General features: G+C 34.5%; 2 protein-coding genes and 1 non-coding gene across 6 annotated transcripts; 1 reads left to right on the forward strand and 2 right to left on the reverse strand.

Annotated features, from left to right (window-relative positions):
- Positions 1-15,476: 15,476 nt before the first annotated feature.
- Positions 15,477-30,041, reverse strand: LOC112715967 (CHD3-type chromatin-remodeling factor PICKLE). Of its 3 annotated transcripts, none has more exons than XM_072205117.1 (33): positions 29,883-30,041; positions 28,731-28,808; positions 28,553-28,618; positions 26,865-27,032; positions 26,615-26,752; positions 26,364-26,518; positions 25,999-26,160; positions 25,563-25,810; positions 25,358-25,453; positions 24,919-25,055; positions 24,635-24,844; positions 24,397-24,504; positions 23,429-23,479; positions 23,246-23,345; positions 22,781-22,923; positions 22,571-22,674; positions 22,260-22,398; positions 21,996-22,165; positions 21,680-21,746; positions 21,482-21,604; positions 20,785-20,894; positions 20,627-20,708; positions 19,704-19,892; positions 18,943-19,093; positions 18,750-18,855; positions 18,583-18,657; positions 17,918-17,979; positions 17,762-17,838; positions 17,362-17,492; positions 16,730-17,102; positions 16,387-16,519; positions 16,055-16,125; positions 15,477-15,971 (listed from the first exon to the last, which is right to left on the reverse strand). In XM_072205117.1, the coding sequence occupies exons 4-33, from the start codon at positions 27,009-27,011 to the stop codon at positions 15,567-15,569; spliced, it is 4,263 nt and encodes a 1,420-aa protein (XP_072061218.1). In that variant the 5' UTR covers positions 27,012-27,032; positions 28,553-28,618; positions 28,731-28,808; positions 29,883-30,041; the 3' UTR covers positions 15,477-15,566. The 3 variants fall into 3 exon arrangements, with proteins under 3 accessions (XP_072061218.1, XP_072061219.1, XP_025623593.1); XM_072205118.1 differs by lacking the exon at positions 29,883-30,041 and adding an exon at positions 27,482-27,618 and having other exon boundaries at positions 26,865-27,356; positions 28,731-28,814; XM_025767808.3 differs by lacking the exon at positions 29,883-30,041 and having other exon boundaries at positions 28,731-28,863.
- Positions 30,042-30,244: 203 nt separating this feature from the next.
- LOC112715968 (probable CCR4-associated factor 1 homolog 7) lies at positions 30,245-32,086 on the reverse strand. 2 transcript variants are annotated; one of them, XM_025767809.3, is made up of 3 exons: positions 31,716-32,086; positions 31,519-31,581; positions 30,245-31,376 (listed from the first exon to the last, which is right to left on the reverse strand). In XM_025767809.3, exon 3 carries the CDS (start codon positions 31,322-31,324, stop codon positions 30,503-30,505), a length of 822 nt encoding a protein of 273 aa, XP_025623594.1. In that variant the 5' UTR covers positions 31,325-31,376; positions 31,519-31,581; positions 31,716-32,086; the 3' UTR covers positions 30,245-30,502. The 2 variants fall into 2 exon arrangements, with proteins under 2 accessions (XP_025623594.1, XP_072061220.1); XM_072205119.1 differs by having other exon boundaries at positions 31,519-32,020.
- Positions 32,087-68,942: 36,856 nt separating this feature from the next.
- LOC112718480 (small nucleolar RNA R71) lies at positions 68,943-69,050 on the forward strand. The gene has a single exon (XR_003160819.1). It is a non-coding gene; the product is annotated as a small nucleolar RNA R71 (small nucleolar RNA).
- The last annotated feature ends 3,039 nt before the right edge of the window (positions 69,051-72,089 follow it).

The raw sequence follows: 72,089 nt of genomic DNA on the forward strand, positions 1-72,089 counted from the left end.
GCCCTCTCCTAACGTGATCAATGATCTCCTAAGATGAAGAATAAAACAGAACTGAGACCAAAGATGTCTAATACAATAGATAAATGTCCTATATATACTAGACTAGCTACTAGGGTTTACATGAGTAAGTAATTGATGCATAAATTCACTTCCGGGGCCCACTTGGTGTATGCTTGGGCTGAGCTTGATTAATCCACGAGCTGAGGCATCTCTTGGAGTTGAACTCTGAGTTATGACGTGTTTTGGGCGTTCAACTCCGGATCATGACGTTTTTCTGGCGTTTAACTCCAGACAGCAGCATGAACTTGGCGTTCAACGCCAAGTTACGTCGTCAATCTTCGAATAAAGTATGGACTATTATATATTGCTGGAAAGCCCTGGATGTCTACTTTCCAACGCCGTTGAGAGCGCGCCAATTGGAGTTCTGTAGCTCCAGAAAATCCATTTCGAGTGCAGGGAGGTCAGATTCCAACAGCATCAGCAGTCCTTTTGTCAGCCTTCTTCAGAGTTTTGCTCAAATCCCTCAATTTCAGTCAGAATTTACCTGAAATCACAGAAAAACACACAAACTCATAGTAAAGTCCAGAAATGTGAATTTAACATAAAAAACTAATGAAAACATCCCTAAAAGTAGCTTAAACTTACTAAAAACGATACAAAAACAATGCCAAAAAGCGTATAAATTATCCGCTCATCACAACACCAAACATAAATTGTTGCTTGTTCCCAAGCAACTGAAAATCAAATAGGATAAAAAGAAGAGAATATACTATAAAGTCCAAAATATCAATGAATATTAATTTAATTACATGAGCGGGACTTGTAGCTTTTTGCTTCTGAACAGTTTTGGCATCTCACTTTTTCCTTTGTAGTTTAGAGTGATTGGCATCTCTAGGAACTTAGAATTTTGGATAGTGTTATTGACTTTCCTAGTTAAGCATGTTGATTCTTGAACACAGCTACTCATGAGTCTTGGCTGTGGCCCTAAGCACTTTGTCTTCCAGTATTACCACCGGATACACAAATGCCACAGACACATAACTGGGTGAACCTTTTCAGATTGTGACTCAGCTTTGCTAAAGTCCCCAGTTAGTGGTGTCCAGAGCTCTTAAGCACACTCTTTTGCTTTGGATCACGACTTTAACCACTTAGTCTCAAGCTTTTCACTTGGACCTTCATGACACAAGCACATGGTTAGGGACAGCTTGATTTAGCCGCTTAGGCCTGGATTTAATTTCCTTGGGCCCTCCTATCCATTAATGCTCAAAGCCTTGGATCCTTTGCTTTTTCTTTCTAAAATTTTTGCCCCCTTTTTTTTCTGCTTTTTCTTGCTTCAAGAATCAATTTCATGATGTTTTTCAGATCATCAATAACATTTCTCTTTGTTCATCATTCTTTCAAGAGCCAACAATTTTAACACTCATAAGCAACAATATCAAAAGACATATGCACTGTTCAATCATTCATTCAGAAAACAAAAAGTATTGTCACCACATCAATATAATTAAATTAAATTCAATAATAATTTTCGAAAATTATGTACTTCTTGTTCTTTTGAATTAAAACATTTTTCTTTTAAGAGAGGTGAAGGACTAATGGATTTTATTCATAATCTTTAAGGCATGGTTACACACTAATGATCATGAAGTAGAGACACAAAATATAAATGAACACAATACTTAAAAACCGAAAACAGAAAGAAATAAAGAACAAGGAATGAATCCACCTCTTAGTGGCGTTTTCTTCTTGAAGGACCAACAATGTCCTTAAGCTCTTCTATGTCCCTTCCTTGCCTTTGTTGCTCCTCCCTCATTGCTCTTTGATCTTCTCTTATTTCTTGGAGAATGATGGAGTGCTCATGATGTTCCACCCTTAGTTGTTCAACATTATGACTCAAATCTTCTAAAGAGGTACTGAGTTGCTCCCAATAGTTGTTGGGAGGAAAGTGCATTCCTTGAGGCATTTGTTGATGATGAACTTCCTCAAGTTCTTCTTGAGGGCCGTGAGGAACTTCTCTTGTTTGCTCCATCCTCTTCTATGTGATGGGCTTGTCTTCTTCAATGGAGACATCTCCATCTATGATAACTCCAGCCGAGTAACATAGGTGACATATAAGGTGGGGAAGGCTAGCCGTGCCATGTGTGAAGGCTTGTCGGCTATTTTGTAGAGTTCATTGGAGATGACTTCATGAACTTCCACTTCCTCTCCAATCATGATGCTATGAATCATGATGGCCCGATCCACAGTAACTTCAGATCGGTTGCTTGTAGGGATGATGGATCTTTGGATGAACTCCAACCATCCTCTAGCTACAGGCTTGAGGTCCAGTCTTCTTAGTTGGACCGGTTTGCCTTTGGAGTCTATTCTCCATTGGGCGCCTTCCACACATATGTCCATTAGGACTTGGTCCAACCTTTGATTGAAGTTGACCCTTCTTGTGTAGGGGCGTTCATCACCTTGCATCATGGGTAAATGAAACGCCAACCTCACATTTTCCGGACTGAAATCTAAGTATTTCCCCCGAACCATTGTGATATAGTTCTTTGGATTCGGGTTCATACTTTGATCATGGTTCCTAGTGATCCATGCATTGGCATAGAACTCTTGAACCATCAATATTCTGACTTGTTGCATGGGGTTGGTTATGACTTCCCAACCTCTTCTTTGGATTTCATGTCGGATTTCCAGATACTCATTCTTTTTTAGCTTGAAAGGGACCTCGGGGATCACCTTCTTCTTTGCCACAACATCATAGAAGTGGTCTTGATGGCTTTTGGAAATGAATCTTTCCTTCTCCCATGACTCGGAGGTGGAAGCTTTTGCCTTCCCTTTTCCTTTTCTTGAGGATACTCCGGTCTTAGGTGCCATTGATGGTGAATGAAAAAAAAGCTTAGGCTTTTTACCACACCAAACTTAAAATTTGCTCATCCTCGAGCAAGAAAGAAAAGAAGAGTAGAAGAAGAAGAAGAGAATATGGTAGAGAGGGAGAGAAGTGGGTTCGGCTATGTGGGAGAAGAAAGGGGTTGTGTTGTGTGAAAATGAAGAAGAATGGAAGGGTATTTATAGGGAGAGGGGAGGGTTAGGTTTCGGCCATTTTGGGTGGGAATGGGTGGGAAATTGAATTTGAATGTTATGGAGGTAGGTGGGGTTTATGGCGAAGAGTGGGTTGATGTGAATGGTGAATGGGGTAATTGGGAAGAGGGAGTGAGGTGATTGATGAAGAATATTGGGAATTGTGACATGGGGTATTCAAATCACAAAAATAGGATTAAGAGGTAAGGTGGGAATATGGTAGGTGGGGATCCTGTGGGGTCCACAGATCCTGAGGTGGGGATCCTGTGGGGTCCACAGTTCCTGAGGTGAAAAGAAATACCATTCCTTCACCATATAGGCATGTAAATTGCCTCCATGCATCATTCTGGCGTTCAAACGCCCATTGGTGCATGTTCTGGGCGTTAAACGCCCATGTAATGCATGTTTCTGGCGTTGAACGCCAGTTTCATGCTTGTTTCTGGCGTTCAGCGCCAGATTGTCCTCTGTGTGCACGTCCTGGCGTTAAACGCCAGGTTGTTGCTTGTTTTGGGCGTTCAGCGCCAGAAAGATGCTCTGTTCTGGCGTTGAACGCCAGCCAGATGCATCTTACTGGCGTTGAACGCCAGTCTGCGCTACCTCCAGGGTGAAAAATTTTTTTCTTCTGTTTTTGACTCTGTTTTTAATTTCTTTGATTTTTTCGTGACTCCTCATGATCATGTACCTAATTCAACACAAAAATAACACTAAAACAAAATAAAATAAAATTAGATAAATAAAATTGGGTTGCCTCCCAACAAGCGCTTCTTTAATGTCAATAGCTTGACAGTGGCTCTCATGGAGCCACAAGATGATCAGATCAATTTAGTGTGTTGTCTCCACACCAAACTTAGAGTTTGACTGTGTGGGCTCTTCTTGACCTTGAACTGAGAGAAGCTCTTCATGCTTACTCTCTTCTGTCACAGAGGGATGGCCATGTGCCTTAAACACAAGGTAGTCCCCATTCAATTGAAGGACTAACTCTCCTCTATTGACATCTATCACAGCTTCTGCTGTGGCTAGGAAAGGTCTTCCTAGGATGATGGATTCATCATCTTCCTTTCTAGTGTCTAGGATTATGAAATCAGCAGGGATGTAAAGGCCTTCAACCTTTACTAGCACGTCCTCTGTTATTCCATAAGCTTGTCTCATTGACTTATCTGCCAATTGTAATGAGAACAAGGCAGGTTGTACCTCAATGATTCCCAGCTTCTCCATTACAGAGAGTGGCATCAGATTTATCCCTGACCCAAGATCACATAGAGCTTTTTCAAAGCTCATGGTGCCAATGGTGCAAGGTATTAAGAACTTGCCAGGATCTTGTTTCTTTTGAGGTAGAGTTTTCTGAATCCAAGTATCCAGTTCACTAATGAGCAAGGGAGGTTCACTTTCCCAAGTCTCATTACCAAACAGCTTGGCATTCAGCTTCATGATAGCTCCTAAGTATTGAGCAACTTGCTCTCCAGTCACATCTTCATCCTCTTCAGAGGATGAATATTCTTCAGAGCTCATGAATGGCAGAAGGAGATTTAATGGAATCTCTATGGTCTCTGTATGAGCCTCAGATTCCTCAGGATCCTTAATAGGAAGCTCCTTCTTGCTTGAAGGACATCCCAGGAGGTCTTCCTCACTAGAATTTTTGTCCTCCTCCTCCCCTATGCATTCGGCCACTTTGATTAAATCAATGGCCTTGCACTCTCCTTTTGGATTCTCTTCTGTATTGCTTGGGAGAACACTGGGAGGAGTTTCAATGACTTTCTTACTCAGCTGGCCTACTTGTGCTTCCAGATTTCTGATGGAAGATCTGGTTTCATTCATGAAACTGAAAGTGGCCTTTGACAGATCAGAGACTATATTGGCTAAATTAGAAGTGTTTTGTTCAGAATTCTCTGTTTGTTGCTGAGAAGATGATGGATATGGCTTACTATTGTTCAGCCTATTGCGTCCACCATTATTAAAGCCTTGTTGAGGCTTTTGTTGATCCTTCCAGGAGAAATTTGGATGATTTCTCCATGATGGGTTATAGGTGTTTCCATATGGTTCACCCATGTAATTAACCTCTGCCATGGCAGGGTTTTCAGGATCATAAGCTTCTTCAGAAGCTACCTCTCTAGTGCTGTTGGATGCATGTTGCAGTCCATTCAGATTTTGAGAGATCATGTTGACCTGTTGAGTCAACACTTTGTTCTGAGCCAATATGGCATTCAGAGCATCAATTTCAAGAACTCCTTTCTTCTGAGATATCCCATTGTTCACGGAATTCCTCTCAGAGGTATACATGAACTGGTTGTTTGCAACCATGTCAATGAGTTCTTGAGCCTCTTCAGGCGTTTTCTTCAGGTGAATAGATCCACCTGCAGAATGGTCCAGTGACATTTTCGAAAATTCAGAGAGACCATAATAGAATATATCTAACATGGTCCATTCTGAGAACATGTCAGATGGACATCTTTTGGTCAGCTGCTTGTATCTTTCCCAAGCTTCATAGAGGGATTCACCATCTTTCTGCTTGAAGGTTTGAACATCCACTCTCAGCTTGCTCAGCTTTTGAGGAGGAAAGAATTTATCCAAGAAGGTAGTGACCAGCTTATCCCAGGAGTCCAGGCTATCCTTAGGTTGTGAATCCAACCATATTCTAGCTCTGTCTCTTACAGCAAAAGGGAAAAGCATGAGTCTGTAGACTTCAGGATCAACTCCATTCGTCTTTACAGTCTCACAGATCTGCAAGAACTCAGTTAAGAACTGATAAGGATCTTCAGATGGAAGTCCATAAAACTTGCAGTTTTGTTGCATTAATGCAACTAGTTGAGGCTTAAGCTCAAAGTTATTGGCTCCAATGGCAGGAATGGAGATGCTTCTTCCATCAAACTTGGACGTTGGCTTTGTGAAGTCACCAAGCATTCTCCTTGCATTATTATTATTATTATTTTCGGCTGCCATGTCCTTCTCTTGTTCGAAAATTTCTGAAAGGTTGTTTCTGGATTGTTGTAATTTAGCTTCTCTTAATTTTCTCTTCAGAGTCCTTTCAGGTTTTGGATCAATTTCAACAAGAGTGCCTTTTTCCCTGTTCCTGCTCATATGAAAGAGAAGAAAACAAGAAAAGAAAGAGGAATCCTCTATGTCACAGTATAGAGATTCCTTTATTGTTAGTAGAAGAAGAAAGGGGTAGAAGAAAGAAGAAGGATGGATTCGGATTTGGATGAAGAGAGGTGAAGAGAAGAGTTAGTAATTAAATAAATAAAAAAGAATAAGAAAAGAGAAAGAAGATTTCGAAAATAATTTTTGAAAAAGAAGTTAGTAATTTCGAAAATTAAAAATAAAATAAGTTTAAAATTAAAATTTAAAACAATTAAAAAGAATTTTTGAAAAAGAGAGGGATATTTTCGAAAATAGAAGAGAGAGAAGTAGTTAAGTGGTTTTGAAAAAGATAAGAAACAAACAGGAAGTTAGTTAGTTGATTGAAAAAGATTTGAAATCAAATTTTGAAAAAGATAAGAAGATAAGAAGTTAGATAAGTTATTTTGAAATCAAATTTTGAAAAAGATTTAATTTTTAAAATTACTTAACTAACAAGAAACTATAAGATAAGATTCTAGAACTTAAAGATTGAACCTTTCTTAACAAGAAAGTAACAAACTTCAAATTTTTGAACCAATCACATTACTTGTTAGTTAATTTTCGAAAATTAGATATAAAAGATAAGAAAAATATTTTGGAAATATTTTGAAAAAGATTTTTGAAATTTTCGAAAATTATAAAAAATGAAAAAGATATGATTTTTGAAAAAGATTTTGAAAAGATAAGCTTTTTAAAATTTGAAATTTTGACTTGACTTGTAAGAAACAACTAATTTTGAAAATTTTTTGACCAAGTCAACCCAAAATTTCAAAAATTTGGAGGAAAATAAGGAAAAGATATTTTTTTGATTTTTGAATATTTTAATTATGAGAGAGAAAAACAACAAAAATACTCAATGCATGAAATTTTTAGATCAAAACAATGAATGCATGCAAGAATGCTATGAATGTCAAGATGAACACCAAGAACACTTTGAAGATCATGATGAACATCAAGAACATAATTTTGAAAAATTTTTTATGCAAAGAAAACATGCAAGACACCAAACTTAGAAATCTTTAATGCATGGAAAATATGAATGCAAAAGTGCACATGAAAAACAAGAAAAGACACAAAACAAGAAATCATCAAGATCAAACAAGAAGACTTGTCAAAAACAACTTGAAGATCATGAAGAACACTATGAATGCATGGATTTTTCGAAAAATGCAAGAAAAATTTTAAAAGCATGCAATTGACACCAAACTTAAAAATTAACACAAGACTCAAACAAGAAACACAAAATATTTTTTATTTTTATGGTTTTCTAATTTTTTTGTATTTTTATTAATTTTTTTTTCGAAAAACATTTTTGGAAAAACGAAAAATATAAGAAATTTTTGAAAAAGATTTTTGAAAAGAAAGTTACCTAATCTGAGCAACAAGATGAACCGTCAGTTGTCCATACTCGAACAATCCCCGGCAACGGCGCCAAAAACTTGGTGGACGAAATTGTGATCACTATTCTTTTCAAGTTGTTTGTCTTTGTATGAAATCATTATTATGGCACTAGTTGAATTCACAACTCCGTTCAACTAACCAGCAAGTGTACTGGGTCGTCCAAGTAATAAACCTTACGTGAGTAAGGGTCGATCCCACAGAGATTGTTGGTATGAAGCAAGCTATGGTCACCTTGTAAATCTCAGTTAGGCAGATTAAAATGGTTTATGGGTTTCGAAAATAAAGATAAAAGAATAGATTAAATAAAAGGATAGAAGACTTATGCAGATTCATTGGTGGGAATTTCAGATAAGCGAATGGAGGTGCTGCATGGCTCAAGGACGCCTGCTCTCCTACTGCTTCTACTCAATCCTTCATACTCCTTTCCATGGCAAGCTTTGTATAGGGGTTCACCATCAGCTGTGGCTACTTTCATCCTCTCGGGAAAATGATCCTATGCGGTTGTCAGTCGCACGGCTAATCGTCTGGAGGCATCACCCATGGTTGATGGCTACATCCCATCCTCGCAGTGAAAACTAATGCTCACGCACTCTGTCACAGTACGGCTAATCACCGGTTGGTTCCTGCTCCTACTGGAATAGAATCCCTTGATTCTTTTGCGTCTGTCACTAACGCCCAGCAGGTTACAAGTTTGAAGCACGTCACAGTCATTCATTACCGGAATCCTACTCGGAATACCACAGACAAGGTGAGACTTTCCGGATTCCCAGGATCCTACTCGGAATACCACAGACAAGGTGAGACTTTCCGGATCCTCATAAATGCCGCCATCTATCTAGCTTATACCACGAAGATTCTGTTGGGGAATCTAAGAGATACACGTTCAAGCTCTGTTTCATGTAGAACGGAAGTGGTTGTCAATCACACGCGTTCATAAGTGAGAATGATAATGAGGGTAATTTGACTCATAACATTCATCATGTTCTTGGGTACGAATGAATATCTTGGAATAAGAATAAGAGAGATTTGAATAAAAGATAATAGAATTGCATTAATACTTGAGGTACAGCAGAGCTCCACACCCTTAATCTATGGTGTGCAGAAACTCCACCGTTGAAAATACATAAGTAAAAGAGGTTCAGGCATGGCCGAATGGCCAGCCCTCTCCTAACGTGATCAATGATCTCCTAAGATGAAGAATAAAACAGAACTGAGACCAAAGATGTCTAATACAATAGATAAATGTCCTATATATACTAGACTAGCTACTAGGGTTTACATGAGTAAGTAATTGATGCATAAATTCACTTCCGGGGCCCACTTGGTGTATGCTTGGGCTGAGCTTGATTAATCCACGAGTTGAGGCATCTCTTGGAGTTGAACTCTGAGTTATGACGTGTTTTGGGCGTTCAACTCCGGATCATGACGTTTTTCTGGCGTTTAACTCCAGACAGCAGCATGAACTTGGCGTTCAACGCCAAGTTACGTCGTCAATATTCGAATAAAGTATGGACTATTATATATTGCTGGAAAGCCCTGGATGTCTACTTTCCAACGCCGTTGAGAGCGCGCCAATTGGGTTTCTGTAGCTCCAGAAAAATCCATTTCGAGTGTAGGGAGGTCAGATTCCAACAGCATCAGCAGTCCTTTTGTCAGCCTTCTTCAGAGTTTTGCTCAAATCCCTCAATTTCAGTCAGAATTTACCTGAAATCACAGAAAAACACACAAACTCATAGTAAAGTCCAGAAATGTGAATTTAACATAAAAACTAATGAAAACATCCCTAAAAGTAGCTTAAACTTACTAAAAACTATACAAAAACAATGCCAAAAAGCGTATAAATTATCCGCTCATCACGTCACTAGCGTTAAGGGTTTGCTTCATGGTTTACAACTTTAAAGTTCCAAGGGTATTAAAGGGGACGGGTGTGGCTTCATCTTCATTTCATTTCATGCATAGCTTGTGGAGCAACATTTCATTTTCATTGCATTTCATTCATTGTGTGGAGAATAGAGATGTGTGTTTTATGATATAATTGAGAGAGAATAAGTTAGTTTTAGTTAAGAGTGAGATTAGAATATCTAAAATGGTGTGTGATTATACATTCATGCAAAATCATATTATCAATTATTTAGGATATCCTAATTATGTAAGTTTATTATTTTTGATTAATTTGTTCATCTTTGTTTAGTAGTTTGTTACTATTTATTTGGTTAATATTAGTCTAATTGTACTATTATCTCTGATAATATGAATAAATAATATAATTAATTATAATTTTTTATTTTTCCAAAATAATCTTATTCTTTTTTGTTTCTATTTTTCTGTTGTTAGTATGTATAATTTTTTATAATATTATCTTTTTATTTTTTGTTATAATATGATATTTTATATTTTATTAATTATTAAAATTAATAAATAATATACATATGATATTTTTGTTAATTACTAAATTAATAAATAACACATATATTTTTTCTATTTTTTTGTTATAATATGGTTATGTTATTTTAATTTTAATTATTAAATTGAAAAATAATAATATTTGTACATAAAAATTCAAATTTTATGTAATTATTATTTATTTTAGTTTCTGTTTCAACATTATTATTTTATTAAAATTAATAATCAATATAATCATAAAAATATACTTTGCTAATTGAATAATGTATAATTATATTTATTTTGTGTTTTAATATTATTTTTACTTCATTTTATTTTGTAATTACTGAGCCTAATAAAAATATAAATATGAATAATAAGAAATTTGAATTTTTTGTAATTATTATTTACTTTATTTTCTGTTGAAGTAAGTTATTAATTTATTCTTTTTGGTATTTATTAAATTAATAAATAAAATAAAAATAAATATAATTATTTTTTTTGGTATTTCGGTTGAACTGCACCAGGTTAACAAGAATATACTACCTCGTAAGCTTGATCCGTCGGAGATGTGGCATTCGACGATTGACCAGGCCTTACGAACAATAGGATTCTACCATATCTCGAGAGTTGGAGAGATCAGAGGGCATTCTGCGTTACTATCTGCACTTATGGAAAGGTGAAGACTATAGACTCATTCTTTCGCATTGCTAGCCGGTGAGGTTACAGTGACACTAGAGGACATGTTATACATATTTGACCTACCGATTGATGGAGAGGTTAGGATCGGTTGGACCGATAGTAGTCAGGACTTCTTGGTCAACCAGAGCCTAGCGATTTTTGGCATCGAACCCGTTGTGAGTAGTTCTCCTAAAAGTTATATAAAGTTGGCTTGGGTACGCCATATCAAAGACACATAGCCTTTAGACACTTGGGAGTCTATTCAATGATACGTCAGGTGTCACATCTTCTGTCTGTTGGGTACCAACCTCTTCATGGATAATTCGACGGCATATGACCACGCGAAGTATCCACCACTGCTCTAAAATTTCTTGCAAATTGGCACTTGCAGTTGGGGGGTCAGCAACTCTTGCACAGTTTTATAGGTCACTATGCCATGCATCATGATACAATTGCAAGGAGATGGATGGCCCGCTTGATTTGTTGTTTGTTTGGGCGTGGAAGAGAATGTCGTTTCTTGTGCCCACTCCAAGGCAGCAACTTGTACCAGCTAATATACTGGTTTCACGCAGGTAACAGTACATAATTTATTGGAATTTGACTCGTATTTTATGTATGTTTAACTGGCAATACGTAATTTAAACTTTGTTATAATGTTGTGTATTGCAGGTGGAGTCATCATTCATGAACCAGCGCGTGGATGTCGAGGAGCGTGGCGTCTATTAGGTAGTGTTTGGTTAGTGGGTGTGTGTGCATAAGACAGAGACACGCTGACACACGTCCTCTGTTTGGTTGTTGAGACACACGTCCTGTGTTTGGTTGTTGAGACACACAATTTTGAAGGACACGATGGTACACAGATTGACACAAATTACATGTATTCAGTGTACCTCTAATAAGTTGTGACACAAAAATTAATATTGAGACACTGATTATTTTGACAATTTGACCCTTATTTTATTTCTATATTTTTATTTTTGTCATCTCCTCTCATCCATCTCCAGATCTCTTCATCTCTTCTCCCTTCCCTTCTCCTCTCCATTTCAACTTCCATCTATTCTCTCTTCTCTTTTCATGGCCAACCAAGCAGAATCTCTTCTCCTCCCCATTTCAATTTCTGTTTCTTCTCTCTTCATGGCCAACCAACCTCCTCTACTGAAGTGCCTCTGCCATTGTCACTGCCTCACTTTCTCCTCATACTCTCTAGATTGCATCTCAATCTCCAACTCTGTGATTTGTATCTCTGCCATGTCGCAATCGAACCTCTATCATCAACCCATCGTGCCTCCATCTTCATCTCTGTTCATCCTTCTATTTTCCCCTTTCTGGATTTTTTTTCCTAAAGTAAAATTCTATTTTTTTTGTTTTTTATTATCAATCCGTGTTAGGAAAAAAATTATAGTCTGAATACTATGGATAAATTATTTCCGTTGGCTTCTACACGTTGAAATATCTCACCCTCTAATTAATTTTTTTAACAACTTAAAATTGACACAAGGGATTCAAAATGAGAATCATGCCAATTAATTGCTTGTTATTTGATTAAGAAGATATATATTGAATCTGTTGTTGAAATTATTGAAATTTTTGTTATCTGGGTAATTTTTTGTTATGAATGGAGATGAAAAAAAAAAGAATCACTGCAGCATTGATGAAAAAAATATAGATAGCGATGATGGTGGTAAAGGTAGATGATGAGGGTATTATTGAATTTTTAAAATTTTATGTCTTTTATGTATGTTCTTTGCCAAACATAAAACATATATACATGTATTTTGTGTCTATGTCTATATAGTATATGTCTCTGTATCCATGTCTCATGCTATACACTAAACAAACGGAGCCTTAGGCACGACATAGACTACATGGATGAGGTCAGTATCGGTATTAATTTATAAGAATAAATTACGGTATTAATAATCTAACGGCCCATGCAATATTTTACAGTTTGTCTAGAGGCCATACATCGGCATCATCATACCTGCCGAACTACATGGACACCTTGATGTGTGTGACACAGTAGCGCCGTTGGTTTCATTCGAGTGTATCAAATGACATCCTGCGAACTGAGTGGTTCACCAATACGGGTATGCACAGTCCCTCTCTGCCTACACAAGCCATCTCAGTTGAGCAGTAGTGCTACACTCTTCAGCGAGTACAATGCCATGACTGGAACACGATACGTGCTGAATGGATACAGCAATAGGGGAATCGCCACAAGATTCGATTGCGAAAGAAGCATCTACAACCAATCGCCAACTTTAGCCCGTCTACTGATTATCGGAGTTGATTCCTTGGTTTATTCTAGATGTACCTGAGGTTGTCAGAGTTCATTCCTCAGCAGCCACCCCAGCACGCTTGCACTAGCGAGCCTCCGTATTCTTCCGTGTAAATACATTGTTCAACTGGTAGTATGTTGCTCAGACGAGCGCCAAGATAGGAATATTTTGGGCACCCTTTAACACTGAATTAATGCACTTGACAAGGTTCGTCTCCAATCACCTCCGCTATGATTTACTGCTGCTCGAATTGACTCATGACGATCGGAGATTATACCCATGTTGTCTCCTCTTACAACATCCCTTCATAAATTACTAAGAAAAAAGTGTCACATATTAGCGGTCTCACCCTCTACGATGGCAAAAGCAATTGACACAATATTTTTATTCCCATCTTGCGCAATTGCAACCAAAAGGCAACCTTTATATTTTTCGTATAGTTGGGTGCCGTCAACTTGAACCAGCGGCTTGCAATATTTGAAAGCTCTTATGCATGGATTGAAACTCCAGAATACCCGATGAAGTATCTTAACACCGTCTACCTCTTCACTCCCGTTATACAGAGGTCGTGTTTCTATTTGGACTTGTGAACTAGGCATCTTCTGAACCATTGCCGAGAACCATAATGACAAAGTTTGGTAAGATTCTTCCCACCCACCAAAAATTTTGGCTATCAACTTCTGCTTTACCAACCAAGCCTTTCGATAACTAATAGTGTAGTTAATCTTGCCTGAACTTCTACAATTATAGATTTCACCTTTATGGATGAGTCAGATTCAACCAATGGCTTCATAGCCTCAGCAATCATGTTCGAGCCCAACTTGAAGTGATCTTGTGAGATTGTTTCCATGGAACACGTGTGCCTCCCGTTGTATCTCTCAACAAGCTTTCTACTGTATCAAACTGGCTCAGATAAGCCAATCAAACCCACGTTCATAAGTCTTGCATTTTGCATAGAACGTCTGTGGCTCGAATTCATAAATAACATAATCGACTCCTCTGAAAATAATGTAACCCCGAATTGCCGCAATGATTGATTTTTTTAGAACTGTTTTTCATTCCGATCCTGAACTTCCCGTCCTCAGGATCAGTAATACCTATAAAAGAAATAAATTGTCGCTCACGAATCCGTCAAAACAAAATTAAGGAAACATACTACCCATTGCTCACGTACCTATGTTCACATATTCGGGGAACTCCGGTGCATGCATGGTGTCAAGATCCAAGCTACGCATAAAAGGTAAAACGTCCATCGGTTGACTCACTGCAGGTGGAACCACTAAAGTTTTCGCAACTGCCTCACCAACCCTATCGTCGTCCTCATCCTCATCATTGGCTTCGTACGTAGCTTCGAACTCCTCGTCGCTATCATTGTTCATTCCTTTGTATACTTCAACTCTGTCATCTCGCACATCTGGATCATGTTGAATCTCATCCGTAGCTATATGTTCAAACTCAACATACAACTCAATTCTTGGATTTTGCACTTGAGGTTGCTGGTGAATATGAAACATCCGTTGAATACTTATTTCATCAACAATCGGTATAACCTCAAACTGTATTAGGCCGCTAATTACGATAACAGGACTCCTGTAGAAAATGTTGCTTACTCTCTTTAAAATATCACTCTCTATACTCTGACAAAACTCCGTACTGTAGTTCTGCGAATGTTATAGTGCACAGAAATACAAACAAAAATGTATTCACACACAAAGCTCACCTCCTCATATGTATTTCGTATAACCTCACCGTTGTGGTAAACTACTATATTTGCAATGTCCTCCATTACACCAACAGTGTAGAAAAACACCTCTCTCGTAGTGCAGTAAAATGATAACGAGTTTTGGATTTTATAGGCAGAGGCAAATTACGTGTTGCAATGTCATCTAACCATCGTTTGACACATGTCCAACATGCAGGGTGCGTGTTGCTCTGGATTTGGACACATGTCCAGCATGCTACATACGTGCTGAGTCAGCACGTAACCTGCGTATTATACTTGCACCTGCTATATACACCAAAAAAACTCCATTTCCAGCAAAAACTCACATCTTTTCTTCGTATTAAAATTTTTTAGCCAAAATTTTACATAATTTTAATATTAAAAAAAATTACATACTTTTGGTATCCTAATTGCGTTGTCAAAATTAACAGCTTCATGTGAACCGTGTCGTAAACTATTCCAAGTATATTTGAGCATGAGGTGCCTTATTGCCTATATAGGGCCGTTAACATTGAATATGAAATTAACTTTTGCATTAAGGTGACTTCTGTACTTTACAGAGAGTAGACTGCAGTTAAATCTTTTTTACTGAAATGACAAAATAATAATGATATAAAATAACTACTATTTCAATAAAAAATTTAAAATTTATAAAAATAAATAAAAATAAAAAATTGCTATTTTCAAATAAATGATATATATTTCTAAAATTCATTTTAACACATCTAAACAACGATACTCTTTTAAACTCGTTTCTTTTGAATATTTCTAAACATACATCATTTTTGTTTAAACTTCCTAAGTAAATCAAAAGGGCACAATACTGTTTTAAATCTATTTCATTTGTAAGGAGTTTAATAATGTTGATGAAGAGTGTTACAAGGTACAACAATATCCGACTAGAGGCATTGCAACTAATCTTCCAATACAACGACCCCAGCATCAGATTTTTCTGTGTTATCATTCAACCCGTCAATCTTACTTTCATCCATTTCTATATCATCCTGCTTCCCCGGAAGAATTGGGGACTGACCATTCTCCTTTCCCAGGTTTGTGCGGCCTTCTTTTGCAGAATCTAATTCTATTTCCATATCTCTACTCTCATTGTCAACAGTGTTATCCACTTTGCAGTCATCTGAATGCAATTTTGACTTGTCAGTGGCGGTTTGATCTGGTTGTGTGGGTGTTAAAATTCTGTGCATATCTTCACAAATGGTTTCCAGTGGCGGAAAATTCTTCGTAACATTCACATCAGCTGATTCTCGAGCCAAGGATGCTCTAACTCTGTCAATGGGGTTTTCCTCCACTACCTTGCACATCTGCCAATAAAGAGGAAAGAACGATGTTGCAGTAATACTATCTTCAACCACTACTACTCATGAATGATGGACAAAATGTTTACCTTATTGTAAAGGTGAACCAATTCTGATCGATTTGGATCATTATCACAAGCAAGTGAAGTTTCCTCTGCAGCTGGAGAAAATGGCAATACGAGTACACTTAAATTAAAATAATCAAAACTAAACAGAATGACAGAACATCGGAACATTCTTGCATACTCCAACAGTCCAGAATTTGCTCTAACATTAATATGACACACACAGATTCAACTTGTGTGCTCCACATCATATTTCTAGTTGTCTAGATGAAATACTCTTGGAGTATGCAAAACTTCCTCCTTCCTCCTTGTATCAGCATGGCATTAGTATCTGATGAACAACAATAAACACGTACTTATTGCTTTTAGTCGAGGCAGTTGATCAGTCATCTGGGTGTCGGTGTCCCCTAATTTATAGCTTGGAAAGTTTGTAGCCTTGGGTTCACTTTTAGGTTCTTCAGTTGCCACTTCATTTGCTTTTGGATCACCCTACAAAGTTCAAGATGAGAAGTTAGGCCCACAGGCGAGTCATACAAACCTTTCAGGGGTAAATGATGCATTTTATATTGTTGTTCAAAGAACACCAGTAAACTGTATAAGCAAGAGCATATGTTACTAGCTTGAATTGTCTGCAGTCCAAATAGAAGAAAATTAAGTATTAAAAGAAGATATCAAACTACAGAACAATAGTATACTCACAAAGTATTCTTTCTGGTACTCAGCATTGAGACCCTTTTCCAAGAGAAGCACCCTCTTTTTTATGAACTCAACCTGTCTCCTCTGCATGTCTCTAAAATGATAAAATATGTTGGAGTCTTGATATAACTGTGTTTGGTTCTTAGCTTCACCGGAACCTTGTGCAGCATCAGCTGTAACATCCGTCCCACCATTTTCCCTGGATTGGTTGCTGGGAACTTCTGTATTTAACAAATTCGTGCCATTTTGCAGCTGCGAACCAAGTTGCCCTGCTACTGGTAAATTTATGATAGGAAGATTCAACTCCTGACAGATAAGCTCCTGAATTCTGATATCCTTATCGTCAACAATAGACTGCCATTTCCCGTACCCATGCCTTAAATAGAAAATATGTATGTTACAGTGAATACTTCAAAAATGTATTCCACAGAGGTTATTAACAACAAAAAGACATATCATCGATAATACACAAGAAATCATAGAAATGACACAAAGCAGAAGAAATTGATATCCCAGATATAAACACAAGGTAGACAAAGATACATAACTGGGGGCACACAAATTTTTGAAAGCCAACATTATGCTACTATTTCTTGAATTATTAAATGAAACAATACATATATCAGAAGACATACTTCAATACAGCTCGTAATAAAACTAAATCATGCTCCTCCTTCCATATCTTTCCACCCTTCAGTCCTGGATAGCGTAGTAAGATGTCATCCGAAAACAGTGGCGTTCCAAGGTTTCGTGATGCAGACTTTACCTGTCATTACAAGTCCCCAAGTGGTGAAAAAAAACAAATCATCAGCTAGCTTAATATCAATATCACCTCAAAAACCACATCAAGTGTCAGGACCCCAACCCAACAAGCTTGCAACACATAACAAAAACAAAATTCTAATTATCGTAGACACCATAGTCTTCCACTTCAAACAATCCTGAAAATGCTTTCAGCATTTTCCAAGAGTGGGAGCAAAATGTATTATACCAATGACAAGCAGTTGGAATTCAGAAAATCCATTCAAAACTTACTTTGTCCCTTATCAGGAGCAAAAGTGCAATCCTTACAAGTACATCTTGTATTCGCAGTCCCTCTTTGGGAACACCATCTACAGGAGAGTACATCAAAGAAAGATTAGGAGACAGAAGACATGGTTGAAAAGGAAAAATGAGAGACATAAATCGTACCACTGAATGTAGATGAATCAGTAATATCTTCAGCAATATGAGACAAGAAAAGAGTTCCATAACTGTAAAATGGGGGAAAATAATGACTTAAGGTGCGACATAAATTGAGACAAAAAGTAAAATTATTGAACACTCTTTAAAAATGACATCATAACATATAGCATTATTTATTGCAAAGCAAATTCCGATTGCCCATCCAGCAACAAAATAAGCTCATGCCTACAATCTAACATGCCAACAGAAGATAAATTGCCATTTAGAAAGCACGTATGGTACTGAGGGAGAACCCAAATAAAGTTGGAAGGTCAGGGATTTCCTCGGAAACCCCCGAAAAGTGAGAGGGTACTGGAAAGCCAAAGTCATAGTGACAGCTACAAGAAGCCAGGAATATATCGTGGAAGATTTACCAAAGGAAATAATACCATTTAGGTTGTAGCTTTTAAGCAGCATTTTATTTCTCTCTTGAGCCAAAACTTTTAGAAGCAACAAATAAAGAGAGAGAGAAAAAAAAAAAAAAAAAACATCCCCACATGCAGTTAATCCACACACCAATTGATTACAAGCTACCACTTATCAACTGGAGCATACACAAGATCAATTGCATGAAATCCAAAAATGTAATGTTAATCTTAGCAGTATCCAAAGAAACATTATAATAATAATACTCTTTGATTTCTTGGTAAGTCTTCTGTTTCATGCGGGAAGTAAACTCCTTCCAATCGAATTCACCAACCCCAAACCTGTAATAGACAGAGTCACACACAATGAGATATACCAGAGATATTGCCAAGGAAAAGCCTTTATACAACACACGCACAAAATGACAAGCAACCTCATCAAAATTTGCACAAATGCAGCCCTCTGATTTTGATTGAAACCAAGTACTCTGAACGATTTCCCTTCACCTTCCATCAGAGGAAGTGGCTCACCGCTATCAGCTGCTCATAATTTGAAGGGACATGCACCATAATCAAGGACGGATAATCTAAATTAAGAAAATCAAATCCATAAATATTGATACAGACCTCGAATTTTCTTTTTATAAGGCCTTCTAACAGTAGTAGCACCGGCTGAATTTGATTCACCATCGGTAAGCTCTGCTTCATAGTTGTCATCTTCACCATCAGAACTTACATCTTCCAGGCCGGCAAGGTCATCCTCCTCTACAGATACCATCTGGGGGAGCCATGCAATGATAGATACTTCACTAACAAAATTGAAGGAAGGGGGGGGAGACAAGGAAACCATGGGAGAATGAACTGAAGTGAATGATTATTAACAAGTAGGGAATCCACTTCTCATCCATGATCATTGATCATAGTTGTGTAATATAATTATATCAATTTTAAAAGAGTTTTGGTGCCCAACATAGTATTGCGGAAAAGAATAGAGAAATGTATTGATGAGAAAAGCTGGTTATTAAAATTTAGTATTAAATTTTCACCAAGTGACCATTTCCTATCATTAAAATCGTTTGATTTCAACAAATGATCTTTAACCCTAACATAAAAAATAAAATAAGTGGTCAAACTTCAAAAATTTGGTAGAAGTTTTTATTTATTGCAAGTGGATTTGATCCCTTTCCATGGAATAGGGGGAAAGAAGATGGAGGTAACAATTGCCATAGGAAGTATTATGGTAGAAAACAATATTTGGAGAAACAAAATAGATATTGGCAGTGCTGAATGTTATCTCAGACAAACGCAGAAACAGCAAAAACAGGTATTCTTTCCTTTGCAAACTAATACAAAAAATATAGTGTTGCGTCAACACCAAAGTCACATACCAGCTTGCGGTTTCGCTTCCCTTTGCCCAATGCACTAAACTCCTCAACTTTATGCTCTTGATATTTATCTTTTAACAACTCCTCCCAGTAATGTGCTCTTTCTGAATTGTTCATAGTCTCCATTGCACGTTTTTGTGCGGCCTCCTCTGCTGCAGCCTCAATTTCATCAATATACTCAAAATTTGCCACCTAACCAATTCAGCCCATCCAAACAGAAAACCAGATCAGCATGATGATAAACAGATTTTGTGGAGTCCGAAAAACGTAATTGAAGCAGAGTGCTCAATGAAAAGAACTACTAGCACTTTCCCAATCACAAATGTTCCCCAATCCTGACATAAGTAGTACTTTTAAAACATGTTTTCTTTTGAATAAACCAATCGTTACACTTGTACTCCTGAGTAGACACTCCATGTGTTTCATAAAATTTGTCATAAAAGAAGTATTAGTTGTTCATTTCTATAGCTACACATTGTTAACAATAGCTATTTTAATTTTGATATTCAACATTTAATTTAGACTTTTTAAGTGGCTCATGAAAGAGAAAATTCATCTCAGGAATGAATATGCAATAAAAAAAAAAAGATATGTTGATAAAGAAGAGCAAGCAGAAATCTTTAGCCACAAAAAAATGTGTGCAATTCAGAGAGAAAATTGAACAATTGAGGATCCACAAGAACACATATAACCATTACATTGACAGCCGCAAATTCCAAAGGCAAATACTTATGCATTCATGTTATTAGACCAAGAATAACATTTCATCATAGTAACACTTTGGAAAACAAACAAATTAATCCAAAATGTAAAATGGTAGTAAATCCTTTTCGGGACAAATCAATCCAGTTTTAAATCCACATTCATCTAGGAAGAGAAAACATGAAGCACACAAATATATATTATATGTAAATTATAGTATTGACCTTAAAATTCTTCAAAAACCCATCATCATCTTCATCATCCACGGTAGCCTCTTCATCTCCAGCTTGATCACGATTCAGCAATCTATTTTGAAGAAATACACATGAAATATAATGCAAAGTAAATTGTTATTTTATGATTGAGAAGTAGTGTTGATTACCTATCAATAGCAGCAGCATCATAATGGATCTGGCGAGATTTTCCTGCTTCATCATTTTCATCAGCAAATAACTCCTTTGACCCATACCTTATGATGTCATCCAATTCTTCCTAAGAACAAGTAACAATCAAAAGTTACTGTCGAATCTTTGATAAGACTATTCTTGATTATGCTCTAAACATTCAATGTATCCTAAAATTCATATCCATACCAAAAGCCCCGTTGCATATTAAAGGCTTCTTCACTTTATAGGACAAGAAATTTTGTTCAAGTGAAAAAAAAAAGGGATAACAAATATCAAAGAAGGGGGGCATCAAATGAGAGCCAAACAAGATATTCATGCTCTCTTCCATTTGACTTAGTTAGAAGTAAAATCAAATAATTTGCTCGTGTTGGAGCATACAAAGAAGCTATCAATATCCCAATTGGAAGATATAATATATAATATATAAACAAGATGTGAACAATACAAAAGAGCAGAGCATACATGAATTGAAAAAAAAACTATAATTGTATTGGGTTCAAGTTGCTTAACTACAAGTCACCATCCATTTCTGAAATTTTTAATAGAATAATCAAATAAGTACAATTAAAAATTATTTAAAATAAGATCATCTGAAACAAGAAAACATCACCAACTCAGTTTGAACTACCAATGAGACTGGTAACTATTACCATTTGGCTTTAATAGTATTACCTGGTTGATGTTTTGAGCCTTTAACCTCCCTACAACCAGGTGCTCCAACACCATTTTCTTCTTTGTCATCTGCATCATCCTTTCTTCAATGGTTCCTCGTGTTATAAGCCTATAAATCAGCACCTACAATGCCAGAACTGCTATGAAATAGAAAGTCAACATAATAACCAACTATGTATCAATGAAATAACTCAAAACCTTGTTAGTTTGTCCAAGACGATGAGCTCTAGCCATAGCTTGTAAGTCAGCATGAGGATTCCAATCACTGTAGAAAGACAGTTGATCAAATGAATTATAAATCAGCATGAGGATTGTAACCATTAGATTGCAGCTATTCTCTCATTTGTTTGCCAAAAAGAAAATGCAAATGAATTGAAAATTGTATCTGTAATTGGGGGAGATATTGAAAATATATTTCTAACACAAGACGGTAAAACTTGTTTTCTGGACAATCAATTAATATCTATTTCATCAAACTATTATTCAACACGATAACATGAAATTAAAGGCTCACCTGTCATATATAATAACCGTGTCAGCAGTTGCAAGGTTTATCCCCAATCCACCAGCTCTAGTAGAGAGAAGAAAGCAAAATCTTGAAGAATTTTTCGCATTAAAACGATCTATCCTTACTTGTCTTTCAGCTCCACCAACTTTGCCATCTATCCGTTCATACTGCCAATTCTGGTTTAGAAGGGGGTAAAATGAACTAAGTATAACAAATAATAAAGGTTGGAAACCATTAGGTTTATATCGAAGAATAAAAACTTATGTCAACCTTGTAAGAACAGTAATCTTCAAGCAAGTCCAGCATGTGTTGAAATTGGGAATATATGAGGACTCTATGTCCTTGTTCTTTAAGCTTCACCATCATCTTGTCCACCAATTGCAACTTCCCCGATGTTTCCAGAAGTTGTCTGGTGAAAAGAAAAGAAAAGAAAAGCTAAAATAGTGCAACAGGATAATACAGTTGATAAAGAACTTACATAATTATCGATATTAATATAGTGCCCTTCAACATGATAACAAAATCTTCATTATAACTACAGAAGCTAACAACTTTAGAACATTAATATAGTGCCTTTTAACCTGAATGCCTCTTTTGGATCGTCAATTTCTGGTTCAACTCCCTCTAGCATGTACGGGTGACAACAGAGTTTACGAAGTTCCATAACAACATTGATAAGAGAAATCTGATTCAAAAAAAAAGTACAAAAACAATACGTTTTGGCTCTTTCCGAGTAAAGCTATGATTAAGAATAAACTAAAACAGTAGGCTCGTTATAGAACAAATCTTACTTGTGCACCACCACGACGAGTTAAAATCTGATAATTACGGGTTAAAATTGCCTTATAGTATTCTTTCTGTTTGCTGCTCAAATCCACACGTAAAATAAGCTCCTTTTTAGGAGGTAATTCCTTCATGACATCTTTCTTTACTCCTGCAGAGGCATCAAAAACTTGAATCAACAACTCAGGAATACGCATTTTTAACAAGATTACCATAACTTGGTTTAATGTATGAATTGCTGAACAACAATGCCTCTGAGAACCCACTTGAAATTTCAATGGATGCCAAAATTACAACCACCATGTCAAGTAATCTGAATCCAAAGCAGCCCCATGTACTTTAACTTAGGGATAGGCATCAGGCCAAACAATACTAGTAATCACAATGCCACATTGCAAGTATTGACACTGCATAGTGACCTAGACAAGAAAATTAAGCAAATTTGCAAAGTTGTTCAAGATTAAGAGGAATACTTCGTAGCAGATGAGGGGCCAACATTTTATGAAGCCTTGAAATTTGTTCCTCTTGATTGATATCCTTAAACTCTTCCTGGAACTCCTCTAAACTTCCAAACTGCCAGAAGTCAAAAAGGTCATAAGATATCCTTAACTTTCACAAGAAAGTTCAACATCTTATTTGTGGATAAGCTGACTAACCTTCCCAGCATCAAGGAAGTGCATAAGCATAAAAAGTTCGTCAAGGTTGTTCTGAAATGCATCAGACAAGTTGCACCATAAGTTCATTTCAACTTCCAATAGAAAAAATCAACACATGAAACCACAATGCATTACTTGATAAGTAAATATTCATAGAACAGTAGTTTAGTGTACTTGTATAATTAGAAATGAAAAGGAACAACCAACACAACATTTTGGGAAGCAAAGCGAATACTACAGGAACAATGCTGACATCTTCCAAGAGCATAAATTTGCACAAATATGATGTTCTAGGCAGCCAGAAATACAAAATTTCAACTCAGTCTCTGAGTCACGAGATTGACATAGAAACAAAATACAATCTGTCTTTCCATCATTTGACTTCAGATATTATTTTCGATGGATACTTTATGGATACAAGTACGCTTATTGGCAGTAGAATTTGACTTTAAAGTTGCTTATAGTTGATATATAAATGAAGATATGAATTGCAGTGCACATTTTATCATAAAAGATACAACCTCTCAATAGCAGCATGTAGATTTGCCCTTGTCTATATTTCAAAGTAAATTAGTAACATAAAATAATATTATGTTTGAAACACTCCTATACCATAGCTATTCACAAACACCCCACTACATGGTAAAGCCAAAAACAAAAAATGTCATGTCAAAAATACCAGGTATTATCAAGGTAACAAGAATTTAATTGAAGAAAGCCTAAATACTTGTTATATTTCAGAAAATATATGTAGAACTCAAAATTAAACAATGCTCTAAAATTTACACAACCCAGGTCTATAAAATAGAACTCTAGGTATTAGTTGGTATCCAAAGACCAAAAAAAAGAAAACAAGCTCAAACAATAATACAAAAGCATCATGTTTGACCAATACAAAAAATAGGACATAATCACCCAATAAAGAAGCAATGGACATGTATGGCAGAACATCTCAATGTAAAGTAAACCTGAAGAGGAGTCCCAGTTAAGAGCACTCGATGTCTGCTAGAATATTGCTTCAATGAAGAAAATAATTTTGAATCCTTATTTTTCAGACGGTGTCCTTCATCAACTATCTAGATATACACAGATATAAGGGGATCAGAACCATGCAGAAACCAAGAGGACGAAAAAAGGTAATTAATAGAGTCAAATGCAAACTTAATATCCCTCGTTCTGATACTGACGTGGGTTATTGAATCTTACCATGCACTCCCATTTTATAGCTTTCAGTGATACTGTGTCATAGTTGATCATCTCATATGAAGTCAAAAGGACATCAAACTTAATCCTATCTTGCTTGCTTTCGCTACTTATATGACTAGATTTCTTTTTCTTGATCTTCTGTTTCTTTGGGAAGTAAAATTCATACTCTCTTATGATAGAACGGGCTTGGGCAGATCCAACATACATAACCTGCAGAACAAGTATACAATTAAAAGAGTTATTGCATAAACGGCAACAATACTACTCAAACCCATGATGCGTACGACATTCATGTGAGGTGCCCATGTTGCAAATTCACGTTCCCAGTTCCGCAATGTCGAAAGTGGAGCAACCACCAAATGTGGATAAACACCCTCTTCAAAAAGAGATGCTAAGAATGCAATACTTTGTATGGTTTTGCCTACATGTGAAAAAAAAAAAAAATTCTCGGTCACCATGGTGCCATAACACACTTCAGCAAAAAATTACAAATCAAGGCAGCAGGAGGGGAGAAATCATAAAAGGACAGTATAAACCCAACAGGATTGGTTCAGCTAGTATAAATTAAAGCACTTTGTATGACATGCTTAGGGTTGTCTAAGTACCACTTCAAGCCCTTCTTGAGGCTTGGAGCATATTTTGCCTTGAAGGAGATGCTATCCTATTAACTTTAAAAACCTGAAAAGAGGGGGGAAGAAATAGAGAGAGAAACAGAATACATACCAAGCCCCATTTCATCAGCCAGTATAACATGAGTTTGCTTGGACCAAGAGAACCGCAAGAAGTTCAAGCCTTCTAGCTGATACGGATGTAGCGTACCTTCAATAATGTGAAAACAAATCCGGCAATCTTTATCATCAAAACAGGGAATAAACAGAATATATACTATGTCCACAAGATTTGATCTGTCGTAAAATATAAAGTATACCGCCTGAAAGAAACTCAGGGCTATGTTCAAACTGTTGAAATTCCTTCTGCTGTTTCTTCAATTCAACATCATCCTTAATACTGCTTCTTTGCTTCATGGAGGCAAGTTTGCTGGATCTAGACCGGAATTTATTGAATCTTTCTATTTCTGGTTGAAATGCTGAAATATCTGTCTCAAACTCCCAATAGCATTCATCATATGGAAGCTCTTTCCATTTCACAAGATATTCCTTCTCATCATCAACACCCCTGTACCAAATCATATAAAAACAGAGTCCCCAAAAAATAAGCATTTGTTGACATGTTAAAGCACAAGCTGATTAATTGGATGCTAACAAGTCATTAGATGATAACAGAATCATTTGACAAGAATAAATACATCAAGTGCAAAGAGATGGGAAAAGAGAATAAGATACAGAAAAACGTTTTCGATCAACCTGCAAGCAAGTATTCGATCAACTGTAGTCCACTCAGGTCGAATGGCAACAAAGTCTTCATCAGAAGTATTGACAGATGCCATTTGACGATGGAAATTATTCACTTTGGTCCTTAAACGGGGATAAGCCTTGAAAGCTTTCACAAACTCTTTCTCTGGAACCCTAAAGAAAAAATATACTCAGGTGGTAAATTTTAAATACCCAAAAATAATAAAACAATGAATCAAACCTTAGAATAGGCATAATAAATAATTTATATAAAAAGAAAAAAGAGCACAAGTTGGGAATGGAATGTAATATGATCAGCACCCCAAATGTTTACTAGATACTAAGACACAATGTAGGATAAGCTCCCACAGATTTACCATGTGCAGTGCAAGTACGAGAGTCCCTTCCACTTAACAAGGTATTGTTTCACAAATATTTGCTTTGTTCCTAAATTTGTGGCATCATCATCAGCAGCTACAGTAGGGCGCATCTCACAATCTAATATTTTATCAATATCATTGAGTGGGCTAACCTGAAAATTTGAAGAAAAGAAAAGGAGTATTGTGATCAAGCATAGGCTAGTAAACCATAATTCTATTATTATATATTATGAAGCATAAGCACTTACACATTCAGGGCACCTCCAGTTGTCTGGAATGGGACCTTTAATTGGTGGAACTAAACACTTGGGATGGTAAGAATAAGTGCATGTATCACAGTTCAGAAGATTGTCACTTTCTCCACAGGCTTGACACAAATTTTCTTTCTATTGATAAGGAATAGAAACATCAAATAAAGGTAGGGTAATAAGTAGACAAGCAACATAAATCTGAATTAAAACAATGATTGCTGAAGCAAAACGGAAGCAAATAACATACTGCATCACTTCTATCTATCCTCTCAAATGTTTCCTGAGTAGTCCCAGGTTTTCTCGGCAAAAAATCAGCATCATCATCAGAATCATCCAAATTATAAATTGGCTTGCGCTCTGATCTTACACGAAGCCTCTCAACCAAGCTACTCATGTTCTTGCAAGACTAGAAATCCTGAAGTGACCAGGAAGAAGAAAGAACACATTGTTAAGTCTACCCCAAGCCTTGAACGAAGAATCATCCAAAGCAAAACAATAAGACAGAGCAGATTGGCATTTTAGAAATGAAATATTAAACAAAGGAACCAAATGTATGAAAAAGAACCAGGTTTAATTGACTCCCATTCACAGGTGAGTCTATGTATGAAAAATTGCCAAAGTTCTCCTAACGGAAACAGCACGGACCAGCTGCCCACTATCCCATCTTGTTGTTACCTGACATGAAGATAACACATCCACACACACCACGAAAATCCCAGCCACAAATTTTCAAACTAACCTGTGACAGTGCCACCAGATTGGGAAATCCAATGTGAATAGCAACAGTAACACAGTCGTTACAACACTCAGATTGGTGGTGGCAAAGGAAAGCCATGCCCAACAACAAGAAGGGAGACAAACTACCAAAAACAGGCCTGAGGATGTGTTGCTCTCATTTTGGGGTTCCATAAAAAATTGGTGGCCTGCCAACAGGTCATCTGCCACTATTATTACATGCAAGCTTGTCAATCCCAGGTCGGTCTTATGAAACAAGTTTGTACCTGTAATTGGGATTGGGAACATTGACATCATAAAATCATGCGATATAAGGTGCTAGTTTGCAATTTTGACAACCATGCTCACAGGACGTTCTCATATATGCTCAGCACCAGTACCAAAGCATGACATCAGACATGGGCGGTTTCTCTAACTCCCTTCCTAACTACACTTTGCTCAGTCCATCTTAGCTTTACAATCCCTAATCTTCCTCTAATTGGACCAGCATTCCCTCTTATTCCTTTTTTAAACCTTATATTGAATTGCCATCATACCAAGTTTATAACCAAGTATATAACGAAACCTAATTAAAGATGGAAATGCACATTGGTAAATGGTAAGAAATCCATAAGAATGAATATTGTGACACTGCAGTTATGTCAATAATCAATTTCCTTTTCTATCCTGCTGCATTTCTACCTTTGCCGTGGTGGTTGGTTGCAAACCGAAAGGTTATATGTTCCTCCAGTAAAAATATTTACCAAATAGCATTGTTCGAATAAACACACACAGTTCCAGATTTCAAAACAAGTGTGGTTCAACATTTACAGCACAGTAAAATCAGTGGAAACAAGATGCCAACAAAATGGTTCCAAGCTCAAGCTAAGAAGCTCATGGAGTATTCCAAGTCGCAACAATTTGAAAAAAACTACGAAACCTTAAGAGTAATAGCCGTTAAAACAATGCCACGCAGAGAAACAACCAAGAAATTGTAGAAGATCAGCACGCTATTGTTAATTATTAGCGAAAATGAAGTGCATCTGTCACAAACACTTCACATTTACCGAATCAAAGACAGAAACCCTAAACCGTGCAAAAACGCATCCAACATTTCCCAGAACAAATTCACGGGAAAACGAAATTATAAGTTAATCAGCTGAATTGTAGCTGTGAGTGATAGAGGTGAAGTGTGCTACGAGAATTCAGAGCGAGACGTACCGTGGAGTGGAAGATTTTCCGGCGATCTGGTTCGTGGAGCTTCGTAATTTCGCGGGAACCCAAAACCTGAGTTGAGAGGAAGAAAAAAGAAAGAAAAGAAAGAAGAAATGAGAAATAAAAGAAAAGATTAAAATTAAAAATAATGAGAGGCGGTGAGGAAGAAATAGGGTAGACTTACAAGGACAGTGACGAGATTAACAGCCACGACGAGTCTGTTTTATATCCAAGAAAATCCGGATAATCAACCAAACATGCACTGAAATTTTCGATGGAGAAATTGCATACGATTAGCGTATATATTACTATTATTTAATTATTTAAATTAATTAATAATCAGTAATATAGTATATAGTATTAATTAATAAATGGTAATGACGAAAGCTCACGTGCTTCCTTTTTCATTTTTCTCCCCGAAAATAACAATCTAATTTACTACGTTCTTATGAAATAAAAGTTTATACAAATATTTTATATTTGCTTCTATATTATAATATATATTATACATTATTAGATCGTAAATAAAACTGAAACACAATGTTTGATCGATTATCAATAATTCAATACGTTATTAAGAAATACTAGGTGAAACAAATATTTTTTAACCAGGTTTAATTAAGTCGTAAATTTATGTACACATGTAAATTTGATTATCAAAATACATACACATGTAAATTTGATTATCAAAATACTTATTCATATAACATTACTCATATTTTTTTAGTCAATTAAATTTAAAGTTTAATATTAGTTAGTTTACAACCCACACAAACAACCACCCCCCCCCCCCAAAAAAAAAAAAAAAAACCCAATTTCTATACAGATTTTTCATTTTTGGACTTCATTTTGGTTGATGAATAAAATGTTTATTCTTAAACAAAAAATTTAGGTCATGAACAATTTTTTCATACTCTAGTTCATTTTTGATATTCTCTTTTCTTTTGTAAACGAAGAAAAAGTTGAAATGGAGTTATTAACTATTCGTATACTTATGAGAAATCGTTAGCTGTTGATAATCAGTTAGCCTTTTTTTTCTGTCTTTTTTTTTTTGTAATTCTAAATAGATGTTTAGTAATTAGTATACATGGATCCAAGTTACAACTGTGCAAAAACCCCGATTGCATACTCGACTCAGATTTCGCATTTCTCTCCCACCCCCTCTTCTTTTTACTGTTTTCTTTTGGGGCTAACTATAGCTCAAATTTAGGCAAATCCAGTGTTGGGACACTTCCCCTGCTACTCTCTCTATAGCATACAGACCGGCTATCCGATGCAAATTGCAAACAAATACTGAAATACCACGTCTCCCACGAGTAAACCAATTATAACTTACAAGCACTGTGAGTTGTGTGACCACTGGCCAATACATATTCTTTCATGGTTTACACTGTATTCCTGCGTAGCATGCTGTGCTTCCACCACATCGCCAAATCCGTGTAGCTTATTATAGCTTACACACCGAACCACACAATTGCAGAATGCAGAGCATAACCTAAAGGACAATAAAGTAAAAATAATGAATACTTCATCTTTGATATAAAGAAAGATTCCTCCGACACATGACTAGACATCACTTTACTGCGACAAATTTTGGATTTACATGTTCAGAGTTCAGACTGTTCTGATTCTTGCAATGAGGAACAGAGACTTAGAAAAAATCAGGGTCACAATGATTACAAGTAAACAAGCTAAAACTAAAAGGAATCATCATCATAAATTATTATTGAAGGACTAAACTTAAGTGATTTACAAAGAACTCAAAGGGCTAACAAAACCAGCTAAGGTTTTTTTCAGTTACAGTTCCAAACAAGGATGAGAAATGTTACAGGTAAACAACAACCATTCTTTTTGGCAGAAAGTGTACACAAGTAAGAAAGAAAAAGAGAGAAAAAAAAAAGGACTCACACTTAGACTTACTCTTCTTACTCTACAACCAATTATAATTTCTTTCTTTCAATTAGTTTGTCCATTCTCAACACCTAAACCATACAAGACACCAGCATATTTCTCTGTGGAGCCACTGAAAAATGTATCCCTCAACTTTCTAAATGTACAAGAAGTGAGTAAGCTATCCGATCCAGCTTGATGGCACACACCAACTCTCTCAACATCCAACAACTCCGCGAGCTTGTTCAACCCACCATGGAGACTGTTGCAGAACTTCATCAAATGCTTGATATCATACAACATCGGGAAATACATCTTGATCAGTTCAAAGAACCCTGCCTGCGTATCCGGCAAGCTTCGGCACGTCAACAGCTTGAGGAGGTAACCGAAGTCGTAACCGCTATGGAAGGTTACCCAACTCACACTATCGTTCAACACGATCCCCGATGACATGAGAAGCTCCCCGAACCGGTTCACATCAATACCTTTTTCGTTGTTCTTCTTGAAATCAATGCCACATTGGCGCAGAAGCTCGATCGAATCGCTGGCGAAGATGTCCTCGCTGATGTTGAACTCACGGAAGTTGAATTGCCAGATGCAGGAGCTCTCAGTGCCACAGGTGGGGAGGTTGCCGTGCTCGTCAGAGAAAGTGAGACCTAATTGGATCAGCTTCAACATGTCAACGTTGTCCTTCAAGGTCTGGTAGTTGTAGTCATTGATATTCTTGAAGTTCCCAACGGGACGAAGAACAACACCGGGGAACTCTGTATCCATGGCGACATAGTTGTATTCGTCAACGATTTCACGGATCAAAGCGAACTCCTCCTCTAGGTTATCGTTCCATACCTCCCTGATTTGAACCGAATCGCCTTTCGGTAAAATCGACATGTCCAACTAGAAAACCCTAACAGATCGATGAAAATGGAAGACAAACCCAGATCTGCAAGCAAAAACACGAGGAAGCCGTTCAGATCTCAAAAAACTAGCAAATCCGCAACGAAAATCACGCGTATTTCGTTCCGCGTAATAACGAACAAACAGATCAACAAGCGGAGAAACAGAGAAATGAAAAATCGCGAAACCTGAAGGGGATTTCAGCGGAAAGAGCTGCAAATCGTGAGTTGCCGGTGGAGATTCAACGAGATCTGACACGGGAAAGAAGCGTTAGGCCACGAGAAGTAGCTACAAAGAGTTCGGAAGTGAAGTAGGGTTGAAGTATGAACCCTAGAGAGAGAGAGAAAAAAGAAGTGGCTCGAAACTGCAGAGTGAAGAATCAAACCTTGAAGTTGCGTGAACGAAGGTTGAAGTTGGCGGATCTGAAAGTTTGAATCGGAGATTTTAGGTTCGGAGGATGGGAAGTGACAGGTCAACGGAGGAGGCGATAAGAAGAAGAAATGGTCAGGGAAGAGGAGCGCAAGGGCGAGGGTTGAGACCCTGATATGTAATGCGTGTGAGAGAGAAGAGGGGTGGGGTCGTTTTGGTTACCAACAACTGCACGGGGGGTGTCGTTTACAACTTGGCTCGGCCAATACGCGATGCGACAATATAATGCCAGTCGTTAACATATGTCCTCAAGCAAAATTCACCGACCTTCTCTTTTATTTCTTTTTTTTTAATATATGATTTTTTATTTTTTATTTTTTATTTTTTATTTCCTAATAGTTTATTCGATTAGATATATGGGATACCGGATTTGATTGATTTACATGATATGCTTAGCATTTTTTCTTAGTAACCTTTAATATTAAACCCTATACCCATATTACCACAGTGCTAATTATTAATTAATTTATTGATGTTTGAATCCTTGGAGCGCAACCTATTTCGGTCTTGAGATCTATGTGTTTTGCTCTTTGATAGCTCAAATAAGTGTATATATTTACAATACCGAAAATATATTGTTTTATATTTGTTCATACTTTTGTCCATAACTCAAGATTAGGCTCAAAACAAGAACTAATATTTAATTTAATTTTTGAATTTATATGTAAATTTTAATTTATTTTTTTAATCTTTAAATTTTATAAATATAATTTATATTGGTCTAGGACAATTTTTGGCATAAAAAATTAACATAAACAACTAAATATCATGTTAAAATTTGTAAAATAACATTGTTTTAGTTTTAGCATTTAAATAGTTTAAAAATGACACTGAATCGTCTATTTTAGGAAAAAAAATTTCAATAAATCACTTATGAATATTTTGTTGAGCTATTTGAATGCCAAAACAAAAATAATATCGTTTTACAGAGCCTAACATAGCATTTGATTGTCCACATAAGTGTTTCATTAACGTTTGTGGGTCCAAAATTATTCTAAGGGCTAACATGAGTCACATTTACAAAGTTTGGAGACCAAATAGAGGTAATCGAAATTTTTGGAACTAAAGTAAGACTCGCGTGCAAGTTAAGGGACCGAATTGAGTAATATCTCTCAAAACAATTAAGAATTCAATCCCACTAGATAACCAATATAGAATCTTACAACTGCTGCCAACTCTTATTGGACTAGGCCCAAAATCCACTAACATAAAAAAAAATTATCCCAACTTAATCCTAACCTAAGCAACTGTGTCGCACCCCCTCTCCTTCTCTTCTCCCATCTCACTCACAGTGCCCACAAATCCTGGACAGCTGCGCCACCGCCCCCTACCGGTGCCGACGAGCGTCCCCCCACGACAAAACACTGGAGATGACAACTAGAACCATCACTAAAGAGAGCCCCGCACACCGTCAACCTTCGCACAACCGCACCGGTAGCCTCGACTCGAGCATCCATCCGCTACAAGATGCTAGCGACGACAACCCGAGTCACCATGCAAGGAAGACGACGAAGCTATCGGCCGCGACTCCTCTCTGTTGAAGACAACGTTATCCACTCCGCGAACCATCCCAAGTGGTCCGTCGCTGCGCCGCACACCAACACGTCGGTACAGTCGCAACCAGCACCGCCTCCAAGACGCGTCGTGCAGGTTCTTCCCCCTCTGTTGTCGTGTCTTCTGATGACTGTGTCTTTTTTGGAAGCTTTTTTTAGATGCGTCTCTGTCTTTTGTGGTTATGGATATATCTTTTTTGTATTGAATGTATCTGTTAATGGAGATGTTTTCGGTGATACGGTGACGGCGCAAGTACGTCGATAACGACAGCACTTAAAGAGGTGTGGGTTGCGATCATGGGTCTAGGAGGAAGACAGACATCGATCACAATGACATTGTGGACGATTACTCAACACAATTATTATTATTCAAATTTCTCATTAATGTCATTTTTTGAATTTTAAAATTATTAATTGAGTTATCAAAAGTGAGCAGATTGACTTATGGTACCCAATACTTTTCCTTAAGCGTTTAAGACCCACTTCAGAATCTAAAATCACTCTTCTCATACATCCGATCTCATTTATACGACTTAAACTTAATTTGATAATGATTTTACTTTTCTAACATAACTTATGAAACCTCTCTTTTAAAAGTTGTAGCACCTGCATTTAATAAAATTAAAATAAAAATAATTTTTAATTCACGTCATTTATATTTAATAAAATATCTTTTAAAAATGAAAAAGATCATAATAAATGTATCTATAATGAAAAATAATTACTTTTCAAACTTTAGAATTTCATATAATATAAATATTGAAAAATTATTTCATAAGATCATCAAGAATCGGAGGATTGAAAACAAAGAGAATCATGAATTTTTATATCAGAAATACCTAAAACTTATTGTGTGTAATTGAATAATGGACTTTATACAGCATTGTTATTATTTAATAAGACTAATAAATATAAAATATTATTTGAGTATAGTATCGTTTTTGTTTTTAATGTTTGGAGTAAGTCTCAAAGTTGTCCCTAATGTTTAAATCGTCCTATTTAAATTCCTAACGTTTTAAAATTAACTCAATGTTGTCCTGCCGTTAGGGATCCGTTAACAGAATTGATGGCGGAACAAAATTGAGACGATTTTGAAACGTTAAGGACTTAAATAGGATGAAAATGTTGGAGAAAAAAATGATACATAGAAATAAATTTAAATTTTATCCTTCAATAATATCAATTTTTTACTGTACATAGTATTCAATTATTTTTTAATTAAATCTAAGTAAATTATACTTAATCGCGTTACTTTCATTCTAAATAAATTAATTTTTTTATAATTTTACTCTTAAAGATTTTTAGTTATCATAAAATATTTATAGAATGACTAGTATATAAACTTGCGAAAAAGAAAAAAATGATATATATATATATATATATATATATATATATATATATACACACAAAAAAAATAAAATATAAAGTGTATCTTTTGTCTCTAATGTATTAAAATTCTTTAATATTTAATTTAGTTAAATTTTATTTTTAATTTTATTCTTCATTAATATCAATTTTTTATGATAGATAATTATTTAATTATTTTTAAAATTTTATTTTTAATTATATTTTTTTAAGTGAATTTATTTTAATTAAGAGTAAAATTAAATCATTTCAATCATTTTAATTTTTAATAAACTTGGAAAAATAGTTATGGTAATAATAACAACTAATTAAATTACGTCGTGTAATTATTATGATTCGGTTGCTATATTGTATTGTAATGTTATAACTTACATATTTCTTGTAGTTGGTGAAAAATATTGAAATGGTAGATTTAATTCAATCGATAAAATATTGATCAAATTGTCAATTTTAAATTTAATAAAATATTATATAAATTAAACTTTATCTTATTTAATTATATAATATATGTAAAACGTGCGAGATAATAATTTTAATTATTTTATTTTTAATAAATTTTAATCTTTTTTTATAATTTTAATTTTTTTACGAACAAAAAATTACTTAATTTATTTTTTTAATTTTACTCTTAATAAAAAATAAATTCATTTAAAAAGTAATGTGATTAAGAACAAAATTAAGAAAATAATTGAATAATTATTTACCATAAAAATTTGATATTATTGAAAAATAAAATTAAAAATAAAGTTTAACTAAATTAAACATTAAAGAATTTCGATACATTAGAGATAAAAAGTACAATTTATACTTTATTGTATATATATCAATTTTTTTCTTTTTTCGCAAGTTTATGTATTAGTCATTTTACAAATATTTCATTATGACTAAAAATTTTTAAATATAAAATTATAAAAAAATAAATTTATTTAAAATGAAAGTAACGTGATTAAGTGTAATTTATTTAGATGTGATTAAAAAATAATTGAATACTATGTACAGTAAAAAATTGATATTATTGAATGATAAAATTAAAATTTTATTTCTATGTATCGTTTTTGTCCTCAACGTTTTCGTTCTATTTAAGTCCTTAACATTTCAAAATCTTCTTAATTTTATCCATTGTCAATTCTGTTAACATATCTCTAATGGTAGAATAACATTGAGCCAATTTTAAAACCTTAAAGATTTAGATAGAACGTTTTAAGCGTTAGGCACAACTTTAGCACTTATCCCAAACGTTAGAAACAAAAACGATATTTTATTCAATATTATTCTATTATAATAGCCCAATAACAATACACGAATCAAATATATTATAAAGGAAGCAATAGAATAAATTAATTAACATCACTTGCAAGAAAAAAATTATGAGAAGCAATGAATAATTTCTCAATTTCAAATTAAAATGTAATCACTTTGATATTATTATTACTACAACACTAACTTAATGTTTACCTTGTATTTTATTTTAAGATTAAACTTGTAATTCTGAAGAAGGAATAGATCTTTATCTGTTAGCTCAAGTATGAAAAAGCAACTAATTTTTTTTTGTATTTAATTTTTTTAGTATTTTTGACCTCCCTAAAAAAAGAGGCAAAAAAAAAAGATACAAATAGAAGAAGTTCATAGCTGGTGTGTGATATGCATGAAATTTGTGAAGGTTAGAATAAAAAATAAAAAATATACGAGAACTCAATCGGCAAAAAGTATGCGAAAAAATAAATGAAATTTAGTGTTAATAATTAATAAGGGTAATTTTAGATATTTATTATTATATAGAGTTATATTAGATTTTTTAATTTTGATAAGTACAATTTAATTTTAAAAAGTTTTGTTTAGGTACTTTCAAAAATATCCCTAATTTTTAAGGATGTGTTTGGCATTGAAAGAGAAAAAGCACTTACAACTTTTTGAACGCTTCCATTTTTGGTTTGGCTAATTTTTCTATCTACAAATGCAGAAGTGATTTTGGTTACAAAACCACGTTTACAAGAAGAAGAATTTCTAGCTTCTACGTTGCACTAACTGACTTTTAGCCATTGACATTTAACCTTTATTTTTTTTTACCAACTTTATCCTTTATACATATTATTGTATTATTTATAAAATTCTTATTATTTCTCTCTATATGAGCTCTTTTTTTCTATTATTTATTATTTATATTTTTTACTAATTTTTTATTTGACATTATATATTTTTATAATGATAATTTTTGTGCATTATATTTATTATTATCTTTTTATAATATAATTTATTGATCCCATTAGGTAAAATAATTTAAACAAAAAAATTAACCATAAATAATAATAATAACAAAAAATTATAGAATATTAAAAAAGAGTACTAAAAATGCTAAAAATATACTATATAAAAATATATGAGAAAAAAATGTAAAAAAATTTAAATATATATAAAAAAATAACATTATAATTTAATGTCATGTCCTTTTTAGTAATTATCTATCTAAAGGTGATTTTAACTAATATTATCCAAACAATATTTATTTTATCAAAATCAATTTTAGTATAGAGTTGCCAAACATAAATCATGTTGACACAAACTTACTTCGACCCAAAATCAATTTTATAAAATCACTTCTATTCAAATTCCAGTTTGACCAACTACAATCCAAACACACACTAAAAGCTACAAGCACAAGCAGATCGCCTTTTTTATTTACCAATTACATAACGAAATGATCGTACTTTTAAAAAGTGCAAGCACCTTTTCAAAAAAAATTTACCAAACCAAACATATATTTAAATATGAGATCTCAACCACCTCTATATAAAAGGACGAATAACCACCGAGTCAGGTGGATAAGTTATAAAAAGATAACAAACTTATCTTCTTTATTATATAAATTTTCTTAGCAAGTTAAGGTATTTTTTAATTCCAAATCTACTAAAAATTTGCTAAAAATTATTGCTAACTTGAACATTAGAATTCTTTGTAGGTATCACTCTCCAATCTCTCCAAAGAGCTTGGATGACATCACTTTGCCAGAAGAGACGTCGAAATATCCTACTAATAAAAAAATTTGGACCTCACATTTAGTCTCAAATCACACTAATTTTAAGTAAACCCCAAAACATTGACACTGTTGTCGTTAATTTGAAATTCAATACCCAACCATAACAGATGATTACCTAAAAAATGGATACACGATATCTAAATTAGAACACCCAGAAAAAGAATAGATCAATGATGATTAAGCACTTATTATCCCTCTACAAAAAAATAAGGGAGACCGATGAAGGAAGAGCTAAGAACGACCTGAGTGGGTGAAGATTAGAATCTAAAGTTCATAAACCTGGAGGCTTAGGAGACAGAGACGCAATAGAACAATATTTTAGATATATCTAATAAAAAATGATTTATTGATTTATTTAATTTTAAATTTTTATATATTTTTTTCCAAAAATTACATAAAAGTATATAATAAAAAATTAACAAAATATTTAACTTAAATAAAAAATGTAGTATACAATAAATAAATATCAATTTCTATAAAAAAAATGTGTGTATATATTATTTTTTGCAAGAAACCAAAACTTTAATTTTTATTGTTGGGCAAAAATTTTGACATAAAAATATTTTTAGAGATATGTCCCAATATGAGACTGAGTGGTTTTATGTCCTGATATGGCGAATTTGGGTCTTTTCGTAGTGGACGAGAAGATTTAATCAAATTTTTATGGAGTTGTGTTTGACTATGAAAAAAAAAATAAAAATAAAAATAGAGTAATGCAATGTGAAGTTAAAATTAAGAGAGATTCTTTTGCTCAGCGAACGAGCCTTCTTGCTTTTCGCGAGAAGAGACTATATGCATGTCTTAGGAACTCTCATCGTGCGAGAAGGGTGTGTCTCACCATATCATCCACCAACACTGATATAAACATAGAAGAGAAAGTTTAGGGCCATTATTTTTATTGAAATTTGGCCAGTATTTAATTATTAAAAAAAAATGAGTAATTTTATATTGTTAGATATCATTTTATACTATTAAAAATATTAATAATGATTAATTGATGGCTATATATACATCACAATTTCTGCTGATTTTCTAACATTTCTCAACACAGAATACGATATATAATAGAATATATTAACACTTATTTTAAAATTTGATGAAATACGAAAACATGCATATATATAAAATATAAAATATTTTTTAGATAAATCATAATAATATTTTATTAATATTAAAATATCAATTAATTTGTTATTATTTTTAATGTCTTATTTTTATTATATAAAATATTTAAAATATTTTTATTTTAATAAATAATATTATATGCTATTTATTAAATTTATTTTAAAAATACATGTTAAGAATAAAGGTTAGACATGCTGACACGTGATAATATTTAGGTGTGTCTAAGTGTATTCGAAAATTTTTTTATTTTTTATTAAAACACAATTGGACACAACAGACATACATGTCAGACAAGTATCGATGAGTATCATTTCTAAAATATGATCGACACTCAAATATGATAATTCAACAAAATATTCGTATTTAATAGATCTCACCATATACTTGTACATCATTCATACCCCTCGTAATCTAGTATTATACCATGATAATTCCTATTTAAAAACTATTTTTTGTATACCTCCAACATTAGTTTATATAATAATAACAATGATAAGATTGATCTACTTTAAAATAGAAAAAAATAGTTAATGTTAAATTAATTTAATTATCTATTTTAAGAATAAATAATTATAATTATGCATGATTGGTTTATAATATTAATTAGGATAAACCACCAAAAATGCACTTGAATAATTTTGTCGCTAATAAAAATGCACTTAAATTTTGTTATTGACAAAAATATGTTTAAATAATTTTAAAATACGGCAAAAATACCCATTAAATATATATTCTCAAAAAATACTTTATAGATTAAATTTTGATGAATTTTTTGCAAGTATTATTAAAAAAATAAGATATTTTTATCTATAAAATTTGATAATTTTTTGCTAAGTATATATTTTTTGTGATTTTTTTCAACAACCAATAATACTTTTAAAATTAATAAAAATATTGAGATCAATTTTTTTTATCCTGTTTTTTGTGTGTAATAGTTATCTAAATATTCTTATAAAATTTTGGATTAAATTACAAAAAAAAAATTTAGGCATTTTTGTAGAACTTTTAAATTATTTGAGAGTATTTTTGTCGATAACAAAATTTAAGTATATTTTTGTTAATGAAAAAATTATTCGAGTATATTTTTTATAGTTTATATAATATACGATAATTTTTTTAAATGATAGTTTTTTTTATTAATATTTTTTAACATTAATTTTACATAATTGATTAAAATAATTATGCATCAATACAATCATAGTATAAGAAGGTTGATATATTTTAAAATAAAAAACAAATTTTTAATCAATGTTAAATTAATTTGATGATTTATCTTAAGAACAAATAATTATTATTATGCATGATTGGTGTATAATAAATAAATAATAATATATAATATTTTATTTTTAAATGATAACTTCCTTTCATATTACCGTTTCTTAATATTAACTTACATAATTGATTAAAATAATTATGTATTTATACAATAGTAATATAATAGGATTGATATACTTTATAATAAGAAAAAAAAATTTAATTGATGCTAAATTAATTTGATTAATTATTTTGAAAAGAAAAATTATAACTATGCATAATTTGGTTCAAAGCAAAACACTAATAAAAACCAAAGTACAACTAATAATACATTTTTTTCTATTTAAAAAAAATACATTTTTCCTTTCTATATAGATATTTTATTGTAACATTAATAACAAATTGTAGTACAACTAATTAAAGAATTTAATTTTTGTGTATTAATAATTTAAATAATAGGAATAATGATAATGAAGCAAAGTATTGTAATTATGTAAAATATTGTCAATTATAAATATACATTCATATAACATTAATAATGATAGGATTCATCTACTTTAAAATAGAAAAAGAAAATTTTAATTAATAAAACATTAATTTGATTATTATTTATTTTAAGAACAAATAATTTTAATTATGCATAATTAATATATAATCTAGTTAATGTATAACAATTTTCTTTTAGATGATAATTTTTCTTTCATAGTAATGTTTTTAACATTAATTTTACTTAATTGATTAAAATAATTCGATATTCATATAATATAATAGTATAATAGGATTGTTATACTTTAAAATAGGAAAACAAATTTTTAATTAATACTAAATAGATTTGATTATCTATTTTAAAAGCAAATAATTATAATTTTGCAAGATTGGTTTATAATATTAATAATTTATGACAATTTTCTTTTAAATGATAATTTCTTTTAATATAAATATTTCTTAACATTAATTTTACGTAATTGATTAAAATAATTATGCATCCATACATACAATAGTAATATAAAAGGATTGATATACTTTAAAATAGAAAAAAAATTTTAATTAATACAAAAATAATTTGATGATCTATCTTAAAAATAATTAATTATAATTATGCATGATTTGTGTATGATAAATAAAGGAGTAAACCACCAAAAATATATCTAAATTTTATTGGCAAACAAAAATATTCCTAAATTTTATTTCGACAAAAATATTTTTAAATAATTTGAAAAATACGCCAAAATAGTGTAGATATGAACCTATGATTAGAAATTTGTTTTATTAGCGAAAAAACATGACATGGCTCACTTGCGAATGTTAGAGTCTTATTTGTCATAATAAAAGTTTAATTTGCTACGTCACTTTTTTACGTTAACACATAACATCTCAATTCATGAGTATGCATTTTTGTCGTATTTTAAAATAATTTGATAATATTTTTGTCGATAACAAACTTTGAAAATATTTTTATCAACAATAAAATAATTTAGATGCATTTTTAGTGATTTATCCAAAAATAATTTACCACTGTTTATTTTTAAAATGATAATTTTCTTTCATATTAATGTTTTTTAACATTAACTTATACAATTAACTAAAAGTAATTATAGATTCATACAATAGTAATATAGTAGGATTGATATATTTTATAATAGAAAGAAAACTTTATTTAATTCTAGATAATTTGATTAGCTATTTTAAAAACAAATAGTTATGAGATATTCTCTACATCCAAGCAATTTTGGCTTCTAAGCTCATTCAAGCAATTTTAGATCACGCGCTTTTTTTGTTGTTGTTGTTCTTCTTCTTCTTCTTCTTCTTCTTCTTCTTCTTCTTCTTCTTCTTCTTCTTCTTCTTCTTCTTCTTCTTCTTCTTCTCACTTTCGTTTATGCACGGAGCGTCTTCTTCACTTTCTTCGCGTTCCTCCTCCTTCTCATTCTCCTCCTTCTTTCTCGCGTTCATTCTTCTTCACATGTTTTCTCCTTATCCTCATTCTTTTATTGTTGTTGCTGCTGTATTTTTTTGTCTTTTCCTCCTTCTCTCCCTAGTGAAAAAACAGTAGAAGGTGAGGAGGAAGAGTTTTGAATTGTGTATAACATAAATGAACCGAACATGTTATTATGGTGAAACAATTATATAGTACTAAATGAATGAAACATATCCATTATATAAATTCAAATTCGAACAGTTTTTTGCATAATGAACCGAACACGTAATCATGGTAAAATAATTGTATAGTATTGATTGAACGAAATATAATTCATTATATAAAATCAAATTTAGACAGCTTTCTGCATAATGAACCGAACACAGTACTCATGTTGAAACAATTGTATAGTACTGAGTGAACAAAACATAATCCATTATATAAAATCAAATTCTAACAGCTTTCTACATAATGAACCGAATACGTACTCATGGTGAAACAATTGTATAGTGCTGAGTGAACGAAACATAATCCATTATATAAAATCAAATTCAAACAACTTTCTACATAATGAATCGAACCTAGTAGTCATGGTGAAACAATTGTATAGTACTGACTGAACGAAACATAATCCATTATATAAAATCAAATTTGAAACACCTTTGCCTACAATTTAGAGATTATCAATTCAATGCAATTCAGATTCAGAACACCTGCGTTCATTCAATTCAATTGAGCAATTGCATTCCATTCAATTCAATTGAAAAAATAATGTTTGTGTTGTTGGTGATGACGATAATAAAAGAGGAGAAGCATGTGTGAGGAGGAGGAGGAGAAGAAGGAGGAGGAGGTATACGTGAATTTGAAAGAAGAACATGACGTATGCGTGTATTTGAAAGAAGAAGAAGAAGAAGCGCAGGGGAAGAAGAAGAAGAAGAGAAGGAGGATGAGGAGGAAGAGAAGCAGAAGAAGAATCTGCGTGCGTGAGGAGGAGGAGGAGGAGGAAGTGGAGGACTGGAGGAGGAGGAGGTATACGTGAATTCGAAAGAAAAACATGACGTATGCGTGTATTTGAAGAAGAAGAAGAAGAAGAAGAAGAAGAAGAAGAAGAAGAAGAAGAAGAAGAAGAAGAAGCACAGGGGAGAAGCAGATGAAGAAGCGCGGGAGAGGAGAACAAGATAAAGCGCGTGTAATAAAGAACATGACATATGCGGACCCATATAAAAAGGAAAAAAATGTAGGGATCCAATTAAAAAAAATTTGGAACAAAGACTCAATTAAAAGAAAAAAAAAAGTACAGAGACCTAATTAAAAATTTTATGAAACTATAAGGACCAATAGTGTAATTAAACCTTAATTATAATAAGGGATAAGTATTGTTTTGGTCCCTAACGTTGAGGGTGAGAATCGAAACCGTCCCTCATTTAATTTTTTATTTAGAATCGTCCTTAACGTTTTTTTTCGTATTAAAATCGTCCTTTTAATTTTTTCAGACAAAAATACCCTCACTACTACCAACATCTTTACTAGCACCGGCACCAGCACCAGCACTAGCACTAACACAAGCAGAAGTAGAAAGCATAAAAAATCAATACAAAAGAGAAGGAAAAGCTCAAGCACAAAACCAAGAAGTAGAAGCAGAAATAAAAAAATCATAACAAGAACAAAACTAACAAAACCAGATTAGAAAATTAGGGATTATGATGAACAAATCCATTATTCAAATCTAGATTCAACAAATCAACATACAATAACGAAAAGGAAGAAGAACCCAGAAGATGCAGAACCCAGAAGAAGCAGAAGCAGAAGCACTCAAACAGAGGCAGAAAGTAGAAGACAAAGTAGAAGATGCAGAAGCAAAAGCACTCAAGCAAACCCAGAAGAAGCAGAAGACAAAGCAGAAACAAAGATCAAAGCAAGAAGTAGAAGCGGCGAGTCAGCGAGAAGCAGTGGCGAGAATGCGGCGGTGCAGAAGCCAAGGCTCTCTCCCTAGCTCGCGACGGCGATGGCGACAGCAGCTCCAAGCTTCGCCGATGCCGTTCCTCTCCCCCCTTCCCCTTTCCTTTCCCCTCTCCCTTTCCCTTTCCCTTTTTTCTCCCCCCCACACCGCATCCTTTCCCCTTCCCCCGTGTCTCCCCTCCCCCTTGTGTCTTTTCTTTTTTTTTAATTTTATATATTTTTATTTAAAAGAATTATTTATAAAAAGGGTAATTTTGTTATTTATAAATTTTTTTATTAAAAATGACGATTTTAAAATGAAATGTAACATTAAGGACGATTCTAAATTGAAAATTAGATGAGGGACGGTTTCGATTCTCACCCTCAATGTTAGGGACCAAAACAATACTTATCTCTTATAATAATAATAATAAAAATTTACAACTAATAATATTTGTACGAATTTAGATTTTGTGTATTAATAATTTAAAAATATATGAAAATTAAGTCACTATTTATTATTAACAGCATTTTTAACTTAATTACTAGAATTATTTTTAGTTATACTAAAAACCAATATAAATAAATTTATAAATAAAAAAATCCATATTAAAGAAATTTAGAAATAACATATTAAAATTAAATAGACATAACAAATAAATTTAGGTCATTTTTTAAAATTTTTTTAGAACTAATCTAACAAAATCTTAATATTATAACTAAATTATTTAAACAATATTAAAGCTATTTAAATTTAGACCTTAGATATACATATATTAAAGTCATTAACAACCAAATAAAATAATATCATCAATTTAAGCATGTAAAATTCGTATAAATTTAGATTATTCTTATATGAAGTAAGCATCATCATTCGCTATCTATGCGACAAGGTATAAAATAATCATACCAAAAAACTAAATTAACATTTATTCTCTTTAATGACATTTCATTAACGCATTATTCGGATGATAGTTTTTGAAAAAAATCAATAATATATTAAAAAAATTTTCATAATAAGAAATTTAAAAGGAGAAATTTTAAAAGCAATACCAAATTTTCAGATTGTATTTTCAATTCTGACACAAATATTCAAAACTTGAACTTAAAATGAGATAACTCAATTTCATTATGTGCTCTATTTCAAAAAAATTTTGGCAAAAAAATATGGAGGATAAAATTTGAATTTGGCCTGTAAAACTCATTAAAAGTAATTAATCAATCAAAAATTAAACTCTTTCTAAGAAAATTAACTTTATCCACATTTTATTAGGTTAGTAATAATATATAAATAGATTCAACAATTATTCAATAAAATAGAGCCAATTGTCTCTTTGTTGAACTCTTACATCCATATAATTAGAACTTAGAAATAACTTTAGATGATTGTGGCAAAGGACAATCGTATTGCAAAGTTAGTGTTACGAGGACTTCCTGAAATGGTGATTTGGGTTTGAACGTGAGGTCCAGACTTCTTCTGAAGCGGCGTCCGACTTGTGCTGGTGTCGAGGTGCCACCGTCCGAGTTCCTCGTGAGGAGGTGGGTGGTGGTACCTGCAAGAGACTCTGGTGCTTAAGTTAGCAAAGACTTTAAGCATATTTTTAGTAGATTGAGACTTAAATATACTTGAGGGGTGTATTTATAATAGAATAGCTAATCACCTTTTGGAATAGTTCTACCTTTGTTAGTGGATAACCATTTTCTTTATCTTAGGAGTTTATTGAGATTTACTTTTTAGATGAGGTAGAAATAGTAAGAGAAATTTGAAAAAGTAGTTATTTATTTGAATAAGTGGAACTAAACCTCTCTAGTTGCATGACTGCATTTGACCTCTTAATTTCTTTTTTGGGTGGACCTTCTTCCTTATTAGATCAAGCTTTGTGTTTTAGGTTAGTGTATAAACAGTTAAATAAAAAAAATAATTTTACATCAGAATAACCATCAAATGACAAGAATATGACAATATCAATAAAAGATTAAAAAAATTATAATTTATATTTTAAAAAATTAATTTCAATAAAAAAATACATTTTTACTCTATAAAATAATTAAAGAACAAAAATAAATTTAAAAATTAAATAAAATACTTACTCTAAAATTATAGTAGGAATCGGAGAGAGAATTGGACACATATACTTTTTCTAAAATATTATTCACGTAAATTTTATTAGTCATGTAGGTATGTCTATTAATATTAAATGAATAAATCCTGGTTCATGAAAAAATTAATTGTCTATTTCCATTAAAATTGACTCAGAAATTTAAGCAATGTTTATGATTTTAATTAATTATTAAATGTATTAAATATTATTATGACTATTATTTTTATTATACAATATAAAAATGATATGATTTAAATTTATTACAATGATTGATAATTAATAAAATTTTAGACACTAAATATTAATTTTTATATAATTTAAAAAAATATATTTTCTAAATATTCTAAAATAAAAGAGGTATCTATATCGGCACTAAAATACGTCGTGTAACATTTTTAACGCCAAATTGTAAGATGATATAATAATAATAATTCCTTCATAATTCATATTAAAAATATTTGCCACTACTTTTTCCATCCAAAAAGCTAAACCTTATAAATCTTAAAAGGTACGGTTGGATTTACATGTGTGACTATAGGAGTTTATCCACATTAAAATCGATATGACCAAAATATTAATTTAATCCGTACTAAAATTATTAGCTTAGATCGAATTTAATATCTACATATTTTAGGCTTATTAAGTTGAATATCGAATATATTTAATAAAAAAATAAAAAATAAAAAATATTCTTAAAATAAAAAAAAATTAAAAAATAAATAATTCAAAAAAATTTGTTTTTTTTCACCTATTTACTTCTAAATTACTATCAAATAATATCTTCTTAAATAATAAAAATAATACAACTAAATATATAAATAATAATAAAAATGTCAAACAAAATAATCAAATCTAACTCTCCGACATTCTAACAATAAAAACGAATATATAAGTAATAATAAAAATGGTAATATTCTAACCTTTCAAGTGCAACACAAATTGAAAACTAAATCAAACTAAAAAAAACTTAAACATTGCATAACATAAGATAATTTTTATTTATTTATTTTGTAGATATGTATATATAAATATGAAATATGCGATCCAATTGTATTTAATTGCGGATCATATTATATCCACATATGGTGGATCGGATAGGAATAAATATTGTAGATAAACAAATTGAATTTGATCAATAAAAATCTATAATCAAATTATAATAAGAGAAGATTTTGGAGGCTAGCAATTTTTAGTATTTTTGGCCATTATTTTATCAATACAAATATTAAATTATCTTTAATAAATAAATTTTATTAATTTATATATACAATTTTTAAAAAATATGAATATAAATTATATTAATTTATATGTATAAATTCTAGCTAATACATATAAGTATAAATTATATATTTTTTATATGTAAAACTTTTATAAAAATAAATATAAATTATTGTTGATTAAATACTGATAAAAAATAATAATATTTATTGATAATATATCATTGTCTTTATAATAATTCAAGACTGCCATTAACTACCATGTTATTGAAAACAATATATTTAAATTCCAAGTATTTTGACTAGAACATAATTTAGTATAAAATAAAAATTAATGTTATCTAAAATTCAAAAAATGTTAATTTAATTTAATTTTATTTCATTTCATTTTTTACAGTAAATGTTTTCTCAAAGATTTATTTGTAATAATTAAGTTAAAATTTTCTAAAGAAAATAAATAGCTTGCTTTCTTGCATAATCTGGTGCTGAAAAATAAGGCATAATTCAGCACTAAATGTGAACGCCTTTTCAAAGGTTATGTGGCTCTTGATAATATTTATCTAACCACTAGGTCTCTATACAATAAAATAATGAAGCATTGCGTTGGGTCTATATCAAAGACCAAGTCCTTAAGCCGGTCATCAATTGTGAAGTAAATGTGTAAATCAATAATTGTATCACGTTACATAATAAATCTGAAAAAACAAAAGAGCTATAATAACTCCAATCTACATCAACATTCATCTATTATTATATATATGGTCCAAAATGGCAACCTAGTTCTGCCTTTACATGTCATCCATGAGGATTAGCTCAACCACAACCTTTCATGATGGAAATTTTTTTTTTCAGATCACGGTTGATTACTGCATTATGCAGTCTTTAACTATTTTTTTTCTGGTAATCGATATATATTTGTTCGTTTTTTAAAATAATTTGATATTAGGTTAGTATATTATGGATTTAAATATTATAATAGGAATAATTTTAATGAATAAATAGTTTGAATAATTAGTTTGAAAATTTCAACAGTTATATTATTAATGAATTAAGGAGAGAGTATAGTATAAAGATCAATGAACTATAGCTTAAATAACATAATCTCTCTATTTTTACCTAAAAATTTTAGATTCGAGTCTCACTCTTAATTAAAAAAAAAAAAAAGAAGAGAGTACAAAGGTTAGTGGAGTTTAATATATTTGTTAGTTAGTTACAATAAACTCCACGATGACCTATTTATAGGCTCCATAAGTTAATTTTAGATAATTCAAAATGTTAGATATTTCTAGTACCTGATTTATTTATTTAACTTTTAGACTTTTCTATCATAATATCTAGATATTTATTTTTATGAAATAAAATCATGAAAATTCTATAAAGTTCTACAAATGTGTAGCATCATTAATAGTCCTTTTTGATGCATATTTGTGTAACTCTAAGCATCTATCAAAATAGATTGAACTTTGATCTTGGTAGTACTTTAGTGATAATGTCTGCCAGTTACTCATCTGTATTGCAATACTCGATCTTTATCTTTTTCTCCAATATATCTTCTCGTATAAAATGATACTTGATAGCTATATGCTTGGTCCTACTATGATGGACTAGATTGTTTGCCATTGCTATTCCTAACTTGCTGTTGCACAACATAATTGTTAATTCTTCTTGTTGTTCTCCTATGTTTTTGACTGTTTTCCTTAGATATATAACTTGACTAATAGCATTTGCGATTGCAACATACTCAACTTCAGCAGATGATTGAGTCACCTTTTTTTGTTTTTTTGATACCCAAGAGAATACTCTAGATCCTAGTATAAATGCATATCCAAAAGTGCTTTTCATGTCGTCAATTAATTCTTCCCAATCACTATCGATATAATCAAGTAGTTTTGGATCTTCAGTAGATTTATAGTGAATGCCATATTATTTTGTGCCTTTTAGATGTCTTAAGATTCTTTTTGTAGTCCTATAGTACGTTTGACTTGGTTTTTGCAGGAATCTTGATACTAAACTTCTTGCATACATGATGTCGGGTCTTGTGGTAGTTAGATAAAAAAGACATCCAATGAGACTTATGTATTGCAAAGCATATGTCTCTCCAGATCCATCTTCTTTTTGTAATTTTTCATTATGGACTAGAGTAGTAGACACTGCTTTGCAATTATTCATTTTGAACCTTTGTAGCAAATTTTGAGTGTATTTTCTTTGCGACATGAAAATTCCGTCTTCATTTTGGTTTACCTCAATGTCAAGAAAATAGTGCATCAATCCTAAGACAGTCATCTCAAATATCTGCTTTATTTATTCTTTGAATTCTCTGATCATAGTCTCATTGTTTTCTGTGTAGATAAGATCGTCCACGTACAAGGAAACTATAAGAGTGTTTGAATTACCTTGCATCTTGATGTAGAATGTGTTGGGTGTTTTCTCTCCTTTGTGAGGCTCAAGTCCAATATTTTGAGGGTGTCTCTTTGCACCCATTGTGCCACAACTCTAATAAGATTTTGGGGTTATTGAGAGGTAGAGAGTGTAGCCACCAAAGTGAGAGAGAAGAGGGAAAACAGAATATCCGTTTTTATGCAAAGCAGTAAATTTTAAATGGTAGTTTCTCATTCATTTACCGTTGGATCGGCTTGAAATTTGAACTGTGTGTTCTTCTCATTTTGTTCTTTATTCTGGTTGGTGGAGATGTTGATTGGAGGTTTGCAATTGGAGAAATTGGCTTTGCAAGAGAGAAATTAGGTTTCCCATTTTTACACAGAGCAGCAATCTTTGAACGGCAATTTCTCATTCTTTCACCGTTGGATCGATGTGAAATTTGGACTGTAGATTCTTCACATCTTTTTCTTCATTCTGAATGGTGGAGATTTTAATGAAAGATTTGCAGAGGAAGAAATTGGCTTCGACAACAGCTTTATTTTTTGGGTATATTTCATCTTCTTACTTCACATTTATGAGCTTTGGTGCTTTAATATTTTGGCTGGTGATGAGCGGATATTTTATACGCTTTTTGGAGGTGTTTTCATATAGTTTTTAGTAGGATTTAGCTACTTTTTAGTACATTTTTATTAGTTTTTATGCAAAAATCACATTTCTGGACTTTATCATTAGTTTGTGTGTTTTTCTATGATTTCAGGTATTTTCTGGCTGAAATTGAGGGATCTGAGCAAAAATATGATTTAGAGGTTGAAAAAAGACTGTAGATGCTGTTAGATTATGACCTTTCTGCACTCGAAATGAAATTTTTGGAGCTACATAAGTCCAAATGGCACGCTCTCAATTGCGTTGGAAAGTAGACATCCAGGGCTTTCCAGCAATATATAATAGTTCATACTTTGCCCAAGTTTAGACGACACAAACTGGCATTCAACGCCAACTTTCTGTCCTATTCTGGCATTAAACGCCAGAAACAAGTTACAAACCAGAGTTAAACGCCAAATAAAGGTTACAAATTGGCATTTAACTCCAAGAATAGAACATGCACGTGAAAGCTTCAATGCTCAGCCCCAGCACACATCAAGTGGGCCCCAGAAGTGGATTTCTGCACTATCTATCTTAGTTTACTCATTTTCTATAAACCTAGGTTACTAGTTGAGTATATAAACTACTTTTAGAGATTTATTTTGTACCTCATGATATTTTACATCTGAATTTGTATCTTTGACGGCATGAGTCTCTAAACCCATGGTTGGGGGTGAGGAGCTCTACTGTGTCTCGATGAATTAATGCAATTATTTCTGTTTTCTATTCAATCACGCTTATTTCTATTCTAAGATGTTCATTCACACTTCAACATGATGAATGTGATGATCCGTGACACTCATCACCATTCTCAACCTATGAACGCGTGCCTGACAACCACTTCCGTTCTACCTTAAATTGAATGGATGTCTCTTGAGTTCCTGGCTCACGAGTTTGACTGCCTCTCCTGACAACAGAGCATTCAAATCCGTGAGATCAGAGTCTTCGTGGTATGAGCTAGAATCAATTGGCAGCATTCCTGAGATCCGAAAAGTCTAAACATTGTCTGTGGTATTCCGAGTAGGATCCGGGAAGGGATGACTGTGACGAGCTTCAAACTCATGAATGTTGGGCGTGGTGACAGACGCAAAAGGATCAATGGATCCTATTTCAACATTAGTGAGAACCAACAGATGATTAGCCATGTACATGAACCCTTTTCACGGAGAGGACGGCTGGTAGCCATTGATAACGATGATCCACCAACATACAGCTTGCCATGGAAGGAGACCTGCGTGCGTGAAGAAGAAGACAGTAGGAAAACAGAAATTCAAGGGACAGAGCATCTCCAAAACTCCAACCCATTCTCCATTACTGCGTAACAAGTATTCATTTCATGCTCTTTCACCTTTTACAATTAAAACTAAAAATAACTATTGATATCCTGACTAAGAATAATAAGATAACCATAACTTGCTTCAATCCGGCAATCTCTGTGGGATCGACCCTTGCTCACGTAAGGTATTACTTGGATGACCCAGTGCACTTGCTGGTTAGTTGTGCAGAATTACATAGTGTGAGTGTAATTTTCGTGCACCAAGTTTTTGGCGCCGTTGTCGGGAATTGTTTGAGTTTGAACAACTGACGGTTTATTTTGTTACTTAGATTAGGAAAAATTTATCTTTTTGGTTTAGAGTCACTAGGATTGCATCTTTTATTATTCCTTTTAAAAATCTTTCAAAAATATTATTTTTCTTCATTTGTTTTTAATTTTTCTTTGAGTCTTTTGTTTGAGTTTAGTTTCATATTTTAAGTTTGGTGTCAATTGCATGTGTTTTATTTTCCTTTAAATTTTCGAGTTTGTGTTCATCGTTCTTGCTATTTTTCTTGTTTGATCTTTAGTTTTTCTTGTTTTGTGTCTTTTCTTGTTTTTCTTGTGCATTTTCAAATTATCAGTATTTAAAAAATTATATATATTAAATACCTTTTTAAAACACGTTAAATTTATAGCTCAATTGGCTAGAGCATTGTGCTTGTGTTCTTAGTAATTGGGTATCTTCCTTTTAAAACTTTTTCAAAAATAATTTTTTCTTTGATTAAATCTTGTGTCAAACTTTTAAGTTTGGTGTTCTCTTGTTATTTTTCTTTAATTTTCAAAAATTTATTTTTAGTTTTCTAAAAGTTTTAAGTTTGGTGTTTTTTTTGTGTGTTCTTGAGTCTTTGAATTTTATTCTTGTTGTTCTTGTGAGTCTTCAAGGTGTTCTTGAGTCTTCTTTGTATTTTGATCTTAAAATTTTTAAGTTTGGTGTTCCTTGGTATTTTTCCTCCAAAATTTTCGAAAAACAAGGAGCATTAGATCTAAAAATTTTAAGTCTTGTGTCTTTTGTGTGTTTTTCTCTTTCCTCATAAAATTCAAAAATAAAAAATATCCTTTCCTTTAATTACTCATAATTTTTGAATCCCTTGGGTTGACTTGGTCAAAAATTTTCAAATCATATCCTTTTAAGATTTTTAAAATCATATCTTTTTCAAAAACATCCTAACCACTTTCTCTCTCCTCACTTTTTCGAAAGTCCACATAAAATATTTTCAAATATTTTTTTATTTATTTTAGTTTTTATTTTATTTTATTTTATTATTTCAAATATTTTTTTAATAAAATAAATAAAATAAATCCACATCATCTCCCTTTCTCCATCATGGACCTAAGTGAAAATGAACAGTCTAGAAGGATTCTGGGGTCATATACTAACCCCACTACTGCTTCATATGGGAGTAGTATCTGTATACCCTCCATCGGAGTCAGTAATTTTGAGTTGAATCCTCAGCTCATTATCATGGTGCAGCAAAATTGCCAGTATTCCGGTCTTCTACAAGAAGAACCTACTGAGTTTCTGGCACAGTTCTTACAAATTGCTAACACAGTACATGATAAGAAAGTAGATCAGGATGTCTACAGATTATTACTATTTCCATTTGCTATAAAAGACCAAGCTAAGAGGTGGTTAAATAACTAACCTAAAGCTAGCATAAGAACATGAAAATAGTTGTCAGACAAATTTCTGAATCAATATTTCCCTCCTAAGAGGATGACACAGCTAAGACTGAACATCCAAGACTTTAAATAAGAGGATAATGAATCCCTTTACAATGCCTGGGAGAGGTACAGAGAGATGCTAAGGAAATGCCCTTTTGAAATATTTTCAGAATAGGTGCAGTTAGACATCTTCTACTATGGGCTTACAGCAAAAGCTCAGATATCTCTAGACCACTCAGCTGGTGGATCTATACATATGAGAAAAATAACTAAAGAGGCTCAAGAGCTCATTGATACAGTTGCTAGAAATCAACATCTGTACTTAAGTAGTGAGTCTTCCATAAAAAAAGAGGCTAAGGCAGTGTCCACTTAACTTAGTCCTCTAGAACAAGTTGCTAAAATCAATCAGCATTTATGTTATCTGACAGAACAGTTGGCAGAATTTAAAGAGATGTTACAAGACACTAAGGATGCTAACAGGAACATGGAAGCACAACTTGACCAGACAAGACAGCAGTTATAAAAAAGATAATAGAAGAATGCCAAGCAGTTCAATTAAGGAGTGAAAAAATATTGAATACCTCAGCTCAAAACAGCAGAAAGCCAAGAAAAGAACAAATAATAGAGGATGAGAAGACTGCTACCCAGAATCCTTCTGAGAACAGTAAGAGCCCAGAGAGGAATGATTATGGCATTCAAACACCAGAAAAGGGTGAAAAACTGGCGTTAAATGCCCAGTGGATGCCCAGTTCTGGCGTTCAAACGACAGAAAAGGGAGAAAAATTGGCGTTAAATGCCAACCCATGTTCAGTTCTGGCGTTCAAACGCCAAAAAAGGGAGGAAATCTGGCGTTAAACGCCAATCCAGCCCCTAATCCTGGCGTTCAAACGCCTATGAGGGGTCAGACACTTGCAAGTGCTGATAATAACTCCCTCAAGAAGGCTTCTCAACCTACCTCTGTAGGAAATAAACCTGCAGCAACCAAGGTTGAAGAATATAAAGCCAAAATACCTTATCCTCAGAAACTCCGCCAAGCGGAACATGATAAACAATTTGCTCGCTTTGCAGACTATCTCAGGACTCTTGAAATCAAGATTCTGTTTGCAGAGGCACTTGAGCAAATACTCTCTTATGGTAAGTTCATGAAAGAGATCTTAAGTCATAAGAAGGATTGGAGAGAAACTAAAAAAGTTCTCCTCACTGAAGAATGCAGTGCAATCATTTTAAAGAGCTTACCAGAGAAGCTTAAGGATCCTAGAAGCTTTATGATACCATGCACATTAGAGGGTACCTGTACCAAGACAGCTCTATGTGATCTTGGAGCAAGTATCAACCTAATCCCTGCATCCACTGTCAGAAAGCTTGGGTTGACTGAAGAGGTCAAACCAACCCAGATTTGTCTTCAACTCGCTAATGGCTCCATTAAATACCTATCAGGCATAATTGAGGATATGATTGTCACAGTTAGGCTATTTGCCTTTTCCACTGACTTTGTAGTGCTGGAAATGGAGGAGCACAAGAGTGCAACCCTCATTCTAGGAAGACCTTTCCTAGCAACTGGACGAACCCTCATTGACGTCTAAAAAGGGGAAGTAACCCTGAGAGTCAATGAGGATGAGTTTAGGCTGAATGCTATTGAAGCAATGAAGCACCCAGACACATTAAAAGATTGCATGTATGTTGATATTATTGACTCCCTGGTACAGGAGATCAGTATGGCTGAGAGTCTCGAATCAGAGCTAGAGGATATCTTTAAAGATGTTCAGCCTGATCTGGAGGAACCAAAGGAAATAAAAGAACCTCAAAAAATTCCTTAGGAAGAGGAAAAATCTCATAAACCCGAGCTCAAACCACTACCACCGTCTTTAAAATATACTTTTCTGGGAGAAGGTGAAACTTTTCCTGTAATCATAAGCTCTGCCTTAAAGCCACAGGAAGAGAAAGCACTAATTCAGGTGCTAAGGACACACAAGACAGCTCTTGGGTGGTCCATTAGTGATTTCAAGGGCATTAGCCCAGCCAGATGCATGCACAAGATCCTACTGGAGGATAATGCCAAACCAGTGGTTCAACCATAAAGGCGGCTGAATCCAGCCCTGAAGGAGGTGGTGCAGAAAGAGGTCACTAAATTACTAGAGGCATGGATTATTTATCCCATTTCTGATAGCCCCTGGGTGAGCCCTGTCCAAGTCGTACCCAAAAAGGGAGGCATGACAGTGGTTCATAATGAAAAAAATGAACTGGTTCCTACAAGAACAGTTACAGGTTGGCGTATGTGTATTGACTACGGAAGACTCAATACAGCCACCAGAAAGGATCATTTTCCTTTACCATTCATAGACCAAATGCTAGAAAGGCTAGCAGGTCATGACTATTATTGCTTTCTGGATAGCTACTCAGGCTACAACCAAATTGCAGTAGATCCTCAGGATCAAGAGAAAACAGCATTCACAAGTCTATCTGGAGTATTTGGCTACAGAAGTATGCCTTTTGGTCTGTGTAATGCACCAGCAACCTTTTAGAGATGCATGCTCTCTATCTTCTCTGATATGGTGGAAAAATTTTTGGAAGTCTTCATGGATGACTTCTCAGTATTTGGAGACTCATTCAGCTCCTGTCTTGATCATCTAGCACTTGTTCTGAAAAGATGCCAAGAGACTAACCTGGTTTTAAACTGGGAAAAATGTCACTTTATGGTGACTGAAGAAATTGTCCTTGGGCATAAAATTTTGAACAAAGGTATAGAGGTGGATCAAGCTAAGGTGGAGGTAATTGAAAAATTATCACCACCCACCAATGTTAAGGCAATCAGAATTTTTCTAGGACATGCAGGATTCTACAGGAGGTTTATAAAAGATTTTTCAAAAATCACAAAACCTCTTAGTAACCTGCTAGCTGCTGATACACCATTTGTCTTTGACACAGAGTGTTTGCAGGCCTTCGAGACTCTGAAGGCTAAGATGGTCACAACACCTGTCATATCTGCACCAGACTGGACATTACCATTTGAATTAATGTGTGACGCCAGTGACCATGCTATTGGTGCAGTATTATGACAGAGGCATAATAAGCTTCTGCATGTTATTTACTATGCTAGCCATGTTCTAAATGACGCACAGAAGAATTACACAATCACTGAAATAGAGCTGCTTGCAGTGGTTTATGCCATTGACAAGTTTAGATCCTATCTAGTAGGATCAAAAGTGATTGTGTACACTGACCATGCTGCTCTTAAATATCTACTCACAAAGCAAGATTCAAAACCCAGGCTCATAAGATGGGTGTTTCTTCTGCAAGAGTTTGATATAGAAATAAGAGACAGAAAAGGGACAGAGAATCAAGTAGCAGATCACCTGTCCCGGATAAAACCAGTAGAAGGGATGTCTCTCCCCCTCACTGAGATCTTTGAAACCTTTCCGGATGAGCAACTCTTTACCATTCAGGAAGTGCCATGGTTTGCAGACATTGCAAACTATAAAGCTGCAAGATTCATTCCAAAGGAGTTCAGCAAGTAGCAAAAGAAAAAACTACTTTCTGATGCAAAGTACTACTTGTGGGATGAACCATATCTCTTTAAGAGATGCACAGATGGACTAATCCATAGGTGCGTGCCTAGAGAAGAGGCGCAGAAGATCCTATGGCATTACCATGGATCACAATATGGAGGACATTTCAGAGGTGAGCGAACAGCCACCAAAGTCCTCTAATGTGGCTTCTACTGGCCTACAATCTATAGAGACTCCCGAGAGTTTGTACGTAATTGTGACAGTTGCAAGCAAGCTGGTAATCTACCTCATGGTTACCCCATGCCTCAACAAGGGATTTTAGAGATTGAGTTGTTTGATGTATGGGGTATTGACTTCATGGGGCCTTTCCCACCGTCTTACTCAAACACTTACATTCTGGTGGCAGTAGACTATGTATCTAAATGGGTGGAGGCAATTGCAACACCCACTAACAATACTAAGACAGTACTGAAGTTCCTCCAAAAACATATCTTTAGCAGATTTGGTGTCCCTAGAGCACTAATCAGTGATGGAGGCACTCATTTCTGCAATAAGCAACTTTATACTGCCATGGTCCGATATGGAATCAACCACAAGACAGTAACTCCATATCATCCACAGACCAATGAGTAAGCTGAAGTCTGTAATAAAGAACTAAAAAGAATCCTGGAACAGACTGTAATTGCCCGAGGAAAGGATTGGGCAAAGAGCTTGGATGATGCTCTATGGGCATATAGAACAGCATTTAAGACTCCTATAGGAACCTCTCCATACCAGCTTGTGCATGGGAAGGCCTGTCACCTGCCCGTGGAACTGGAATATAAAGCCTACTAGGCAACCAGATTCCTAAACCTTGATGCCAAATTAGCTGGAGAGAAAAGATTGCTCCAGCTGAATGAGCTAGAGGAATTCAGACTCAATGCTTTTGAAAATGCCAAAATTTACAAGGAGAAAGCAAAGAGATGGCATGATAAGAACCTGTCATCCTGAGTCTTTGAGCCAGGACAAAAGGTTATGCTGTTTAACTCCAGGCTCAGGCTATTCGCTGGGAAACTAAAATACCGGTGGAGAGGACCATATGTGATTACAGGCGTGTCACCATATGGATATGTAGAGCTTCAGGATATTGATTCTGACAAAAAGTTCATTGTTAATGGACAGAGAGTCAAACATTATCTTGAAAGCAATTTTGAGCAAGAATGCTCAAAACTGAGACTAGATTAAAGCTCAGTAAGGTCCAGCTAAAGACAATAAAGAAGCGCTTGCTAGGAGGCAACCCATCCATTACTGTAGTTTATCTGTTATTAATATAATAATTATAGGAGTTTAATAAATTATCATAAGAACTAATTCTCATTTACAGGAGTTCACAGAGTTACAGAAAGATTCAGAGCAGAGAGCAGAGAAAAGAAGCTCACTGGCACGAAAACGCCAGTAAGAGGCACTTTTGGGCGCTAAACGCCAGTAAGGATACCTTTCTGGGCGTTAAATGCCAGAATGGGTACCATTCTAGGCGTTTAACGCCAGATTTGTAGCATCATGGGTGTTTAGAAAAACGCCTAGTGACAAAGGCTTACTAGCGTTAAACGCCCAAAACAAGCAGCGTTTGGGCGTTTAATGCCAGAAATGTGGAGAGGAGGTAATTTTGTTTTCCAACCCAATTTCTTTTATTTTTTATGTTTTCATCCATAATTTCTTGCATAAACATATTTCAAATCCTCATTTTTCAATTTCAAATTTCAAAAAAATATAACTCTTGATCCTAAAAATCTTTTCTTCTTTTCAAATCTTTTTCAAAATTTATATATCTTTTTAATTTCTTTTCAAATCTTTTTCAAAATTTATATATCTTGCTAATATCTTTTCAAATCTTTTTTTTCAACTCATAATACTATCTTTTCAAATTTAGATTTATTTTTTTCCAAAACCCTTTCTTATCTTTTCAATTTTAAAATTACATCTTTTGCATATCATAATTATCTTTTTTACAAATCATATCTTTTTCAAAAATTTTCGAACCCACCCCTCCCTTTTAAATTAACATTTGGCCATCCCCTCTCCTCCACAATTCGAGTTTGGCTCTTCTCCTTCTCCTCTCCTTTCCTTTCTTTTGCTTGAGGACAAGCAAACCTCTAAGTTTGGTGTATTGTGCGTGATTACTGAGCTAAGACTCACTAAGATCATGGCTCCTAAGGGAAAACAAACCACTTCAAGAGGCAAGAAAGAGAATAATCCAAGACCATTTTGGAATCAAGAGAGGTTCTTAAACAAGGAACATTCGGACCATTACCACAAAATAATGGGTCTAAGGTCAGTGATCCCGAAAGTTAAATTCGATCTGAAAGAAGACGAATACCCGGAGATCCAAGAGAAGATTTGAAACAGAGGCTGGAAAATTCTAGCTAATCCTGAGACAAAGGTGGGTAGAAACATGGTTCAGGAATTCTACTCAAATCTGTGGCAAACAGAGAGGCAGATAATGACTGGAACCGCTTTTTATACCTTTCGAACCATCGTCAGAGGGAAGATGATTTACTTCTACCTTGACAAAATAAGAGAGGTCTTCAAGCTGCCTCAACTATAAGATAATCCTGAATCCTTTAATAGGAGAATGGTGTGTGATGATAAGCGCTTAGACCAAATTCTAGAGGACATATGCATCCCTGGAACCAAGTGGACAACCAGCACAAAAGGTGTTCCAAACCAACTCAAGAGAGGGGATCTCAAACCAGTTGCTAGGGGCTGGCTAGATTTCATTGGGTATTCCATACTGCCTACCAGCAACCGCTCCGAAGTCACTATCAAGAGAGCAGTGATGATCCATTGTATTATGCAAGGAAACAAAGTGGAGATTCATAAACTGATTTCTTGTGAGCTCTACACAATTGCAAATAAGAACTCCAAGGATGCCAAATTGGCTTACCCAAACTTGATTTCTCTGCTATGTAAAGAGGCTGGGGTAAAGATGGGAGTAGATGAGTTCATCCCAGTCGAACATCCAATCACCAAAAAGTCAATGGAGGAACAACAAGTACAAGAAAACTCCATCAAAAGGAGGGTACAGGAGTTCCTCCCAGAAATCCCTCAGATTGACTACTGGACCCGCCTAGAAACATCTGTCACCAAGCTGCAAGAAACTATGGATCAACTTAAGGAAGAACAGCAGAATCAAAAAAGTATGATCTGCAAACTGCTTAAGGAACAGGGAAAGCAAGGGTGTGAACTACAGGAGCTGAAGCGCCAGAAGCTTTCTCTTGAAGGTCTAGACAACCCACAAATTGAAGGAGCATCCATCTCCCAAAATAAAGGTTGTTGAGTCCTAATCTTAATTCTGTGATAACTTCTGCTATTAGAAATCTATCTTATGAGTCATATGAGTAGTAGTAATTAGTATTTTTATTTTTTATTTCTATCATCTCCAAGTAAGCTATAATTTATTTTTCTCATCATCATTAGACATGAATAAAATAGCAGATATTTTTAATAAGGAGGCAATTTTTTTTCGAGTTCTTAATAAGAAAAATTCAAATTATTTATATGTGGTGGCAACACTTTTTGTCTTCTGAATGAATGCTTAAACAATGTATATTTTTGCTCTTGTTGTTTATGAATGTTAAAACTGTTGAATCTTGAAAGAATGATGAAAAAAAGAAATGTTATTGATAATCTGAAAAATCATAAAATTGATTCTTGAAGAAAGAAAAAGCAGTGAAAAAAAAAGAGAAAAGAAAAAGAAAAAGAAAAGCCAATATCCCTTAAAACCAAAAGGCAAGGGTAAAAAGGATCCAAGACTTTGAGCATCAATGGATAGGAGGGCTTAAAGGAATAAAATCCTAGCCTAAGCGGCTAAACCCAGTTGTCCCTAACCATGTGCTTGTTGCATGCAGGTCCAAGTGAAAAGCTTGAGACTGAGTGGTTAAAGTCGTGATCCAAAAGAGTGTGCTTAAGAACTCTGGACACCTATAATTGGGGGCTTTAGCAAAGCTGAGTCACAATCTGAAAAGGTTCACCCAGTTATGTGTCTGTGGCATTTATGTATCCGGTGGTAATACTGGAAGACAAAGTGCTTAGGGCCACGGCCAAGACTCATAAAAGTAGCTGTGTTCAAGAATCAACATACTAAACTAGGAGAATCAATAATACTATCTGAATTCTGAGTTCCTATGGATGCCAATCATTATAAACTTCAGAGGATGAAGTGAGGTGCCAAAATTGTTCAAAGACAAAAAGCTACTAGTCCCGCTCATCTAATTAGAATTTGAGCTTCATATAAAACTCTGAAATTGTCTCTTGATTTTCTTTCTATCTTATTTTATTTATCTAGTTGCTTGTGGATAACCAACAGTTTAAGTTTGGTGTTGTGATGAGCAGATATTTTATACGCTTTTTGGAGGTGTTTTCATATAGTTTTTAGTAGGATTTAACTACTTTTTAGTACATTTTTATTAGTTTTTATGAAAAAATCACATTTCTGAACTTTATTATGAGTTTGTGTGTTTTTCTATGATTTCAAGTATTTTCTGGCTAAAATTGAGGGACCTGAGCAAAAATCTGATTTAGAGGCTGAAAAAGGACTACAGATGTTGTTAGATTCTGACCTCCCTGCACTCGAAATAGAATTTTTGGAGCTACATAAGTCCAAATGGCGCGCTCTTAATTGATTTAGAAATTAGACATACAGGGCTTTCCAGCAATATATAATAGTTTATACTTTGCCCAAGTTTAGACGACGTAAACTGGCATTCAACGCCAGCTTTCTGCCCTATTCTGGCGTTAAACACCAGAAACAAGTTACAAACCAGAGTTAAACGCCAAAAACAGGTTACAAACTGGCGTTTAACTCGAAGAATAGCCCATGCATGTGAAAGCTTCAATGCTCAGCCCCATCACACACCAAGTGGGCCCCAGAAGTAGATTTCTGTACTATCTATCTTAGTTTATGGTGCACAAAATTGTGATCATCAATGGCGCCATCAACATGGTACGCACAATTGTAATCTCAACTCTTTATCACAACTTCGCACAACTAACCAGCAAGTGCACTGGGTCGTCCAAGTAATAAACCTTACGCGAGTAAGGGTCGATCCCACGGAGATTGTTGGTATGAAGCAAGCTATGGTCATCTTGTAAATCTCAGTCAGGCAGATTCAAATGGTTATAGATGATTTATGAATAAAGTATAAAATAAAGATAGAGATACTTATGCAATTCATTGGTGAGAATTTCAGATAAGCGTATGGAGATGCTTTGTCCCTTCCGTCTCTCTGCTTTCCTACTGTCTTCATCCAATCCTTCTTACTCCTTTCCATGGCAAGCTGTATGTAGGGTTTCACTGTTGTCAGCGGCTACCTCCCATCCTCTTAGTGAAAATGTTCAACGCGCTCTGTCACAGCACGGCTATTCAGCTGTCGGTTCTCGATCATGTCGGAATAGAATCCAGTGATTCTTTTGCGTCTGTCACTAACGCCCCACAATCGCGAGTTTGAAGTTTGTCACAGTCATTCAATCCTTGAATCCTACTCAGAATACCACAGACAAGGTTTAGACCTTCCGGATTCTCTTGAATGCCGCCATCAATTCTAGCTTATACCACGAAGATTCTGATTAAGGAATCCAAGAGATAAACATTCAAGCCTTGTTTGCTTGTAGAACGAGAGTGGTTGTCAGGCACGCGTTCATAAGTGAGAATGATGATGAGTGTCACATAATCATCACATTCATTATGTTCTTGGGTGCGAATGAATATCTTAGAACAAGAATAAGCTGAATTGAATAGAAGAACAATAGTAATTGCATTAATACTCGAGGTACAGCAGAGCTCCACACCTTAATCTGTGGTGTGTAGAAACTCCACCATTGAAAATACATAAGAACAAGGTCTAGGCATGGCCGAGAGACCAGCCTACATGATCTAAGAACTAGACGTCCAAAGATGATCAAAAGATCTAAAGTGATCCAAAGATGAAAATACAATAGCAAAAGGTCCTATTTGTAGAGAACTGGTAGCCTAGGGTTTACAGAAATGAGTAAATGACATAAAAATTCACTTTCGGGCCCAGGATGTCTACTTTCCAATGCAATTGAGAGCACGCCAATTGGGCTTCTGTAGCTCCAAAAAATCCACTTTGAGTGCAGGGAGGTCAGAATCCAACAGCATCTGCAGTCCTTTTCAGCCTCTAAATCAGATTTTTGCTCAAGTCCCTCAATTTCAACCAGAAAATACCTGAAATCACAGAAAAATACACAAACTCATAGTAAAGTCCAGAAAAGTGAATTTTAACTAAAACTAATAAAAATATAATAAAAACTAACTAAAACATACTAAAAACATACTAAAAATAATGCCAAAAAGCGTATAAATTATCCGCTCATTACAACACCAAACTTAAATTGTTGCTTGTCCCCAAGCAACTGAAAATCAAATAAGATAAAAAGAAGAGAATATGCAATGAATTCCAAAAACATCTATGAAGATCAGTATTAATTAGATGAGTGGGGCTTTAGCTTTTTGCCTCTGAACAGTTTTGGCATCTCACTTTATCCTTTGAAATTCAGAATGATTGGCTTCTCTAGGAACTCAGAATCCAAATAGTGTTATTGATTCTCCTAGTTAAGTATGATGATTCTTGAACATAGCTACTTTATGAGTCTTGGCTGTGGCCCAAAGCACTCTGTCCTCCAGTATTACCACCGGATACATACATGCCACAGACACATAACTGGGTGAACCTTTTCAGATTGTGACTCAGCTTTGCTAGAGTCCCCAATTAGAGGTGTCCAGGGTTCTTAAGCACACTCTTTTTTCCTTGGATCACAACTTTATTATTTTTTTCTTTTTCTCTTTTTCCTCTCTTTCCCTTTTTTTTCGAATTTTTTTTTGTATTCAATGCTTTTTCTTGCTTCAAGAATCATTTTTTTATGATTTTTCAGATCCTCAGTAACATGTCTCCTTTTTCATCATTCTTTCAAGAGCCAACATTCATGAACAACAAATTCAAAAGACATATGCACAGTTCAAGCATATATTCAGAAGTCAAAAGTATTGCCACCACATCAAAATAATTAATCTGTTATAAAATCTGAAATTCATGCAATTCTTCTCTTTTTCAATTAAGAACATTTTTCATTTAAGAAAGGTGATGGATTCATAGGACATTCATAACTTTAAGGCATAGACACTAAGACACTAATGATCATAAGACACAAACATGGATAAACATAAGCATGAAAATTCGAAAAACAGAAAAATAAAGAACAAGAAAATTAAAGAACGGGTCCACCTTAGTGATGGTGGCTTGTTCTTCCTCTTGAAGATCTTATGGAGTGCTTGAGCTCCTCAAGGTCTCTTCCTTGCCTTTGTTGCTCCTCTCTCATGACTCTTTGATCTTCTCTAATTTCATGGAGGAGAATGGAATGTTCTTGGTGCTCCACCCTTAGTTGTCCCATGTTGGAGCTCAATTCTCCTTGGGAGGTGTTGATTTGCTCCCAATAATTTTGAAGAGGAAAGTGCATCCCTTGAGGCATTTCAGGGATTTCATGATGAGTGGGGTCTCTTGTTTGCTCCATCCTTTTCTTAGTGATGGGCTTGTCCTCATCAATGAGGGTGTCTCCCTCTATGTCAATTCTAACTGAATAACAGAGGTGACAAATGAGATGAGGGAAAGCTAACCTTGCCAAGGTAGAGGACTTTGTCCGCCACCTTATAAAGTTCTTGGGATATAACCTCATGAACTTCTACTTCCTCTCCAATCATGATGCTATGAATCATGATAGCCCGGTCTATAGTAACTTCGGATCGGTTGCTAGTGGGAATGATTGAGCATTGGATAAACTCCAACCATCCTCTAGCCACGGGCTTGAGGTCATGCTTTCTCAGTTGAACTGGCTTTCCTCTTGAATCTCTCTTCCATTGAGCGCCCTCTTCACAAATGTCTATGAGGACTTGGTCCAACCTTTGATCAAAGTTGACCCTTTTGAGTTTGAAGGGGACCTCGGGGATCACCTTCTTCATGGCCACAACTTCATAGAAGTGGTCTTGATGCACCCTTGAGATGAATCTCTCCATCTCCCATGACTTGGAGGAGGAGGCTTTTGCCTTCCCTTTCCTCTTTCTAGAGGTTTCTCCGGCCTTAGGTGCCATAAATGGTTATGGAAAAATAAAAAGCAATGCTTTTACCACACCAAACTTAGAAGGTTTGCTCGTCCTCGAGCAAAAGAAGAAAGAAAAGAGGAGAAGAAGAAGAAATAGAGGAGATGGAGGTGGCTTTGTGGTTCGGCCAAGGGAGAGAAGTAGTGTTTAGGTTGTGTGAAAATGAAGGAGTGAAGATGGGTTTATATAGGAGTGGAGAGGGGGTGTATGGTTCGGTCATGTGAGGGTGGGTTTGGGTGGGAAAGTGGTTTGAATTTGAATGGTGAGGTAGGTAGGGTTTTATGAAGAATGGATGTGAGTGGGGAAGAGAATAGTGAGATTTGATAGGTGAGGGGTTTTTGGGGAAGAGGTGTTGAGGTGATTGGTGAATGGGTGAAGAAGAGAGAGAGTGGTGGGGTAGTTGGGGATCCTGTGGGGTCCACAGATCCTGAGGTGTCAAGGAAAATTCATCCCTGCACCAAGTGGCGAGCAAAAATGCTTTTGATGCCAATTCTGGCGTTAAACACCGGGCTGGTGCCCATTTCTGGCGTTTAACACCATCTTCTTGCCCCTTCCTGGCGTTTAACGCCAGTCTGGTGCCCCTTTTTGGCGTTAAACGCCCAGAATGGTGCCAGACTGGGCGTTAAACGCCCATTTGCTGCCCTTACTGGCGTTTAAATGCCAGCAAGATTCTCCTCCAGGGTGTGCTATTTTTCTTTCTGTTTTTCATTCTGTTTTGCTTTTTCAATTAATTTCGTGACTTCCCATGATCATCAACCTATAGAAAACATAAAATAACAATGGAAATTAGATAAATATAACATTGGGTTGCCTCCCAACAAGCACTTATTTAATGTTAGTTGCTTGACAGTGGGCTCTCATGGAGCCTCATAGATGTTTAGAGCAATGTTGGAACCTCCCAACACCAAACTTAGAGTTTGAATGTGGGGGTTCAACACCAAACTTAGAAGTTGGTTGAGGCCTCCTAACACCAAACTTAGAGTTTGACTGTGGGGGCTCTATTTGACTCTATTTTGAGAGAAGCTCTTTATGCTTCCTCTCCATGGTTGCAGAGGGATATCCTTGAGCCTTAAACACAAAGGATTCTTCATTCACTTGAATGATCAATTCTCCTCCGTCAACATCAATCACAGCCTTTGCTGTGGCTAGGAAGGGTCTGCCAAGGATGATGGATTCATCCATGCACTTCCCAGTCTCTAGGACTATGAAATCAGCAGGGATGTAATGGTCTTCAAGAGAACATTGATGATTGAATTTTTGACGGCTTAGAATTTCACAAATAAAATCTCGTCGAAGTATAGTTTCTAAACCAAGCAATAATCCTTTCATACAAAAAGTTGTTTGTCACTAAAACAAACCCCTAATTTTATAAACCGAAGTATTCAAACCTCGGGTCGTTCTCCCTAGGAATTACAATAAAGTGTTTTGTTATTGGTTGAGTTATTTTTGGGGTTTTGATAAGAGGCATGAAAGATAAATGGCAAGAAAGTAAACTAACAACTATAAAAGGCTCTTGGCAAGGTATGAAAATTAGAAGTCCTATCCTAGTTATCCTTCTCAATTGTGATGAGAATTGTTCATTGCTACCACTTAGTTAACCCTTACTAAATAAAGGAAAGTCAAGTGGATGAATTGACTTGAGCCACAAGTCCTAGCCAACTCCCAAGGAAAGACTAGCTTTAGTGCATTCCAAACCAATTAGCAATCTCTCCAATTATCAATCAACAAAGGAATTAGATAACTCAAGAGTCACTAATTACTCTACCTAGGCCAAGAGGAACAAAATCTACACTAAAACTAGAAGAGGCATTTTAACAAACACATAAAAGGCAATAAAAGTAAACAACATAAATTGCAAGAATTAAAGGGAGATCTAACTACAAAGGTAAGAGATCAACAATAGAAAAGCAAAGAAGAACAATTATTATGAATTACCTCTTATTGAATTGGAAGAATGTAGAAGAAACAAAAGTAGATCTACAACAAAATATAAGAACAACATAAAGGAAATTACAACAAAAGAATAGAAGAAGATGAATGTAGCAACAAAGAATTGAGAGATAGAAGTAGATGAAAGCAAAGATTAAAACCTAGATCTAAGAACTAATCCTAATCCTAATCCTAATCCTAATTCTAGAGAGAAGTGAGAGCTTCTCTCTCTAGAAACTAATTCTAACTAATCCTAATGTGTGTGAATGAACTCATCTCCTTTTGCTCTTCAATCTTTGGCTTTAAATAGCAGTTTAGGCGCCAAAGTTGGTTGGAATTGGGCCCCACAACCCTTGAGAATTCGTTGGTCACGTTTTCATTAAAAACTCATAAACCAGCACCGACGCGTACGCGCACAGCACACGTACGCGTCCATGGGATGATTCGCAGGTGCGCGCGAGCGCCAGGTGCGCGTGCGCGTCCATGGGCGAGTTCAACTTCTTTGACTTTTCATGATTTCTCCACTTTGCATGCTTTCCCTCTTCACTCCTTTGATCCATTCCTAGCCTTTTCAATCTGAAATCACTAACAAACATATCAAGGCATCTAGTGGAATCAAAGGAAGGTTAAAATCATCAAATTAAGGGTTGAAAAGCATGTTTTCACATCTAAGCGCAAATAAGGAGACAATCATAAAACCATGCTATTTCATTGAATAAATGTGGGTAAAAGGTCATAAAATCCCTTAAATCAAGCACAATATAAACCCTACAAATGGGGTTTATCAAACATCCTCTACAAGTCCATAGGCTTGTTTTCGTGAATTGTCTGCCATCTCTAGTGAGATTCTTGTAGCTTGTACCTCAAAGATCCCTAGCTTCTCCATTACAGAGAGAGGCATAAGGTTTATGCTTGACCCTAGGTCACACAGAGCCTTCTCAAAGATCATGGTGCCTATAGTACAAGGTATTGAAAACTTCCCAGGATCCTGTCTCTTTTGAGGTAATCTCTGCCTAGTCAAGTCATCCAGTTCTTTGGTGAGCAAAGGAGGTTCGTTCTCCCAAGTCTCATTACCAAATAACTTGTCATTTAGCTTCATGATTGCTCCAAGGTACTTAGCAACTTACTCTTCAGTGACATCTTCATCCTCTTCAAAGGAAGAATACTCATCAAAGCTCATGAATGGCAGAAGTAAATCCAATGGAATCTCTATGGTCTCAGTGTGAGGCTCAGATTCCCATGGTTCCTGATTAGGGAACTCATTGGAGGCCAGTGGACGTCCATTGAGGTCTTCCTCAGTGGCACTCACTGCCTCTTCCTTCTCTCCAAATTCGGCCATGTTGATGGCCTTGCACTCTCTTTTTGGATTCTCTTCTGTATTACTTAGAAGAGTACTAGGAGGGAGTTCAGTAACTTTCTTACTCAGCTGACCCACTTGTGCCTCCAAGTTTCTAATGGAGGACCTTGTTTCAGTCATGAAACTTTGAGTGGCTTTGATTAGATCAGAGACCATGGTTGCTAAGTCAGAGTGGCTCTGCTTAGAATTCTCTGTCTATTGCTGAGAAGATGATGGAAAAGGCTTGCCATTGTTAAACCTGTTTCTTCCACCATTATTGTTGTTGAAACCTTGTTGAGGTCTCTGTCGATCCTTCCATGAGAGATTTGGATGATTTTTCCATGAAGGATTATAGGTGTTTCCATAGGATTCTCCCATGTAATTCACCTCTTCCATTGAAGGGTTCTCAGGATCATAAGCTTCTTCTTCAGATGAAGCATCCTTAGTACTGCCTGGTGCAGCTTGCATTCCAGATAGACTTTGAGAAATCATATTGACTTGCTGAGTCAATATTTTGTTCTGAGCCAATATGGTATTCAGAGTATCAATATCAAGAACTCCCTTCTTCTGATTCGTCCCATTATTCACAGGATTCCTTTCAGAAGTGTACATGAATTGGTTATTTGCAACCATTTCAATGAGTTCTTGAGCTTCTGCAGGCGTCTTCTTCAGATGAAGAGATCCTCCAGCAGAGCTATCCAATGACATCTTGGACAGTTCAGACAGACTATCATAGAAGATACCTATGATGCTCCACTCAGAAAGCATGTCAGAAGGACACTTTCTGATCAATTGTTTGTATCTTTCCCAAGCTTCATAGAGGGATTCACCTTCCTTCTGTCTGAAGGTTTGGACTTCCACTCTAAGCTTACTCAATTTTTGAGGTGGAAAGAACTTTGCCAAGAAGGCATTGACTAGCTTTTCCCAAGAGTTCAGGCTTTCTTTAGGTTGTGAATCCAACCATATCCTAGCTCTGTCTCTTACAGCAAAAGGGAATAGCATAAGTCTGTAGACCTCAGGGTAAACCCCATTGGTCTTGACAGTGTCACAGATTTGCAAGAATTCAGCTAAAAACTGATGAGGATCTTCCAATGGAAGTCCATGGAACTTGCAATTTTGTTTCATTAGAGAAACTAATTGAGGCTTAAGCTCAAAGTTTTTTGCTCCAATGGCAGGGATAGAGATGCTTCTCCCATAGAAGTCGGGAGTAGGTGCAGTAAAGTCACCCAGCACCTTCCTTGCATTGTTGGCATTGTTGTTGTTTTTGGCTGCCATGTCTTCTTCTTTGAAGAATTCTGTTAGGTCCTCTACAGAGAGTTGTGCTTTAGCTTCTCTTAGCTTTCGCTTCAAGGTCCTTTCAGGTTCAGGGTCAGCCTCAACAAGAATGCTTTTGTCTTTGCTCCTGCTCATATGAAAGAGAAGAAAGCAAGAAAATATGGAATCCTCTATGTCATAGTATAGAGATTCCTTGAGGTGTCAGAGGAAAAGAAAAATAGAAGGAAGAGGTAGAAGAATTCGAACTTAGAAAGATGGAGTTCGAATTGTACATGTTAGTCCATAAATAGAAGGATGTGAGAAGAGGGGAAGAATTTTCGAAAATAAGTTAAAAGATTTTGAAAAAGAATTTTGAAAATTGATTGATGATTTTCGAAAACTAAGAGTGGGAAAGAAATTAAGTGATTTTTGAAAAAGATTTTGAAATTAGAAATCAAAAAGATATGATTGAAAACTTATTTTGAAAAAGATGTGATTAAAAAGATATGATTGAAAATATATAGTTTTAAAAAGATATGATTGAGAAGATATGATTGAAAAACAATTTGAAAAGATTTGATTTTTAAAATCAATGACTTGGCTAACAAGAAAAGATATGATTCAAACATTAAACCTTTCTCAACAGAAAAGGCAACATACTTGAAATGTTGAATCAAATCATTAATTGTTAGCAAGTATTTTTGAAAAAGGAAAGAAATTGATTTTGAAAATACATGATTGAAAAGATATGATTTGAAAAAGATTTGATTTTGAAAAATTATGAAAACTTGAAAAAATTTGAATTGAAAACAAAATCTTCCCTCTTGTGCCATCCTGGCGTTAAACGCCCAGAATGGTGCACATTCTGGCGTTAACGCCCAAAACACTACCCTTTTGGGCGTTAAACACCCAGCCAGGCACCCTGGCTGGCATTTAAACGCCAGTTTTCCTTCCTCACTGGGCGTTTTGAACGCCCAGCTTTTTCTGTGTAACTCCTCTGCTGTATGTTCTGAATCTTCAATTCTCTGTATTATTGACTTGAAAAGACACAAATTAAAAAAAAAATTTGGATTTTTAGTAATGAGGAATAATCAAAATGCAACTAAAATCAAATAAACAATGCATGCAAGACACCAAACTTAAAAGTTTGTGTACTACTGACACTTAACAAATTGAGAATGCATATGAGAAACAACAAAACACACAAAACAAGAGAATTTAAAGATCAGAGCAAGTAAATCATCAAGAATAACTTGAAGATCAATGAAGACACATGATAAATGCAAGAAGAACAAAAACATGCAATTGACACCAAACTTAAAATGAGACACTAGACTCAAACAAGAAATATTTTTGGTTTTTATGATTTTGTAAATTTTTTTTGGATTTTTCGAAAATTATATGGAGAAGAAAATAAAGAGATTCAAAATTTTTAATAAGAATTCTAGGAATCATGCAATGTTAGTCTAAAGCTTCAGTCTAAAGGAATTAGACATGGCTAGCCAAGCTTCAGCAGGACATTGCATTCAAGAGCTAAATTGATGAAGATCAATCAGCTTTGGTGATGATAAGAACATCACCTTGAAACACTAGAATTCATTCTTAAAAATTCTGAAAAATACCTAATCTAAGCAACAAGATGAACCGTCAGTTGTCCAAACTCAAACAATTCCCGGTAACGGCGCCAAAAACTTGGTGCACGAAATTGTGATCATCAATGGCGCTATCAACATGGTACGCACAATTGTAATCTCAACTCTTTATCACAACCTCGCACAACTAACCAGCAAGTGCACTCGGTCGTCCAAGTAATAAACCTTACGCAAGTAAGGGTCGATCCCACGGAGATTGTTGGTATCAAGCAAGCTATGGTCATCTTGTAAATCTCAGTCAGGCAGATTCAAATGGTTATATATGATTTATGAATAAAACATAAAATAAAGATAGAGATATGATGAGCGGATAATTTATACGCTTTTTGGCATTGTTTTTATATAGTTTTTAGTAAGTTTGAGCTACTTTTAGGGATGTTTTCATTAGTTTTTATGTTAAATTCACATTTCTAGACTTTACTATGAGTTTGTGTGTTTTTCTGTGATTTCAGGTAAATTCTGGCTGAAATTGAGGGATTTGAGCAAAACTCTGAAAAAGGCTGACAAAAGGACTGCTGATGCTGTTGGAATCTGACCTCCCTGCACTCGAAATGGATTTTCTGGAGCTACAGAACTCCAATTGGCGCGCTCTCAACGGCGTTGGAAAGTAGACATCCAGAGCTTTCCAGCAATATATAATAGTCCATACTTTATTTGAAGATTGACGACGTAACTTGGCGTTGAACGCCAAGTTCATGCTGCTGTCTGGAGTTAAACGCCAGAAAAACGTCATGATCCGGAGTTGAACGCCCAAAACACGTCATAACTCGGAGCTCAACTCCAGAAAATGCCTCAGCTCGTGGATTAATCAAGCTCAGCCCAAGCATACACCTAGTGGGCCCCGGAAGTGAATTTATGCATCAATTACTTACTCATGTAAACCCTAGGAGCTAGTTTATTATAAATAGAACATTTATCTATTGTATTAGATGTCTTTTGACCACGTTTCATCTTTGGTCTCAGTTTTATTTTATTCTTCATCTTAGGAGATCATTGATCACGT

This window comes from Arachis hypogaea, chromosome 10 (genome assembly GCF_003086295.3).
Source record: "Arachis hypogaea cultivar Tifrunner chromosome 10, arahy.Tifrunner.gnm2.J5K5, whole genome shotgun sequence".
NCBI classification, from domain to species: domain Eukaryota; kingdom Viridiplantae; phylum Streptophyta; class Magnoliopsida; order Fabales; family Fabaceae; genus Arachis; species Arachis hypogaea.

What these genes read in the sequence shown, in the direction of transcription:
- LOC112715967 (XM_072205117.1), bottom strand. Translation starts at nt 27,011, where the DNA reads ATGAGTAGCTTGGTTGAGAGGCTTCGTGTAAGATCAGAGCGCAAGCCA. An exon ending in GGATAGATAGAAGTGATGCA is followed by an intron (nt 26,753 to 26,864) that starts GTATGTTATTTG and finishes CCTTATCAATAG; the next exon opens with AAAGAAAATTTGTGTCAAGC. An exon ending in ACTTACCAAGAAATCAAAGA is followed by an intron (nt 17,980 to 18,582) that starts GTATTATTATTA and finishes CCCATTTTACAG; the next exon opens with TTATGGAACTCTTTTCTTGT.
- LOC112715968 (XM_025767809.3), bottom strand. Translation starts at nt 31,324, where the DNA reads ATGTCGATTTTACCGAAAGGCGATTCGGTTCAAATCAGGGAGGTATGG.